Source organism: Bufo bufo, chromosome 4 (genome assembly GCF_905171765.1).
Source record: "Bufo bufo chromosome 4, aBufBuf1.1, whole genome shotgun sequence".
Classification (NCBI taxonomy): domain Eukaryota; kingdom Metazoa; phylum Chordata; class Amphibia; order Anura; family Bufonidae; genus Bufo; species Bufo bufo.
The window spans coordinates 75,632,589-75,704,677 of NC_053392.1; the positions used below are offsets into that span (position 1 = coordinate 75,632,589).

The 72,089-nt window shown below is 44.1% G+C and overlaps 1 long non-coding RNA gene across 1 annotated transcript; it reads right to left on the reverse strand.

Moving 5' to 3' along the window:
* Positions 1 to 27,407: 27,407 nt before the first annotated feature.
* Positions 27,408 to 42,228, reverse strand: LOC120999934. The gene is made up of 3 exons (XR_005778688.1): positions 42,217 to 42,228; positions 41,207 to 41,212; positions 27,408 to 27,551 (listed from the first exon to the last, which is right to left on the reverse strand). It is a non-coding gene; the product is annotated as an uncharacterized LOC120999934 (long non-coding RNA).
* Positions 42,229 to 72,089: the final 29,861 nt, after the last annotated feature.

Consider the following 72,089-nt stretch of genomic DNA (forward strand, 5'->3'; position numbering starts at 1 on the left):
TTGCCATATCTTAATTTTTGCTCTTAACTTTACTAACAAAGGAATTAGGTTAAGTTGTAAATATTCTTGAGGTTTAGCAGAAACTGTTATCCCCAGGTACTTTATTGAATCAGAGATCGTTACCTGATTATTAAATTCGCCTCGCAACTCATCTATAGGAAGAAGGACGGTCTTATCCCAGTTGATCTCAAGTCCAGATAACTCGGAGAAGTGGCCAACCAAGTCCATTATACGAGGAAGAGTCGTATCTGTTTGATGGATGAAAACCAGGATATCATCTGCGTAAAGAGATACGCGGTCATGCTGCCCCATTATGCCAAAACCAACCACCTCCGAGTCCTGTCTTATCAAAGCCGCTAAAGGTTCAATATAAATATTAAATAAAAAGGGGGAAAGGGGACAGCCTTGACGGGTACCTCTTCCCAAAGTGAAACTCTCTGTCGTCGAATCATTGATCCTGATCCTGGCAACTGGGGAATTGTAAAGTAGCTGGACCATCGCCATAAATCTTGGGCCAAAGCCCATTCTTTTCATTACCTCCCAGAGAAAAATCCACTCCACCCTGTCGAAGGCTTTAGTAGCGTCCAACGACAGGATGGAGCGGGCACCACGCCCTGGGGACTGAATATTCATAAATAGCCTATGCAGATTGTGATGAGTACCCCTATTTGGCATAAAGCCATTTTGATCTGGGTGAATAATCGTGGGCATAACCCGCGAAAGCCTCCTAGCCAGAACTTTTGATAGTAACTTAACATCGGTATTTAATAATGATATTGGTCTGTAGGAGCTCAATTCTGCCGGGTCTTTGTCCTTTTTTAGAATTAAAACAATAAGAGCCTCCATCATAGAGTGTGGTAGTCTCCCTCCCTGTGTTGCCTGGGAGAAAACCTCTAGCAACTGAGGGAGGACGACATCACTATACTTGCGATAGACCTCATATGGAAGGCCATCCACTCCTGGCGAGGAGTTCCCCGAGACAGACCCAAGGGCCTCCTGCAGCTCCATAAGAGACATCTCCTCCTCGAGATATTCCCTCTGAACTTCATTTAAAGTAAAAAATGAAATTTTCTCCAGGAAACGCATCGCCAGTTCAGCTGACAGACCAGGGGAGGATCTATATGTCTGGGCAAAGTATTGTAAAAAAGTATTCTCAATTCCCTCTAAATCTGTTATGGTTTTGCCCTCTACATTACGGATCGAAGTAATGGATAGTTTTTTCTTATCTTGTTGTGAAATAATTCTAGCTAAAAGTTTCCCCGGGCGTCCAGACTCGATGAAGTAATTAAGCCCCTTAAAAAATACCCTGTGGTTTGCTTTCTCTGTTACATATTTCTCCAGAGAGCAGCTAGCCTTCTGCATCTCTTCCCTGTTGTGTTCAGTTGGATGGCTAGTATATCTCTCAGTTGTAAGTACAGCAATCTGAACCAATTCCTCCTCTTTCTTCCTAAATATTCTCTTTGCTGCGACAATCTCACTTATAAAAACCCCCCTCAAATATGCTTTCGAGGCATCCCATACTGTATTGATACTGGCGGAGGGAAGATTGACCTCCCAAAAGGAGGACATCAATAGTTTAATCGACTGCAGGTTGTCCATAATAGTGAGCCAGTATGGATTCAACTTAAATCCTAGCCCCCTAATATCCTTATTCTCCCCGCTGGAAACCTCAATCAGTACGGGTGAGTGGTCCGAAACTGTTCTTATTCCGTATCGCATCTTGCAGATATTACTCAAGTTGCTCTCATTGGTGAGTGCTAAATCGATCCTAGACATTGCTCTACCCCCCCTGCTGACACAAGAATATACTCTCTTTCCACCGCCAAGATATTCCCATATATCCACCACTCCAACCTCTAAACAAAATTGAGACAGCGGGGAATTACAGAAATTCCTCCCCCTTCCTGCATCTATTGAAAATCTATCTTTATTAGGGTCAAGGACCGCATTGAAATCCCCCATCAGGATTAAGCGGCATTCTGGTCTTTTTTCAAAAAATAACATTAGTTGAAGCAGTGGGTACATTGAGAATGGCGGAGGTATATAAAAAAAGGCAAGAATATAGCTGTCGCCATGCAGCTTACCATGCAAGAAGATAAATCTACCCTGAGCATCTATGTAGGATTTTATAAGGGTGAAATCTATGGAGTTATGAATAAGAACCGAAATACCCCTAGAGGAGCCAGTAAAGGTGGAGTGATACGATTGGGACTGCCATCCCGTTGTCAGACGGAACAAGGTTTCTTTAGTTAAATGGGTTTCTACTATACAAATAATTGCTGGAAGATATCTTTTTAATGCATCCATGATCGCTTGCCTTTTAACTCTTTCCCCAAGTCCTCTGACATTCCAAGCTACTATTCTAGTGGACATCGCTCACCGAAAAAAAAAAAAAAAAAAAAAAAAAAAAAAAGAAAGAAAAACATTCCTGCAAGGTGGGTACCCCTCCCCCCCCTATCCATTGATCCGCCCGAACTACTCAGCGAACCTCTAACCACCGGCCGTTCTCCCCCAGCCTGGCCCCCCCCCCTTCCATCCCTCCGATCATAGTAGTACACAATTTCAAATGCCTATTTGATCCATCCAGTCTGATGCCTGTTGTGGTGTCTCAAAAAAAAGAGAAGTCCCATTGTGAATTACTCTTAATTTCACAGGATACTGTAGGGAATATTTAATCTCCTTAGCCGCCAAGCGTTTCTTTATCTCTATAAAGCTTTTCCTTTTTTCCTGGGTCTGCCGCGCAAAGTCAGGAAAGAAGAGCAGATTAGTGCCCTGGTATTCAATAGGTGTACATTCTCTTGCTCTTTTCAGGATCATATCTCTGTCCGCGGATAGTAGTAATTTGATTAACACTGCACGCGGCGGTCTCCCCGGAATCAATTTCCCTCCTGGAATTCGGTGGGCTCTTTCTATTTGAAACATAGAAGAGAAATTATCGCTGCCGAAACTATGCATAATCACATCTTTAAGTTGTTCCTCCAGCTGTCGGCCTTCCACTCCTTCTGGGAAACCAATTATGCGGACATTGTTGCGCCTTGACCTATTTTCTAAGTCCTCTAGTTTGTTTTGAAGTGCTTGATTTTCTGAGGCTAGAAGCAGAGTTTTAGACTTTAACGTATCCATGTCCGTTTGCAAAAAGTCGACAGTTTTTTCCACACTAAGGACTCGGTCCCGGATCTTTACTAGGTCTTCTCTTATTAATGAAATATCGCTCTGCACTGACCCCAATTGGGTGGACATTTCTTGCACTAAAGTGCCATTATTTTCCACAGCGCATAGGATTTTGTCCAAGACAGATGGGTCGTATTCAGTTCGCATTTGTGCAGAGAGACAGTCCTCGCCTGCCTCCTGGTCTGCCCCCTCCAGTCCATCCTCAGAAAGTTCATCATTTTGGGAAGTTTTAGCGAATTTTTTCAGTTTGGCAGGGGGTTTAGTTTTGGCTAGGTTCTTTTCATTTGAAAAGGGCGATTTCAGAAACTTGTCGATTTTGTTCTCTGGGGTCTTAGTCCCAGACTTAATTGAAGAGGAATCAACTGAGCGTCGCTTTGGGGGCATTCTCCCCAATTCCCCCCCCCCCCTAACCTTCTGCTTAAGTTTCTGCTTTAGTCTTCCTTTCCCTTCTCCCCCTACCAGGTTTTCATTTTTATTTTATTTTTTATATATATTTTCTTTCACCTATTAACCCTTTTTTCTGTCTCTTCTTTCCCTTTTTTTCCCCCCTTTTTTTTTTTTTTTTTTTTCTTCCCTTTGTGCCCTCTTTTCCCACTTTTCCTTTCTCACCCTGTCTCCTCCTTATCCCCTTTTCCTCAGACGGCACAAGATTTCAACATAAACAAAACTATGCCCTCTTCACAGCAATATACACTGCTATCCCTCTTGCAGCAATATAGCAGAAAAATCAACAGTACGGCAGGTATAGAATAACTGAATGGAATTGCTATTCTCACGTGTCCGGAGGCCTAATCCCGAAGCACGCCGTGACTGTGGCGGTGCAGTGGCGAAGTAAAGGGGAGACAGCCGAGGTATCCAACAGTTGAGATATCCAACAGAGCGGCAGTCCGGTAGCAGGCAGGAGCAGGAGCGGCAAGGTGGAATCAGGCGGTCCAGTGGCAAGAAGAGCAGGAGGCAGCAGATGGAGCCAGCAGCCAGGCAAGACCAATCGATCGGAGCCGGGGAGACAGAGCCGAACGACAGCACGCAGACAGAGCAGGCAGAGTGGCAGCGAGCGAGGACGGCAAATGGAGGAACCAGAAGCGGGGCAGCGATGGAGCCCAGTCGAGGGACAGGAGCAGTGCCGGAGCGGTAGCCAGCAACGGCAGCAGCCAGACAACTCCCCACAATCAGCAGAGACGATCCAGCGACAAGACCAGGTGGAGTATAGTGGCGCGTCGCGGCTCACAACTCAGGGCATCAGCTGTTCCATCTCGGCTGTTTCGGCATCAGCATCAGCTGTTCGACATCGGCCTGGAAGGGGAAGGCCAGCAGTGGGGGAGATCGAGACGCGACGTACACTCACGTCATCCCGCCGCTCTACTTTGTTAAGATCCAGCCATGCTAAATATGATTTTTTGCCATTTTTCAAGTGGTCTTAAAATTTTGATCAGGACTGTATGACATGTGTTGTTTGTAGGTTCGTGTGTTGGACAGATTTGTAGTCCACACATGGGTATGTAATTGTATACAATTCATTTTAAAATGTATATGACTTTCTTGAATAAATTATATATTTTTTAAAAGGTGTGGCCTTTTGCATGAGTTGTTTCTTGCTCTTCTTCTATTGATATACACGTTTGTATTGTTGCTGTGGTGCGAAGGACCTTTGCGCCGCAATCTGCGCCAGAAATATGCCTAATATAGGTGTATTTCTGTTTTATATGATGACACTGCTTCTACAAAAACTGTTGAAACAAGTGGATAATTTATTAATCACAATACTCCTATGACATCAGTCACAGATGTCACCTCCCACACCTTGATATCTATATTCCGAAACCTAATCTGTTTACTACCTTAGATTAGTTCGTAAAAGCAAAATATCAATTGTCAGAGACCCATAAAGCTAACAGATGTCCAGGCAATAAAAGTTAGCAAATAATAAGTCAGAAAACTAGGGCTCCCTGACTTTCTGAACCTGGATTGTGGCTTTCTGAACCTGTCCCGTTACTATTAGATTATGTTCTTGGCCTATATCCAATAGTTATAATAGTATGTATGAAGTAGGAAATCACAGCTCGTGCTTGGTGAGTATTTAAAGGTTAAGTTCTTGAGCTTGTGAGGTCGAATCTGCTTTAATCTATGCACAGTCCCAGTAGGACCATAAATAGAGCTGACCTAAAACAGTCTATGCTGTGTGAATGAAAACAAAACTTCTGTGAAAAGGCACAGGGAATGGAATTAATAAGCTTTAGGGTAACATTAATCATTAGCGGTGATGAATAGGGAATGGGGCTGAGCTGCAGTACCAGGCACTGTCATACGTATGGATGACCCTCTGTGCCACGACCAATGAAGGGCCTGAAAAAAAAACGTTCAGCAGGTTAGTAACATTGTTAGTCTAGTTTCACACTGACAACAAGAAAACCGGCAGGCTGTTTTGGCACAGAACATCCTGCTGGAGGTCTCTGGTTCCAGTTTTGCTGGACAGTACAGAAATCCCTGCCGGCCCCATTAAGTATAATGGGTTCTGCTGGAGATCTGGCTTCAACCCAGCAAATATGCAGAGAATTGGCCAGATAAATGCTGCTGCGCGCAACGGTTGTTGTCCAGCCAATTCCAGGCATTATCTGGTGAGCAGCTGGCAGAAGGTCTGAATGAAGCCTAAAGCTATGGCAGAGGTTTAATCCGTGTGAACAAAGGATTGTGCCCGATTCAAATCGGCATAACTCCAGTCGGCCATTCACAGGGACCTTACATGTAGCATATAAACATAAGGGGATATTTATCAAGCCAGATAGGTCTGTTTTTTTGGCGTAAAGAGCATTGGAGGGGGGTGGGGGGGTTGTGACATTTGGCCAAATTTTGGCGTGCAGATGTATTTCTCCGGCCAATTCTTGCCGGGTTGCGGACAGATCTCCACCAGTACCCATTATAGTTAATGCCTATCATATAAAAATACTTTCCAGAATAACAATCAAGTGTCAGTGCAGTCAACAAACTGTACAGCGCACAAATAAACATAAATAATGATGAATGACCCCAAAATTGGGTTATTTTATGCTCATCAGCATATCACACAGAACCAGCACTGAGTAGAACTAATAAAACAACAGTGGTAGTGGACACAATTTGTGCCAGAGACAACTTGTGGTGCAAGGAACATCAGGTACTTATGTAACTGGTGGTGGCCCCAGGTCTCACTTAGGTTTCAAGGACATGATACAGTTGAATTCTGCGGTGGAGCTTCCTATACCATTCACCCTCATAGGCTACAGGCCACTATATGGGGCAGTATACAAGGGACACAGGCATCTCAGGCTGGAGGCTGGAAGAGGCTGTTTTGTTCTTTCCTCGGTCACTTGGGGAGCATTATAGAGGAAGCACGTATGAAGGACATTACTCTGGGCACTATGAAGAGCATTATGGGGTATTTTTAATACTGAGTGCACTATGGGGGCATTAGTACTAGGGACAAAATAGACTTATTATTGCTGGAGGCACTCTAGGAGCATTATTATTTCTGGGCACATCATATGGCATTATTGCTACTGGGGGCACTATTACCAAAGGGACCACTGAAGTGGGCCATTAGTACTACTGGGGGCAATATGTCTTTCTGCACTATAGTATTTTGGGACATTAGGGGCACAGCAGGCACAGCAGGCACAGTATTGGGGGGGAGGGGGGGTTATTGAAAGTCAGGGCACTAGGATGGGGAACTTGTGTTGAGAAGGAGGGGAAGATAATGTAAAAGTGGGGTATCCAAGATGTCTGTGTGACAAACTCTGCAGAGATGTGTGTCTCACCTCCTAAGCCTCCATCTCTATATCAATTAGAGGCAACTGGAGCAGAAGGACAGAATGTGGCAGCTGGTGCTGGCCACCAAAGAAAATCATGGGACGGTATTTTGTGCTGCTTTATGGTATTGGTGACCCCCTCCTACTTGTGTTAGCCCCATCTACTTGTGTTGGCCCACCTTCTGTCAATTTGGACATACCTACAACATAGGGCCACTGGTAGTTTTTTTTTTCCCCAGGGCCTCTTTAAGTCCAACAATGACTAGAATCATCGCAGAGAGAAGGGTTTGGGGAGTGTTTACTGCAGAAATCACCGGAGATTTCACCATTAGAAACACCCGCTGGACATTTTGCATTGCCACACAAGACGGATTAAAAAAACTTGTTTTACTTGCTCATGCAAATAGTATGACCTTCCAAAGAGATGTGTTTTATCTGCTTTACACATCTCCTTCTTGGGCTGTCATCAGTTTAGGGGGGTCAAAACTGCTGAGGGGGCGTTGTCATTACACCAAGAGGCTCTGCTCTCTCTGCAACTGCCGAGCCTTCTTCCTGATAGGGCCAGGAATGATGACGTTTTCACTGCCTGGCCCTGTCAATGAAAATGCAGGGGTGCAGCAGATGCAGAGAGCAGAGCCTCTAGTTGTAACGGCAACGCCACCATTGCTCCTAGAGGCTCATTTACATATATTAACATTTCATTTTTCTCAGTAATGCGGACACATATGAACATGGGACCAACACAGACGCCTTCAGCTGCCAAGCGCACATGTAACAGGTCAGCCAGTGTCATAGGTACAAATCTGCCTGTTGAACCTTTGACAGGGAATTACAAAAGTTAAAATAAAAAACTTAAATATATAAAAAAGCAAAACTATTAAACATTAACCCCCCTTTTCTAATTCTACATATATATATAAATAATAAATAAAAAAAACATACTTGTGATGGAAAACAAAATAAAACGTCCAAATCAAAGTTTTTTGGTCACCTTGCCTCTGAATAAAAAGTTATAAAAATTGATCAAATAGTCATACGGATATTATGGATATTATACAGTATAAAAGGTATGTGTCAGAATATTGAGACACAAAGCACATTTTTTCCATAATTTTTTTTATTTTTATTCTTAAAACATAAAAATGATCCAAATTTGGTTTGCTTTGTTGTATTTTTAATTCTTTCACCTCACAGAGGTTTTTTTCGTGTTTTCTAATATATGATATGGTAAATTGTCCCACCAAAAACAAGCCTGTATATGGCTATATGAACGGAAAAGTAAAAAAGTTCTGGCCCTTGGAAGGCAGAGAAGAAAAAGACAAACAAAATAACAAAAATCAAATCAATACCAAAATAACAAAAATCGTTTTCAGCACCAAGGGGTTAAAGGGTTTATTCGTCATGTCAGCTTCTATGAACCTGCTTATCTGTTTCCGTAACTTGGGCTACTACTGACTACCACTTACAAAGGTTAGTCCGATCTCTAACTCTTTAACCCCTTAAGGACTTAGGGCGTACCGGTACGCCCTGTTTCCTGAGTCCTTAAGGACTCAGGGCGAATCGGTACGTCCTAACTTTAAATTGTGATTGCGGCGGGGGTTAATCTCAACCTGGTGTCAAAAAAAACAGTCCAGCAAAATCTGCCTTCCAAAAACCGTATGGCATTCCTTTCCTTCTGCGCCCTGCCGTGTGCCCGTACAGCGGTTTACGACCACATATGTGGTGTATCTGTAAACTACAGAATCAGGGCCATAAATATTGAGTTTTGTTTGGCTGTTAACCCTTGCTTTGTTACTGGGAAAAATGGATTAAAATGGAAAATTTGCCCAAAAATTTAAATTCTGAAATTTCATCTCCATTTGCCAATAACTCTTGTGGAACACCTAAAGGGTTAATGACGTTTGTAAAATCAGTTTTGAATACCTTGAGGGGTGTAGTTTCTTAGATGGGGTCACTTTTATGGAGTTTCTACTCTAGGTGTGCATCAGGGGGGCTTCAAATGGGACATGGTGTCAAAAAAAAACAGTCCAGCAAAACCTGCCTTCCAAAAACAGTATGGCATTCCTTTCCTTCTGTGCACTGATAGGACTGCCTCCTGGACTTCAAAGCCCAGAAAGACCAGGAATTTTAATGTATAAATTACATGTTTTGCTGAATCTTTTCCCATAAAACTATATATCAATCTGCTCAGCTCCTCCTGCTCTACATGATTAAGCATTTTTATGGTGACAAGTTCCTTTTGAGAAATTAATCAGTACAGAACTTTGATCCTGTTTAGATAAACAGGATGGTGTCCAAAGGTGGATTTTCTCTTTAAGATTACTGGTACTAGCTAGTGTATTGGAGCACAGAATTCTATTTTAAAGTGCTTCTGCTTGCTGCTGGTTAGCAAGTGGTGTTGGTGGGAATTGGGCCACCTTAATCTGGTGGAATCCCTGAGACCTGATAGGACAAGGAATATAACATCTAAACCACACCTGAATCTTGACTGTGTGATTGTTCATCCTGGGGAGACCGCAACTAGATGTGGATCAGCTCCCAATCTGAAGTGTATGTGGATTAGCCAAGCCATTATAGAGACAAAACTATGAGTGGCTGCAGACCACTGCCAGGTGTGTCTCGATTGGGTTTTCAAGCCAGACACCCTGACGTATGAAGTGAGCCAAAGAGTAACCAGCCAGCATGGCCACCTGAGAAGGTTAAAGCTGTGAAAATAAAAGTGGCCCATATTTAATTATTAAATTAGACCAAAATGTTGTGCAATTTGGCTCATCTAAGTTTAGAGAAATTATTTGCACCTTGCCTGACAAGAGGTCTAGCTTATGGAAATAAGGTGCGGCTTTGTGGGAAAGGGGCATGGACTATAATAGGTGACATTAAGCGACTAAATTGTGCCACAATTCTGGTGTAAAATTCTGTCTCAAACTAATCCATAGTAGGTACAGACATAGACAAATTTGATATGCCTGCAGCAGAAAGGGCATTTTAAGAGACTGCTATGTTTAGTGCCTCTGCAAGGAAGTGTAACTGTAGTACCCCAGAGCTGGGAGTATGTGCAATTGTAAATAGTTTTGTATTGTTATGCTATGTATTTCATGTTTATTTGGCTGTACATTCCAGCAGAGAAGTATGGTTGGCAAAGGTTGGCAGGAACATGGCTAACCACTCTGTTCCTCCCGTCTTGGTAGGAGTGGGCTGGTCCTGCTTTCTGCCAGGAGGGAGAGTTCCTTTGTAGCTACCGGGAGTAGAAGAAGCACCTGCTAGAACTTCTGTTCCTAAAAACGAGATTCTCCAGAGACACCAAAATAATTCAGCTTCAAGAAAGCACCTGAGAGACAATACAGTGGTATGATCAGCAAAATACTGGTTTAGGCCTCCTGCACACGACCGTTGTGTGCACCCGTGGCCGTTGTGCCGTTTTCCGTTTTTTTTCGCGGACCCATTGACTTTCAATGGGTCCGTTGAAAAATCGGAAAATGCACCGTTTTGCAGCCGCATCCGTGATCCGTGTTTCCTGGCCGTGAAAAAAATATGACCTGTCCTATTTTTTTCACGGCCAACGGTTCACGGACCCATTCAAGTCAATGGGTCCGTGAAAGAACACGGATGCACACAAGATTGGCATCCCTGTCCGTGATCCGTGGCTGTAGGTTAGTTTTTATACAGACGGATCCGAAGATCCGTCTGCATAAAAGCTTTTTCATAGCTGAGTTTTCACTTCGTGAAAACTCAGAACCGACAGTATATTCTAACACAGAGGCGTTCCCATGGTGATGGGGACGCTTCAGGTTAGAATATACTAAAAGAACTGTGTACATGACTGCCCCCTGCTGCCTGGCAGGTGCTGCCAGGCAGCAGGGGGCAGCCCCCCCCCCCGTAGTTAACACATTGGTGGCCAGTGCGGCCGGCCCCCCCTCCCTCCCCTGTAGTTAACTCATTGGTGGCCAGTGGGCCCCCCTCCCTCCCCTGTAGTTAACTCATTGGCGGCCAGTGCGGCCGGCCCCCCTCCCTCCCCTGTAGTTAACTCGTTGGTGGCCAGTGGGCCCCCCCTCCCTCCCCTGTAGTTAACTCGTTGGTGGCCAGTGGGCCTTCTCCCCTCCCTCCCCCTCCTAATTAAAATCTCCCCCCTATCATTGGTGGCAGCGGAGTGTACCGATCGGAGTCCCAGTTTAATCGCTGGGGCTCCGATCGGTAACCATGGCAACCAGGACGCTACTGCAGTCCCGGTTGCCATGGTTACTTAGCAATTTGTAGAACCATTATACTTACCTGTGAGCTGCGATGTCTGCGTCCGGCCGGGAGCTCCTCCTACTGGTAAGTGACGTCCGGCCGGGAGCTCCTTCTACTGGTAAGTGACATGACCTGTCATTTACCAGTAGGAGGAGCTCCCGTCCGGACGCAGACATCGCAGCTCACAGGTAAGTATAATGGTTCTACAAATTGCTCAGTAACCAAATCCGATGGTATATTCTAACATAGAGGCGTTCCCATGGTGATGGGGATGCTTCAAGTTAAAATATACCATCGGATTGGAGAAAACTCCGATCCTATGGTATATTAACTCCTGACTTTACATTGAATGTCAATGGGGACGGATCCGTTTGAAATTGCACCATATTGTGTCAACGTCAAACGGACCCGTCCCCATTGACTTGCATTGTAATTCAGGACGGATCCGTTTGGCTCCGCACGGCCAGGCGGACACCAAAACGACTTTTTTTTCATGTCCGTGGATCCTCCAAAAATCACGGAAGAAAAAACGGGCACGGATCACGGTACAACGGAACCACGTTTTGCGGGACGTTAAAAAATACTGTCGTGTGCATGAGGCCTTACAGACACTGCTGCAAGGTGAGGGACTACGGCTCAGACACCCATCACATATACCACTTCTAGGCCACATCTGTGCATGGTAAACAAACTCAGAATTTGGCACATGAACCCAGGTTGTCTGGGTGTAAAAGGTTACCAATTAAACAGTCTTACACCAGCCATGAGGTTTGGGTGGGATGGTTCATTCTTGGGTGTCCATTAGATTGGACATATTAAATTTGGTTATAGAGGAGTAAGGCTACTTTCACACTAGCGTTCGGAGCGGATCCGTCTGATGTTTCATCAGACGGATCCGCTCCGATAATGCAGACGTTTGCATCCGTAGCCTAATAGTGGCTATCCCAGATCTCACCCTGGGGTGGTGCTCTTGTCTAAAGTGGTTCACCCAACCACTAATAGGTATAGGAATAGTAAAAGTAAAAAATAGGCAGGAACTCTATATCTGGTTTTTATAGGGTATTTATTTATTTATTGTTGGTTATTACAAAGGTTATTATTAAAAATGTATTATTAAATAATGGTTAAAAGGTTATTATGATGGTTGTTTTCGTATTTGTTTAAAATGTGAATTAGGGCGATGTGGTGTGAACTAAGTTTGTTTAAAAGTATTAGTTCATAGGAGAAAGGACATGGTGGTTGTGTGTGGTGCTGGAAAAAAGATTAGGATGGTGGTGGAGGGGATAGTGGTGGTATTAGGTAAAATACATAAAGGTAAAATGCATAAGTGTATTAGATGAAAATATATGTATAATCGATGAAAAATTATATAAATATATAATCGATGAAAAAAATATAATCAATGAAAAAAAAGTATATATAATCGATGAAAAAAATAATCGATAAAAAAATGAGAAAATATGGAGAAATATAATCATCGATATACTTTTTTTTCATTGATTATATTTTCTTCATCGATTATACATTTATATAATTTTTCATCGATTATACATATATTTTCATCTAATACACTTATGCATTTTACCTTTATGTATTTTACCTAATACCACCACTATCCCCTCCACCACCATCCTAATCTTTTTTCCAGCACCACACACAACCACCATGTCCTTTCTCCTATGAACTAATACTTTTAAACAAACTTAGTTCACACCACATCGCCCTAATTCACATTTTAAACAAATACGAAAACAACCATCATATTAACATTTTAACCATTATTTAATAATACATTTTTAATAATACCCTTTGTAATAACCAACAATAAATATATAATAAATTTGGTGTTTCTCTCTTATTTTGTTCAGACAAATTGTAATTGTTGGTCAATTAACCAGACAGTGACTGGTAGAAACGACAACACATTACTCTCCTCATACTCTATACTCCTTGTGGACAGCGTCTAGTAGGCATATGGAATCTTATAGGACATGTAATGGTAACTGGTGGCACCAAAAGCACAGGTTTCTTTTCTTTTTTTGAAAGAGAGCTAATATGCATAACTTTTTCACAAAGGAGCATTGCATGGCCTACAAGACTCCTGATGCCTACGAGAAGCTCTCCACAATGTGTAATAGTGTCCCTTGGATCCCCGGCAAAGGCCTCTCACCTAATTTAGCCAGTTCTCTCTGTTCTGCACTAATGAGGTTCAATCATCTTAAATCAGCTGTCTGCAGATGAGTGACTGCATTGGCTCAAGTTATGTCTCAAGGCCTGTTTAAAAGGTGGAATATCAACTTATAGGATAGCTACCTTACAACTGGAGGCACCAGAGACAAAGATTTATTTTCTTTTTTTAGCTAATTTGCATCTCCCTATAGTGTGTTGTGTTTACAGAATTTTATCACTTCATTGAGTAGGCATGTACCATCTTGGAAGCAGGGTTGATTTTATAGAATATGGGGCCCTTGGCAACAATCAGTGTAGGGCCCTCCACCTGCCATTTTAGAAAGTTTATCTCATCATTTCTAAACTTATAAAATAATACCACCATATTTTTAACTAAAAAAGTACCTAAAAGATACAACCATACAGAGGTTGTCTGGGTTCAGAGCAGAACCCAGTACAGGGCAAGGGCAGTGCCCTATACTGTCCACACCATACTATCATTAATGCCTAAATAGAAGTACCACTAAGTATCCCATTAATAATCCCCTATGGATCAAGGAGGAGAAGGCTGTGAGGTTGGGCGTTAACCCCTCAAGGACACGGTTTTTGTTCTTATGGTGTTCACTATGCGATATAAATGACATTATAACTTTATTCTGCGGGTCAGGACAATTATGGCAATACGAAATTTATATATGTACTGTAGCTTTTTATGTTTTTCTACTTTTGCTGTACATATGCCTTTTAGATAATTTTTATGGCTTTTTCGGGTGGTAGAAGGAACAAGAAAAACTGCAATTTTGGAAATTCTTTTATATCTCAATTTTTTTATTACTAATGTCAATCACATAAGAATGAATAGAAAAAATGTCTATCCACAGAGGAGATGTGTGATGTGATGTAACTGCCAAAAGTAATGGAAGCTGAAAATACACTGATATGTAACTTTGTTAAAGAAACAGAGGGCGCACACTATTTTTGGGAGTGCCGCTTAACCACCATATTTTTCGGACTATAGGATGGACCGGACAATACAGGGAGTGCAGAATTATTAGGCAAGTTGTATTTTTGAGGATTAATTTTATTATTGAACAACAACCATGTTCTCAATGAACCCAAAAAACTCATTAATATCAAAGCTGGATATTTTTGGAAGTAGTTTTTAGTTTGTTTTTAGTTTTAGCTATTTTAGGGGGATATCTGTGTGTGCAGGTGACTATTACTGTGCATAATTATTAGGCAACTTAACAAAAAACTAATATATACTCATTTCAATTATTTATTTATACCAGTGAAACCAATATAACATCTCAACATTCACAAATATACATTTCTGACATTCAAAAACAAAACAAAAACAAATCAGTGACCAATATAGCCACCTTTCTTTGCAAGGACACTCAAAAGCCTGCCATCCATGGATTCTGTCAGTGTTTTGATCTGTTCACCATCAACATTGCGTGCAGCAGCAACCACAGCCTCCCAGACACTGTTCAGAGAGGTGTACTGTTTTCCCTCCTTGTAAATCTCACATTTGATGATGGACCACAGGTTCTCAATGGGGTTCAGATCAGGTGAACAAGGAGGCCATGTCATTAGATTTTCTTTTTTTATACCCTTTCTTGCCAGCCACGCTGTGGAGTACTTGGACGCGTGTGATGGAGCATTGTCCTGCATGAAAATCATGTTTTTCTTGAAGGATGCAGACTTCTTCCTGTACCACTGCTTGAAGAAGGTGTCTTCCAGAAACTGGCAGTAGGACTGGGAGTTGAGCTTGACTCCATCCTCAACCCGAAAAGGCCCCACAAGCTCATCTTTGATGATACAAGCCCAAACCAGTACTTCACCTCCACCTTGCTGGCGTCTGAGTCGGACTGGAGCTCTCTGCCCTTTACCAATCCAGCCACGGGCCCATCCATCTGGCCCATCAAGACTCACTCTCATTTCATCAGTCCATAAAACCTTAGAAAAATCAGTCTTGACGTTTCAGCTTGTGTGTCTTGTTCAGTGGTGGTCGTCTTTCAGCCTTTTTTACCTTGGCCATGTCTCTGAGTATTGCACACCTTGTGCTTTTGGGCACTCCAGTGATGTTGCAGCTCTGAAATATGGCCAAACTGGTGGCAAGTGGCATCTTGGCAGCTGCACGCTTGACTTTTCTCAGTTCATGGGCAGTAATTTTGCGCCTTGGTTTTTCCACACGCTTCTTGCGACCCTGTTGACTATTTTGAATGAAACGCTTGATTGTTTGATGATCACGCTTCAGAAGCTTTGCAATTTTAAGAGTGCTGCATCCCTCTGCAAGATATCTCACTATTTTTGACTTTTCTGAGCCTGTCAAGTCCTTCTTTTGACCCATTTTGCCAAAGGAAAGGAAGTTGCCTAATAATTATGCACACCTAATATAGGGTGTTGATGTCATTAGACCACACCCCTTCTCATTACAGAGATGCACATCACCTAATATGCTTAATTGGTAGTAGGCTTTCGAGCCTATACAGCTTGGAGTAAGACAACATGCATAAAGAGGATGATGTGGTCAAAATACTCATTTGCCTAATAATTCTGCACGCAGTGTAAGACGCAACTAGGATTTGGAGGAGGAAAAAAATAAATAATATATTTTTCATCAGACCTCAGAGCAGACCCCCAAATCAGACCCCCATTCATCATCATACCTTAGATCAGACCGACATTCTTCATCAGACCTCAGAGCAGACCCAAAAGCTCCATCAACCTCAGTCAGACCCTTCAACCTCCATCAGCCTTGGATCAGACCCCCCAGACTCCATTAACCTCAGATCCGCCTCCCATCAGACCCCCATCAGCCTCCATTAGCCTCAGATCAGCCCCCTTTATACCCCCCAACCCCCAATCTGACCCTATCAGCCTCAGATCAGACCCCCCCAGCCCCACAGAGCCTCCGTTCGGAACCCCCATCCCCCATCAGACCCAGAATCAGATCCTATCAGCCTCTGATAGGATCCCCCAGCCCCTCTCAACCTCAGATCGCACCCCAGCCCCCATCAGACCTCAGATCAGACATTTCAAAAAAATAAAAAATAAACCTACCTCACTTGCTCTGGACTGCACAGCATATCCAGGACTCACTGCTCCATCACTTCTTCCGGATCTCTCTGTGTACTGTGACCTGATGGCGCACACAGTCTACATGCACTACATTCTGTCGCTGTGACCGGTAAGGACACCACAGCTGGACTCGTGAGAAGACCAGGGGAGGTGATAACAGTCACTGCAGTGCTGCCCTCACCTCCCCGTGCCTCAGCATATAGACTGTAAGAAGCACTGCCATTTTTCCTCCATTTTGGTGGGGGGGGTGGGGGTGGGGGGAAAGTGTGTCTTATAGTCCCAAAAATACAGCATTTTATTACACTTGCTTGTAATATATACAGTGTGTTCAGAAAGTCTTCAGACCCTTTCACTTTTTTCACATTTTGTTATGCTGTAGCCTTGTGCTAAAATAAAAAAATATGTTTTTCCCCATATCTGCACTCAGTACCACATAATGAGAAATCTTAGCTACTTTATTGAAAGGGAAAAGCTAAAATCTTGCGTTGACATAAGTATTCAGACCCTTTACCCAGGAATTAGTTGAATCCCCTTTGGCACTGATTACAGCCTACAGTCTTCTTGGGTATGATGCCACAAGGTTTGCACACCTGGATTTGGGGATTTTCTGCCATTCTTCTCTGCAGATCCGCTCAAGGTTGGATGGGAACTGTCGGTGGATAGCTATTTTCAGGTCTCTCCAGAAATGTTCGATTGGGTTCAATTCAGGGCTCTGGCTGGGCCACTCAAGGACATTAACAGAGTTGTTCCTAAGCTATTCCTGTGTTGTCTTGGCTGTATGCTTAGGGTACATCTTTGGCCCAGTCTGAGGTCCAGAAGACTCTGGATCAGGCTTTCATTACGAATATCTCTGTACTTTGCTCCATTCTTCTTTCCTGACACCACCATGCTTCAAATATGACAGTTAGAATTGAGGCCGAAAAGTTCAATCTTGGTTTTATCTGACTGGAGAATCTTGTCTCTCAGTCTGAGAGTCCTTTAGTTGCTTTCTTTGCAAACTATCATGTGTCTTTTACGGAGTAGAGGCTTCTTTCTGGCCACTCTGCCATAAAAAAACTGATTGATGGGATTCTGCAATGTTGGTTGACCTTGTGGAAGTTTCTCCGATCTGCACACATGATCTTTGGAGCTCAGCCAGATTGACCACTAGGTTCTTGGCCACCTCTTTTACCAAGGCCCTTCTTCCCCAATTACTTAGTTTGGTAGTGCGGACAGCTCCAGGAAGAGCTCTTGTTCCAAATTTTTTCCATTTAAGAATTATGGTGTCCACTGTGGTCATGGCAACTTTGAGTGCAGCAGTTTTTATCTATCCTTCTCCAGATCTGTGCCTGCAGATAATCCTGTCTCTGAGCTCTACAGGCAGTTCTTTCATCCTCATGGCTTGGTTTTTGTTCTGAAATGCAGCTGTGAGACCTTATATAGAAAGGGCTGTGTCTTTCCAAATCATGTCCACTTAATTTACCACAGTTGGACTCCAATGAAGGTGTAGAAACATTTCAGAGATGATCCAGAGAAACAGGAGGCCTTAACCACCTCAGCCCCCATAGCTTAAACACCCTTAATGACCAGACCACTTTTTACAATTCTGCACTACACTACTTTCACCGTTTATTGCTCGGTCATGCAACTTACCACCCAAATGAATTTTACCTCCTTTCCTTCTCACTAATAGAGCTTTCATTTGGTGGTATTTCATTGTTGCTGACATTTTTACTTTTTTTGTTATTAATCGAAATGTAACTAAATTTTTGCAAAAAAATGACATTTTTCACATTCAGTTGTAAATTTTTTTTTTTAAAAAACGACATCCATATATAAATTTTTCTCTAAATTTATTGTTCTACATGTCTTTGATAAAAAAATAATGTTTGGGTAAAAAAAATTGGTTTGGGTAAAAGTTATAGCGTTTACAAACTATGGTACAAAAATGTGAATTTCTGTTTTTTGAAGCAGCTCTGACTTTCTGAGCACCTGTCATGTTTCCTGAGGTTCTACAATGCCCAGACAGTAGAAAAACCCCACAAATAACCCCATTTCGGAAAGTAGACACCCTAAGGTATTCACTGATGGGCATAGTGAGTTCAAAGAACTTTTTATTTTTTGTCACAAGTTAGCGGAAAATGATGGGTTTTTTCTTCCATACAAAGTCTCATATTCCACTAACTTGTGACAAAAAATAAAAACTTCCATGAACTCACTGTGCCCATCATGAAATACCTTGGGGTGTCTTCTTTCCAAAATGGAGTCACTTGAGGGGTAGTTATACTGCCCTGGCATTTTAGGGGCCCTAATGTGTGGGAAGTAGTTTGAAATCAAAATGTGCAAAAAATGCCCTGTGAAATTCTAAAGGTGCTCTTTGGAATTTGGGCCCCTTTGCCCACCTAGGCTGCAAAAAAATGTCACACATCTGGTATCGCCGTACTCAGGAGAAGTTGGGCAATGTGTTTTGGGGTGTCATTTTACATATAACCATGCTGGGTGAGATAAATATCTCGGTCAAATGCCAACTTTGTATAAAAAAATGGAAACAGTTGTCTTTTGCCGAGATATTTCTCTCACCCAGCATGGGTATATGTAAAAAGACACCCCAAAACACATTGCCCTACTTCTTCTGAGTACGGCAATATCAGATGTGTGATACTTTTTTGCAGCCTAGGTGGGCAAATGGGCCCACATTCCAAAGAGCACCTTTAGGATTTCACAGGGCATTTTTTACACATTTTGATTTCAAACTACTTCTCACACATTAGGGCCCCTAAAATGCCAGGGCAGTATAACTACCCCACATGTGACCCCATTTTGGAAAGAAGACACCCCAAGGTATTTCGTGATGGGCATAGTGAGTTCATGGAAGTTTTTATTTTTTGTCACAAGTTAGTGGAATATGAGACTTTGTAAGAAAAAAAAAAATCATAATATTCCGCTAACTTGTGACAAAAAATAAAAAAATTTAGGAACTCGCCATGCCCCTCACGGAATACCTTGGGGTGTCTTCTTTCCAAAATGGGGTCACTTGTGGAGTAGTTATACTGCCCTGGCATTTTAGGGGCCCTAATGAGTGAGAAGTAGTTTGAAATCAAAATGTATAAAAAATGCCCTGTGAAATCCTAAAGGTAATCTTTGGAATGTGGGCCCCTTTGCTCACCTAGGCTGCAAAAAAGTGTCACACATGTGGTATCGCCGTACTCAGAAGAAGTTGGGCAATGTGTTTTAGGGTGTCATTTTACATATACCCATTCTGGGTGAGAGAAATATCTCGGCAAAAGACAACTTTTCCAATTTTTTTATACAAAGTTGGCATTTGACCAAGATATTTATCTCACCCAGCATGGGTATATGTAAAATGACACCCTAAAACACATTGCCCAACCTCTCCTGAGTACGGCGATACCAGATGTGTGACACTTTTTTGCAGCTTAGATGCGCAAAGGGGCCCAAATTCCTTTTAGGAGGGCATTTTTAGACTCCCAGACTTCTTCTCACGCTTTAGGGCCCCTAAAATGTATAAATACTCCACATGTGACCCCATTTTGGAAAGAAGACACCCCAAGGTATTCAATCAGGGGCATGGCGAGTTCATAGAATTTTTTATTTTTTTTTGGCACAAGTTAGCGGAAATTGATTTATTTATTTTTTTCCTCACAAAGTCTCCCTTTCAGCTAACTTGTGACAAAAATTTTTTTTTTACATGAACTCGCCATGCCCTTCACAAAATACCTTGAGGTGTCTTCTTTCCAAAATGGGGTCACATGTGGGGTATTTATACTGCCCTGGCATTTTAGGGGCCCTAAAGCGTGAGAAGAAGTCTGGAATATAAATGTCAATTTTTTTTTACGCATTTGGATTCTGTGAGGGGTATGGTGAGTTCATGTGAGATTTTATTTTTTGTCACAAGTTAGTGGAATATGAGACTTTGCAAGAAAAAACAAAAATTAAATAAATAAAAAAATATCAATTTCCGCTAACTTGTGCCCAAAAAAATTCTGAATGGAGCCTTACAGGGGGGTGATCAATGACAGGGGGGTGATCAGGGAGTCTATATGGGGTGATCACCCCCCTGTCATTGATCACCCCCCTGTAAGGCTCCATTCAGACGTCCGTATGTGTTTTGCGGATCCGATCCATGTATCCGTGGATCCGTAAAACACATAGGGACGTCTGAATGGAGCCTTACAGGTGGGTGATCAATGACAGGGGGGTGATCAATGACAGGGGGGTGATCAGGGAGTCTATATGGGGTGATCACCCCCCTGTAAGGCTCCATTCAGAGGTCCGTATGTGTTTTGCGGATCCACAGATCCATGGATCAGATCCGCAAAACACATACAGACGTCTGAATGGAGTTTTACAGGGGGGTGATCAATGACAGGGGGGTGATCAGGGAGTCTATATGGGGTTATCACCCCCCTGTCATTGATCACCCCCCTGTAAGGCTCCATTCAGATGTCCGTATTAGTGATGAGCGGCAGGGGTCATATTCGAATTCGCGATATTTCACGAATATTTTATAGAATATTTTGTTATATTGCTATAACTTAGTTTTTTCGAATATTCTGAATATTTTAAAACAAGAATATATGGCAATATAGCGAATATTCAAAAAAAAAACTAATATAGAGCAAAATTCGCAAACACTAATACTCCTAAAGTCAAGTATATTGCAGCCTTCTTATTAGCCCACAAGCTAGAAGCAGAGAGGGATCATGTGTACTGATAAAAAAAAAAGGGAAAAAAAAAACGAAAAATAAATTAGAATATTCGAAATTACGAATATATATAACTATATTCGAAATATTCGCGGATTTTCGAAGTACCTATATTCGCGATAGAAATTCGAATATTCGTGATCAACACTAGTCCGTATGTGTTTTGCGGATCCGATCCATGGATCCGCAAAACACATACGGACCTCTGAATGGAGCCAGCCTTACAAGGGGGTGATCAATGACAGGGCGTGATCAGGGAGTCTATATGGGGTGATCACCCCCCTGTAAGGCTCCATTCAGACGTCCGTATGTGTTTTGCGGATCCGATCCATGGATCCGTAAAACACATGCGGACGTCTGAATGGAGCCTTACAGGGGGGTGATCAATGACAGGGGGGTGATCAATGACAGGGGGGTGATCAGGGAGTCTATATGGGGTGATCACCCCCCTGTCATTGATCACCCCCCTGTAAGGCTCCATTCAGACGTCCGTATGTGTTTTGTGGATCCGATCCATGCATCCGTGGATCCGTAAAACACATACGGACATCTGAATGGAGCCTTACAGGGGGGTGATCAATGACAGGGGGGTGATCAGGGAGTCTATATGAGGTGATTAGGGGTTAATAAGTGACAGGGTGTGGTGTAGTGTAGTGTGGTGCTTGGTGCTACTTATTACAGAGCTGCCTGTGTCCTCTGGTGGTCGATCCAAGCAAAAGGGACCACCAGAGGACCAGGTAGCAGGTATATTAGACGCTGTTATCAAAACAGCGTCTAATATACCTGTTAGGGGTTAAAAAAATCGCATCTACAGCCTGCCAGCGAACGATCGCCGCTGGCAGGCTGTAGATCCACTCGCTTACCTGCAGTTCCTGTGAACGCGCGCGCCTGTGTGCGCGCGTTCACAGGAAATCTCGCGTCTCGCGAGATGACGCACGGATGCGTCCAGGAGGAATGAATCGACCGCCGCCAGGAGGCATCCGTGCGTTAGGCGGTCGGAAAGGAGTTAAAGTGTCATAGTAAAGGGTTTGAATACTTATGTTCATGCAAAATGTTTAGTTTTCTAATACATTTGCAATCAATTTCTAAAATTCTTTCTTTTTATTATTGAGTTCCGATTGATGGGGGAAAACTAGATTTTGTTAAAATTTTAGCACAAGGCTGCAACATAACAAAATGTGAAAAAAGTGAAAGGATCTGAAGACTTTCCAAACGCACGGTAAATACACTGCTCAAAAAAATTAAGGGAACACAAAAATAACAAATCCTAGATCTGAATTAATTAAATATTCTTCTGAAATACTTTGTTCTTTACATAGTTGAATGTGCTGACAACAAAATCACACAAAAAAAAAGTATGGAAATCAAATTTTTTAACCCATGGAGGTCTGGATTTGGAGTCACCCTCAAAATTAAAGTGGAAAAACACACTACAGGCTGATCCAACTTTCATGTAATGTCCTTAAAACAAGTCAAAATGAGGCTCAGTAGTGTGTGTGGCCTCCACGTGCCTGTATGACCTCCCTACAACGCCTGTGCATGCTCCTGATGAGGTGGCAGACGGTCTCCTGAGGGATATCCTCCCAGACCTGGACTAAAGCATCTGCCAACTCCTGGACAGTCTGTGGTGCAACGTGACGTTGGTGGATAGAGCGAGACATGATGTCCCAGATGTGCTCAATTGGATTCAGCTCTGGGGAACGGGCGGGCCAGTCCATAGCATCAATGCCTTCGTCTTGCAGGAACTTCTGACACACTCCAGCCACATGAGGTCTAGCATTGTCTTGCATTAGGAGGAACCCAGGGCCAACCGCACCAGCATATGGTCTCACAAGGGGTCTGAGGATCTCATCTCGGTACCTAATGGCAGTCAGGCTACCTCTGGCGAGCACATGGAGGGCTGTGCGGCCCTCCAAAGAAATGCCACCACACACCATTACTGACCCAATGCCAAACCGGTCATGCTGGAGGATGTTGCAGGCAGCAGAACGTTCTCCACGGCGTCTCCAGACTCTGTCACGTCTGTCACATGTGCTCAGTGTGAACCTGCTTTCATCTGTGAAGAGCACAGGGGGCCAGTGGCGAATTTGCCAATCTTGGTGTTTTCTGGCAAATGCCAAACGTCCTGCACGGTGTTGGGCTGTAAGCACAACCCCCACCTGTGGACGTCGGGCCCTCATATCACCCTCATGGAGTCTGTTTCTGACCGTTTGAGCAGACACATGCACATTTGTGGCCTGCTGGAGGTCATTTTGCAGGGCTCTGGCAGTGCACCTCCTGTTCCTCCTTGCACAAAGGCGGTCCTGCTGCTGGTTGTTGCCCTCCTACGGCCTCCTCCACATCTCCTGATGTACTGGCCTGTCTCCTGGTAGCGCCTCCATGCTCTGGACACTACGCTGACAGACACAGCAAACCTTCTTGCCACAGCTCGCATTGATGTGCCATCCTGGATAAGCTGCACTACCTGAGCCACTTGTGTGGGTTGTAGACTCCGTCTCATGCTACCACTAGAGTGAAAGCAACCGGCAGCATTCAAAAGTGACCAAAACATCAGCCAGGAAGCATAGGAACTGAGAAGTGGTCTGTGGTCACCACCTGCAGAACCACTCCTTTATTGGGGGTGTCTTGCTACCTGCCTATAATTTCCACCTGTTGTCTATCCCATTTGCACAACAGCATGTGAAATTGATTGTCACTCAGTGTTGCTTCCTAAGTGGACAGTTTGATTTCACAGAAGTGTGATTGACTTGGAGTTACATTGTGTTGTTTAAGTGTTCCCTTTATTTTTTTGAGCAGTGTACATTGGCATCCGTTTAAATAGCGTATGTCAGCAGAATCTACCCTATGAAACCAGGTATACTGCCTGCTACGGCTGACACTACTTTTTAGAATAATGCCTATCTTATGAAACTCAGTTGCCGCATTTCCAAAAAGACTTTTATTCTTTATGCAAATTAGAGCTTTAGTGCACCAAGGAGTATGACCGGTACTGAAAAGTGGAGGAGCTCCTTGGTGCACTGAAACCTTGTATAAAAAAAAAGAAGTATTTTTTCTTTGGAACGTCACAACAGATTTTTGCAGGACAGGTATAGGTCAATCTTGCTGACAGGTGCTCTTTAAAGGGAACCTGTCATGTAGATATTTGATTATAATCTAACTAATTGTATACAATCATTAACTACTAAAAAGTGCCTTAGATGTATTCACTTACTGGTGTGACAGATGGTTACCTCATAATATACACACAAAGATGCAGCTGATTGGAGTCCAGCGTGAGGTCATTGAGTACAGAAGCGGCTCTAGACTTTGTGAGGCCTTAGGCGGAACTCAAACATGAGGCCCCCACGAAGATCGTTGGGATGCCCGTGATCTCCCGTACGGCACCCCGGCTCAGTCCTCAAGAAATAAGCTGTGTCAACCACCGCACGGAGCGGTGGTGTGGTCAGCACTCCCCCTACATGTATCTCTATGGAAGACTCGGAGATACACAAGTGCTGTATCTGCGGCTCTCCCATAGATACATGGAGGGGGAGTGTTGACCACCGCCCTGGGCACAAGGAGATTCGGAGTACCATACAGGAGATCGTGGGGGATCCCAACGGCCAGACCCCCCCCCCGATCAGACACTTATCTCCTATCCTTTGGATAGGGGATTTATTTTCCTATCCCGGAGTACCCCTTTAATATGCAGTGACATCACAGTAAAGGGTTAATATGCACAGTGACAACACAGTACTGGGCTTATATTCACAGTGCATATTAACACTTTGTATTAACCCTGGCCCAGTTCTCTAAATTGACCCTCCCCCCACACACCGCATTTTGCTGTACTCGCTATACAGCAGCACATACTTGTCACATCCAGGTCCTCCAGGTGACGTCTCCTCTGATGTAGATCTTCTCTGTCATCATCTTCTCCATTCAGTACAACTTCTCTCAGCCGCATCGTCTCTGCAGAGTGTGACACACAGACATCTTAGTGTCCTCACTTTTCTATCATTATCCCCCAACCTTGAGTCCCCACAGTGTTATCCTGCTGCTTGCTGTGCTCCCCAATACCCCCAAATACTATCCTGAAGAAATAATAGTGCCCCCATAGTAATAGTGCTCCTCAAAGTCCCCCCAATAGTAATTCCCTTCTAGAATGCCCTCATTAGTAACACTGCCCCCTACAGTGCCCCCATTAAGTAATTTGCCCCCCACACTGCCCCCATTAAGTAAGTTGCCCGCCGCACTGCCCCATCATGTAATTTGCCCCCCACACTGCCCCCATTAAGTAATTTGCCCCATCATGTAATTTGCCCCCCACACTGCCCCATTAAGTAATTTGCCCCCCACACTGCCCCATTAAGTAATTTGCCCCCCACACTGCCCCATTAAGTAATTTGTCTGCCACACTGCCCCATTAAGTAATTTGTCCGCCACACTGCCCCATTAAGTAATTTGTCTGCCACACTGCCCCATTAAGTAATTTGTCCGCCACACTGCCCCATTAAGTAATTTGTCCGCCACACTGCCCCATCATGTAATTTGCCCCCCCACACTGCCTCATTAAGTAATTTGTCCGCCACAATGCCCCTATTAAGGAATTTGTCTGCCACACTGCCCCCATCATGTAATTTGCCCCCCACACTGCCCCCATTAAGTAATTTGTCTGCCACACTGCCCCCATCATGTAATTTGCCCCCCACACTGCCCCATTAAGTAATTTGCCCCCACACTGCCCCATTAAGTAATTTGTCCCCCACACTGCCCCATTAAGTAATTTGTCTGCCACACTGCCCCCATCATGTAATTTGCCCCCCACACTGCCCCCATTAAGTAATTTGTCTGCCACACTGCCCCCATCATGTAATTTGCCCCCCACACTGCCCCATCATGTAATTTGCCCCCCACACTGCCCTCATCATGTAATTTGCCCCCCACACTGCCCTCATCATGTAATTTGCCCCCCACACTGCCCCCATCATGTAATCTGCCCCCCACACTGCCCTCATCATGTAATTTGCCCCCAACACTGCCTCACAAATTTGCCCACACACTAGTGCCTCATATTATGTAATTTTCCGCCCACCTTGTACTTGGCAAGGACATCCAGGAACATCCAGGGACATGGCAGAGATACATCTGGACCTGCTGGACGTTTTAAGTCATCCGGTGGTCTGCAAGTTGTTAAAGTGAAACTTCAGAGCTCAACCGCGTCCTGCTGCGCGTAATCCTGCGAGACCTGTGACCTCCCGCAGCGGGTCTCGCGGGATTATGCGCTGCAGGACGGAGGGTTGCGCAGCGCTCTGAAGTGGCCGATCAGTGGACAAGTACCGGGGGGGTGGAGAATAGCATTCGGGGCACTGGAGCTCAAGCCCCGAATGTTTTGACTTAAGGATGCTCCCACCCGACACAGCCGCAATTTGTACTTGTGGCGGTGTCGGGTGGGAGCCAGAGCGAGGCTCCCACCAGCGCGAGGCCTTAGGCGGCGGCCTAAGTGGCCTAATGGAAGAGCCGCCTCTGCCAGCGTATATTTAATTCAGAGCTATAGCCACTCCCCTGCCCACCTGCTGCTGATTCCTATGGAAACAAACTGTCATTCAGCAGCAGGTAGGTGGGGAGAGTCAGGAGCTCATGAATATTCAGGACTCATCATTATCCGCTGGAGCTTTTCAATACAAGATGTTGGCAGATTGACTGGGTCAATTAAAGAAGATGACCCAGCATTTTGCTAAGAGAATCAGTCACTTATTTATGTTGCCCTTAGTTAGGACACCATAAAACTGGTGACAGGTTCCCTTTAAGGACCTATGCTGCCTGCTGTGTAGATATGGTGAACACCCTTTAAAGGGGATATCTGGGACTATTATTGGCGTATAACACGCACTTTTTTCCCCTGAAAATAGGGGGCAAATGATGTATGCGTGTTATACGCCGATATAATGTTACAGGGGTGTGGAATTCCTATCGCCCGACGCCCGGGACATGCAGTTCCGGGCGCCGGGCAGGTAGTTTGTGCAGGCAGCTTAGCCCTGCGGGCAAGTAGCAGGGCTAGGGTTGCGCCGGGTTTTCCTCTAATACACAGCCCGGTGCAGCAAGTCCGGGCTGCTTACCGCAGTGTTATCAGCGCTCCTGTGCAAGCCGGAAGTCGGGCGCCGCGGGCCGGAAGTCAGCTCCCAGCGGAGGCACAAGTTAGTCAGCGGCTGTAGTAGGAGCTCCTGACATGGTGGCAGCCTGTGCCGTGATAGATAGCCCAGCAGGTAGAGTGTGTGGTGACTGCTCTGGGTCAGCTATGCTCTGCTGTCAGGCTGCCGCTCTGCTTCTTCTCCCTGGCATTGAAGTGTCAATAGGAGTGCTGCCAGGTTCCAACTTCCAGCCACTCACCCTCCATGAATAGGGGGTGGACGGGGACTTCCCCATACTAACGTCTCCCTCTTGCCCCCATACAGTATAACGTCACCTTGGGGCTGCCCTAGTGCCCCATACAGTATAACGTCACCAAGCGGCTGCCCCCGCACAGTATAATGTCACCCTGTGGCCCCTGCCCCCATACATGCTTCAAAGTTCTTTATTTGAGATTTTAATTTTTTTCCTGAAATTTCCCTCTTAAACTGAAGGTGCGTGTTATACGCCTGTGCGTGTTATACGCCGATAAATACGGTATATCAATGTCTTAGACCTCTTTCACACGGGTGTTGCGTGTGAGGGGCGGATAGGAAGCGGGTGTGTCGCGGGAAAATGCCGAATTTTTCCGAGCAAGTGCAAAGAGTTTTAATGCGTTTTGCACGCGTGTGAGAAAAATCGGCATGTTTGGTACCCAAACCCGAACTTCTTCACAGAAGTTCGGGTTTGGGTTAGGTGTTGTGTAGATTTTATTATTTTCCCTTATAACATGATTATAAGGGAAAATAATAGCATTCTTAATACAGAATGCTTAGTAAAATAGGGATGAAGGGGTTAAAAAAATAAAAATAAATTAACTCACCTTAATCCACTTGTTCGCGCAGCCGGCTTCTCTTCTGTCTTCTTCTTTGATGCCCAGGAGGTCCTTTTCCTCCTGTGCACAGCAAAGAAGAAGACAGAAGAGAAGCTGGGCTGCGCGAACAAGTGGATTAAGGTGAGTTAATTTTTTTTATTTTTTTTAACCCCTTCATCCCTATTTTACTAAGCATTCTGTATTAAGAATGCTATTATTTTCCCTTATAACCATGTTATAAGGGAAAATAATAATGATCGGGTCCCCATCCCGATCGTCTCCTAGCAACCATGCGTGAAAATCGCATCGCATCCGCACTTGCGATTTTCACGCAGCCTAATTCACTTCTATGGGGCCTGCGTTGCGTGAAAAACGCACAATATAGAACATGCTGCGATTTTCACGCAATACACAATTGATGCGTGAAAATCACTGCTGATGTGCACAGCGGAAATCTCGCCCGTGTGAAAGAGGCCTTAGCCTTATGATAGAAACGCCAATATCAAATCAGTAGGGATCCATCCTCCGGAAGCCCTGCCGAACAGCTGAAAGGAGCTGGTTACTGCAGCACTGCTCCCATTGACTTTAAAATGGGAGAAGTGCTGTCCTCTGCTAACCTGATATTAAAAAGGTTTTCCAAGAGTTTCATACTGATGACCTATCCTCAGCTGTTAGAGAAGGCACCGGCGCACCTGTGAGTGCTTTGGCCTTCCTTCAGCTCACCAAGCACAGTGCCGTGATTTGTATAGTGGCTGTGCTTGGTATTGCGCTCAGCCCCCTTCACTTCAATGGGGCTGAGCTGTGCCTAGGCAACGTGACAGATGAACAAGTTGTTACTAGTCTAGGAAAAGCGGAGAAAAGGCCGCAGCGCTCACAGAAGCGTCGGTACCTTATCAAACAGCTGATCGGCAGGTAAGATACAGAGGATGCGTCATCAATATTTAAGTCTAGGAAAACTTCTTTAATGATCATCGATATAAAAGTCCTGGAGAATCCCTTTAAAGGGAACCTGTCACCAGTTTTATGGTGTCCTAACTAAGGGCAACTGTAACGGGGTTCCGAAGGTGCACTCGGTCCCCCATTACCCACAGACCTGTTGCTTAGCTTTGGGAATGAGGATCTGTGTTTGACCTCATTCCCAGGGCGGCGTTACTAGCTGGGTGGCTCCCTGCTCCTAAGTCTGCCTTGAGCGCCGAGCTGATCACTCGGTGCTCGACTGGTTGGTCTGTCGGTCATGTGACGCTGGCCACATCACATGACCCTCACTCCCCACTATAAATACAGGCAGCTTGCTGGCCACAGGTTACCTGTTAATTTAGGTTCCACCTGTGATTTGGTCTTTCCTGGCGTACTTACCTCCTGCTGAATTACTGACGATCCTCTGCCTGCTCCTTGTGTACTGCTGCTCTCCTGGTATTTATGACCCCGGCTTCTCCTGACAATTCTCTGCTTGCTCCCTTTGTACTTTGTAGCTTTCCTGGTATTGACTCGGTCTGTTCACGTCCTGTTGTTTGTCTGTCTGTCATCCCTGCACTTATTCCAAGTTAGGGATTGCCGTCCAGTTGTCCCCTGTCATTAGGACTCGCGAGGCAAGTAGGCAGGGCCAGGGGTAAGGGTGGAGCGCAGTGGTGACTTCCCTTCCCCCTGTGTGTGTGTGTACGCGACCGTTACAGATTAACAGGCCCAATAACCACTGCATTATGAATCCTCTGGTGACCCTGACTGACCATGTCTCTAATCTGACGCAGAGGGTGCAGGAGTTAGGGGAAAAACTCAGTTCTTTTGAGTTAGGGCAAGGTTCTTCCACTCCTCAGGCCTCCAGTCCGCATTTTGAGCCCCAGATTAAGCTCCCAGAACCCTTTTCTGGAGACCGGAAGAAGTTTCTCTCTTTTAAGGAGAATTGTAAGCTTTACTTCCATTTGCGCCCTGTGTCCTCTGGCCCCGAGAGTCAACGCATGGGCATCATCATTTCCCGATTACAGGGTGATCCCCAGGACTGGGCGTTCTCTTTACCTGCTGGCGCCAGTTGTTTATATTCTGTGGAGGGGTTCTTTCAGGCCCTGGGTACCCTCTATGATGAACCAGACAGGGCTCTAGTAGCCGAGACGGCTCTAAAGGCACTGGTTCAGGGCAATCTACCAGCAAGGGATTATTGCACCCAATTTAGAAGGTGGTGTGTCCCCTCAGGATGGAACGAACCAGCCCTGAAGAGTCAGTTCAGGTCAGGTCTGTCTGATAAATTAAAGGATCTTCTGGTCAGTTATCAACTTCCAGAGACCTTAGAGGAGATGATGACCCTTGTTGTCCGACTCGACCGACGGGTTAGAGAGAGACGACCGGAACAACAGTTCTCTTCCCAGATGGTGGTCCAGCCAGAGGCCTATCCCAGAGACAATGCGGAGGTCTCCACCGAGGAACCCATGCAGGTTGGCATGACCCAAGGGAATCTGCGCCGCAGACGTGGAGAATGCTTTTACTGTGGAGATCCTGACCATTGGATCAACCAATGTCCTAAGAAGGTCCTCTCTGTCAAGTCTCCTAAGGCAAGGCAACCTAAAGACCAGGTACACCCTGAATTTTCTAAATGTAAGCTTTCGGTACCCATTACGATTTCTCTGGGTGTAGATAAATGGCCGGGTAAGGCCTTTATTGATTCTGGCTCAGCGGCTAGCTTTATTGACTCTGAGTATGCTGTAAGATTGGGTATTCCTATGTTTTCCTTACCAACTCCTATCCATGTCATGGCTATTGATGCTACTCCTCTTATTGGTGGTACGGTGAGCTTATGTACCTCAGAGATTTCTCTAACCGTGGGTGTGTGCCACTCAGAGAGATGTTCGCTTTTAGTCCTGGAGAACCTACCGGCTGAGGTGGTACTAGGGTTGCCTTGGCTCCGACTACATAATCCCACTATAGATTGGTCCAATGGGGAGTTGGTGAGATGGGGGCCTAAGTGTGACTCGTGCTTGTCCGTGGTACAGGCTGGGGTCTCAGTAAAGTCTGATACTTTACCCACTGTTGTTATGGAATATTCTGATGTATTCTCATCACCAACCCCGGAGGTTCTACCCCCCCATAGACCTTATGATTGTACCATAGAGCTAGTAGAGGGGGCCAAGTTTCCTAAAGGACGAATTTATAATCTTTCTATGCCTGAACGCAAGGCCATGGAAGATTATATTAAGGAGAGCCTTGGTAAAGGGCATATTAGACCTTCTGTCTCTCCTATGGGGGCGGGGTTTTTCTTCGTTAAGAAAAAAGATGGTGGTCTTAGGCCATGTATCGATTACCGGAGATTAAATAAAATCACTGTCCAGAATAGGTACTCCCTCCTATTGATTCCGGATTTATTTAACCAGGTTCTGGGGGCAACCTGGTTTTCCAAAATTGACCTGAAAGGGGCATACAATCTAATCCGAATCAAGGAGGAAGACGAATGGAAGACGGCGTTCAATACTCCGGTAGGACACTTTGAATATCAGGTGATGCCTTTTGGACTCAGCAATGCCCCAGCTGTGTTCCAAAACTTCATGAATGACATTCTTAGGGAGTTCTTATGTAAATTTGTTATTGTCTATCTTGACGACATTTTGATATTCTCTCCTGACTTCGAATCCCATGTGTCTCATGTTAAACAAGTATTAGAGGTGTTGAGGGAGAATCAGCTATCCGCTAAACAAGAGAAATGTGTCTTTGGTGTACAGGAGATTCTGTTTCTAGGGCATGTTCTGACTCCTCACGCCTTCAAGATGGATCCTGGTAAGGTACTAGCAATTAAGGAATGGGTAAAACCTTCATCCTTAAAGGCCTTACAACGGTTCTTAGGTTTCGCTAATTACTATCGTAAATTTATTATGAATTTTTCCGTAATTGCTAAACCGTTGACCAACCTTACTAAGAAAGGGGCGGATTTGGAGAATTGGTCTACTGAGTCCATTTCTTCATTTGAAAAATTAAAAAAGGCATTCAGTAGCGCTCCCATTCTGATCCAGCCTGATCAGGAGAAACCTTTTATTGTGGAGGTGGATGCGTCCGAGGACGGCACAGGAGCAGTCCTTTCACAAGGTCCTGCTAGCCTCACTAATCTGAGACCATGTGCCTTCTTCTCCAGGAAATTCTCTCCCATGGAGAGAAACTACGACATAGGGAATAGGGAGCTGCTGGCCATTAAATGGGCATTTGAGGAGTGGAGGCATTTTCTGGAGGGGGCAAGGCATTGTGTAACTGTTGTCACTGACCATAAAAACCTTATGTTTCTCGAGTCTGCTAAGAGGTTGAATCCCCGTCAAGCCAGATGGGCTCTGTTTTTACTCGTTTTGATTTTTCCATTATGTTCAGGCTGGGAAGTAAAAATGTGAAGGCGGACGCATTATCTCGGAGCTTCCAGGCTTTTCAACCTACTGAGGTACCACCTGAATCCATCCTGCCAGCAAAAATCTTCTTAGCAGCTCTTACCCAGGATATCTCGGCTCGCATTAGGTCTGAACAACATCTGGCACCGGTATCCACCCCAACAGATAAGTTGTTTGTTCCCGTACAATTTCGTCTCCAGCTGTTGGGTGCGTGTCACGATTCTGCCTTTTGTGGACATCCGGGTGTTGAGGGCACTAAGGATCTGGTTTCTAGATCTTATTGGTGGCCCACTCTAACTAGGGATGTCAAGTCCTACGTGTCAGCCTGTGAGGTTTGTGCCAGGTCCAAGACACCTAGGACTCGCCCTGCTGGTAACCTATGACCCCTACCCATTCCCAGTAGACCCTGGTCCCATATCTCAATGGACTTTATAACTGACCTACCGCCGGCGGAGGGTAAGACTGTAGTTTGGGTAGTGGTCGATTTAGCAAGATGGTCCATTTCATTCACCTGTCTAAACTCCCGAATGCCAAAACCTTGGCGTCTATTTTTGTGAAAGAAATTGTTTGATTGCATGGTATCCTGGAAAATATTGTTTCTGACAGGGGTGTGCAGTTTGTGTCCAAATTCTGGAGGGCCTTCTGTCAAAAATGTAAAATTTCATTGTCTTTTTCCTCTGCCTACCACCCTGAGAGTAATGGGCAGACTGAACGCCTTAATCAGTCTGTGGAACAATTCTTGAGGTTGTATGTTGCTAATGACCAGCAATTAAGGGTGAATTTTCTCCCATTGGCTGAATTTGCTTTGAATAACCGTGTCAATTCTTCTGCTGGGGTTTCATCTTTCTTTTGTAACCATGGTTTCCATCCCCGTTTTCATTCTGGGTCATCCGTCTCCTCCTCTAACCCTGAGGCGGATAGGCTCTCCTCTGAACTGTGCACAGTTTAGGCCCGGGTTCAATCGAACTTAGAAAAGGCTCAAAGTTCTCAGAAACTCAAGGCCGATAGGAGACGTTCAAGGGGGGTGAATTTTCAGGTTGGGGATAAGGTATGGTTGTCCTCCAAGAATCTCTCTCTTAAGGTAGATTCTAAAAAGTTTGCTCCTCGTTTTATTGGACCATATAAGATCACGGAAGTGATTAACCCGGTATCTTTTAGGTTGGAGCTGCCCGAGTCATTCCACATTCATAATGTGTTCCATAAGTCTCTACTTAAAAAATATTTTGAACCGGTAGTACCATCAAAAGCCTCGCCTCCGCCAGTTCTTGTTAATTATGCTGTCGAGTATGTGGTGTCTAAAATAGTGGATGTCAGGAAGGTGCGTAATTCCTTGCAGTACCTGATTCACTGGAAGGGGTATGGACCTGAAGAGAGATCTTGGGTACCTGCCAGGGAGGTTCATGCTCCTAGACTTGTTCGAAAATTTCATTTAGAACACCCTGAAAAGCCATCGCCTGAAGTCTTGGGTCCGGTAGCCCCTCGTAAAAGGGGGGGGGTACTGTAACGGGGTTCCGAAGGTGCACTCGGTCCCCCATTACCCGCAGACCTGTTGCTTAGCTTTGGGAATGAGGATCTGTGTTTGACCTCATTCCCAGGGCGGCTTTACTAGCTGGGTGGCTCCCTGCTCCTAAGTCTGCCTTGAGCGCCGAGCTGATCACTCGGTGCTCGACTGGTTGGTCTGTCGGTCATGTGACGCTGGCCACGTCACATGACCCTCACTCCCCACTATAAATACAGGCAGCCTGCTGGCCACAGGTTGCCTGTTAATTTAGGTTCCACCTGTTATTTGGTCTTTCCTGGCGTACTTACCTCCTGCTGAATTACTGACGATCCTCTGCCTGCTCCTTGTGTACTTTGCTGCTCTCCTGGTATTTATGACCCCGGCTTCTCCTGACAATTCTCTGCTTGCTCCCTTTGTACTTTGTAGCTTTCCTGGTATTGACTCGGTCCGTTCACGTCCTGTTGTTTGTCTGTCTGTCATCCCTGCACTTATTCCAAGTTAGGGATTGCCGTCCAGTTGTCCCCTGTCATTAGGACTCGCGAGGCAAGTAGGCAGGGCCAGGGGTAAGGGTGGAGCGCAGTGGTCACTTCCCTTCCCTCTGTGTGTGTGTATACGCGACCGTTACAGCAACATAAATAAGTGACTGATTCTCTTAGCAAAATGCTGGGTCACTTTCTTTAATTGACCCAGTCAATCTGCCAACATCTTGTATTGAAAAGCTCTAGCTGATAATGATGAGTCCTGAATATTCATGAGCTCCTGACTCTCCCTGCCCACCTGCTGCTGATTGACAGTTTTTTTCAATATGAATCAGCAGCAGGTGGGCAGGGGAGTGGCTATAGCTCTAAATTAAATATACGCTGGACTCACTGACATCATGCTGGACTCAATTCAGCTCATTAGCATGCGGCATCTTTGTGTGTATATTATGAGGTAACCATCTGTCACACCAGTAAGTGAATACATCTAAGGTACTTTTTAGTAGTTAATGATTGTATATAATTAGTTAGATTATAATCAAATATCCACATGACAGGTTCCCTTTAAGTTATTAACATGCATGGGAAAAGCCTGACTGCCTCCTGATGTTTTCTGTTTGGTGAAATAAGGACAAGGTATTGTGTATATTATCCTTTGCTCCCTCAGAATTGAGCAGACCCAAAAGGTGTCTGGAAGCGGCAATTAATCATTTCAGGTGGAAGTTTACGTAGGATTATGTGTATGAAAAAGTAAAGAAAACATTTTTAAAACTAAAATAAAAAAATGGCACTGCATTTCTTTTAATTAGGAGACAAGGTAGGAAATCTGTCACGGCAAATATGCAGAGTATACTTTTATTTATCTTTCATCTGTAATCAAAGCAAAACCACATATACTTTAAAACGAGTGCGCCAACAAAAAAAAAAAACACAAAAATTAAGTAATACACTCTTCCCTGTACTATCACTCAAACTTTGTTTTGAATTCTCCAAAAATATTTAAAACCGCTGTCTTACTACTGGGAGTGCCTGGGAGGTGCTTGAGAGCATTGGTAGGTGGATGGTGCTGTAGGTCCCTGTCCCTTTACCCTTCCTATAATCTAGCCCTCTCTCTCTCTTTCACTATATGGCCATGTTCAACTCCTATATCTATATATATAAAGAAGGACGTATATATGTGTGTGTATGTATAAATGTTCCGCGATCACTCAAAAACGCAACCATTTCAACGAAACTTGGTATACACATCCCCTTGCTACCTGGAAAGAAATGTTGTGGGGGTCTCAGCTTTCTAGGACATACCGTTCCTGAGATATTCCCAAAAAATTACCTGCATTAGCCAATACAAGCCTGAAAGTCTTTCTCTTCATATCCCAGCTGCCATACACACGGTCACATGTCCCTTATCAGCCAATAGAAGCTCGCAGGCCCTTAGTCTCCACATACACACAGTTTTACTCCAGGTTTCCATAACAACCCAGCCATTTTTCTTCACTGCTGTAGGTCAGCTTTAGGCTAGGGCAACACGACAACAATAAGTTGCACGACACATAGGACACAACTACAGCGTGAAATTGATGTCGCACCAATGTCGCGCGACAATTTTTATAATGATAGTCTATGGTGTCGCACTGCGAAATGTGACATGCTATGACTGCAACAGTCGCAGAAAAATCCAGTCGCAGTCGCAGTATGTCACATGTCGCAGTGCAGCACCATAGATTATCATTATAAAAAGTGTTGAGAAAAAATGTTGAGCGACACATGTCGTCGTCTAGCCCTAGCATTAAAGGGGCAGGGTGATGTGGAGGTCACTGTTAAAGGGGCCGGCGCTGTGGAGGTCACTGTTAAAGAGGCGTTCACTGTGGATGTTACTGTTAAGGGGGCAGGCCGCTGTGGAGGTCACTGTTAAAGGGGCGGACACTGTGGAAATCACTGTTAATCGAGGCAGGGTACTGTGAAGTCACTGTTAAGGCAGCGGGGTACTGTGGAGGTCACTGTTAAGGGGGCGGGCCCCCGAGGAGGTCACTGTCAATGAAGTGGGGAGCTGTGAAACTCACTGTTAAAGGGGCGGGGTGCGGTGAAGGTCAAAGTTAAGGGGAAGGGCTGCTGTGGAGGTCCCATTCCCATTTTAAAGTGGCGGGGCACTGGGGGGGTCAGTGTTAAGGGGTAGGGGGCTGTGGAATTCACTGTTAAAGGGGCGGGGTGCTGTAGAGGTCACTGTTATGGGGCATACTGTTGATATTTTTTAACAACACACAAACATTAAATGAAATAGATGAAATAAACCCGTGTATATATTGTACTTTACTGGAAATTTTTGGGTTGGTTACTGAATCAAAAAAACAAAACCTATGAATGTGGCTTATGTGCAACACAACGGTTTCCCCAGATGGTTAGTACCTACCAAAAGTAGTCCACGATGGACAGCCATCAAACTGTCCATAGGTTATGGTTTCTTTTTATTTCATGGACAATTGGGTGTGGGTGCATGTGCCTCACTTACCTGGGGAAACTATGGGAAGAAGACAAGACTGTGAGGCAGTGTAATGCTCTAGGCAATGTTCTGCTGGAAATACTTGAATCCTGCCATTTGTATGGATGACATTGTACCACCTGCCTAAACATTGTACAGACAAGTACCCCCTCCTTCATGACAGAGGTATTCCCTTTTGGCAGTGGTCTCTTTTAGCAGGATAATGCCTCGGACTTGCAGCAAATGGTTTGAGGAACATGATGAAGAGTTCAAGTTGATGACTTGTGTGTCCAAATTCCCCAGATGTCAGTCCAATCCTAAATCTGTTTTGGAGACCACACCCCGCTTATGAAGATCTGCTGCTGATGTCTTGTGACCACATACCTTTGGACTCCTACAGAGTTCTTGTGGAGTCCACTCATCACAGCTGTTCTGGCAGCATGAAACAGACCTACACAATATTAGAAAAGTGGTGTTAAAAGGGTCTTCCAAGATTTAAATACGAATGACCTATCCGCAGTATCTGATCGGTGGGGGTACGACAACAGGGACCCCTGACAATCAGCTGTTTGAGAAGGCAGCAGTGTGAGCGCTGCAACCTTCTCCATGCTCACCAAGCACAGCTCTGTACATTGTATAGCGGCTGTGCTTGGTATCACGCTCACCCCCATTCACTTTTATGAGGCTGAGCTGCGCCTAGGCCATGCGCCCGATGAACATGTCATCACTCGGCCTAGGAAAAGCTGAGAGAGGGCCACAAGTCTAATGGGAGGACCACTGTCTTCTCGAACAGCTTATCGGTTCCAGAGGATAGGTCTTCAGCATTTAAGTCTCAGAAAACCCCTTTAATCTTATGGCTAATAGGTGTAAATGATTCCGATGCATTTCTTGAGTTCTCGAGACTGACAGATGATCAGGAACGAAGCGGACGCTACCGATCACTGTCAGATCATCAGCGGAGAAGAGGACTGCACTAACATGCAGCAATGACCTCCACTGTATGGGGACAAGCAAACCATTCGGCGATCGATTGTCCCCATTGAAAATCAATGTTCCAGGTTCAATTGTTCCACAATCTGCTGCACAGAAATGATGCTTTTCCTGGCCGGCGGTCTGACACCATCACCCGATGAACAAGCATTAGCTTGTTCATCTGGTGATTGCCGACACGTTTTACTCTGTCACATTATCGGGAACGAGCATTTATACAGATAATTGGTCTGTGTTAAATGGACCCTAATTAACTAGAATTTTGTAAACATTTTTTTGCCATTTAGTTAGTACATTTGCTGTGTAGTGTGTTCTGTTTGTTCCAGTTCGTGCTTGTCATTATCAGGTATTGTAGGGCTATCACAAGGAACCCTGCTCTCTCCGGCTATTGTCAATCTGGCCTTCCAGTAATAATGTTTTTTTCTACCTCATCTAAACTAACAAGTCCAACATGACCTGCCCGTTAGAAGATATGCGCAGTGCTGACAGAGATAATTAAACCAATTCAAGATACATTATCGCATGTTTTAAGGTTGAGTAGAACATGTCCTGTAGCTGCATATCAAAGTCTGCCAGTTAACAGTTTTACATAGCGAAATGAGCTGCGAATATACAGTTGCAAGAAAAAGTATGTGAACCCTTTGAAATGATATGGATTTCTGCACAAATTGGTCATAAAATGTGATCTGATCTTCATCAAAGTCACAGCAATAGACAATCACAGTCTGCTTAAACTAATAACACACAAAGAATTAAATGTTACCATGTTTTTATTGAACACACCATGTAAACATTCACAGTGCAGGTGGAAAAAGTATGTGAACCCCTAGACTAATGACATCTCCAAGAGCTAATTGGAGTGAGGTGTCAGCCAACTGGAGTCCAATCAATGAGATGAGATTGAAGGTGTTGGTTACAGCTGCCCTGCCCTATAAAAAACACACACCAGTTCTGGGTTTGCTTTTCACAAGAAGCATTGCCTGATGTGAATGATGACTCGCACAAAAGAGCTCTCAGAAGACCTACAATTAAGAATTGTTGAGTTGCATAAAGCTGGAAAGGGTTATAAAAGTATCTCCAAAAGCCTTGCTGTTCATCAGTCCACGGTAAGACAAATTGTCTATAAATGGAGAAAGTTCAGTACTGCTGCTACTCTCCCTAGGAGTGGCCGGCCTGTAAAGATGACTGCAAGAGCACAGCGCAGACTACTCAATGAGGTGAAGAAGAATCCTAGAGTGTCAGCTAAAGACTTACAAAAGTCTCTGGCATATGCTAACATCCCTGTTAGCGAATCTACGATACGTAAAACACTAAACAAGAATGGATTTCATGGGAGGATACCACAGAGGAAGCCACTGCTATCCAAAAAAAACACTGCTGCACGTTTACCGTTTGCACAAGAGCACCAGGATGTTCCACAGCAGTACTGGCAAAATATTCTGTGGACAGATGAAACCAAAGTTGAGTTGTTTGGAAGAAACACACAACACTATGTGTGGAGAAAAAGAGGCGTAGCACACCAACATAAAAACCTCATCCCAACTGTGAAGTATGGTGGTGGGGGCATCATGGTTTGGGGCTGCTTTGCTGCGTCAGGGCCTGGACGGATTGCTATCATCGAAAGGAAAATGAATTCCCAAGTTTATAAAGACATTTTGCAGGATAACTTAAGGCCATCTGTCCACCAGCTGAAGCTCAAAAGAAGATGGGTGTTGCAACAGGACAACGACCCAAAGCATAGAAGTAAATCAACAACAGAATGGCTTAAACAGAAGAAAATACGCCTTCTGGAGTGGCCCAGTCAGAGTCCTGACCTCAACCCGATTGAGATGCTGTGGCATGACCTCAATAAAGCGATTCACAACAGACATCCCAAGAATATTGCTGAACTGAAACAGTTCTGTAAAGAGGAATGGTCAAGAATTACTCCCGACCGTTGTGCACGTCTGATCTGCAACTACAGGAAACGTTTGGTTGAAGTTATTGCTGCCAAAGGAGGTTCAACCAGTTATTAAATCCAAGGGTTCACATACTTTTTCCACCTGCACTGTGAATGTTAACATGGTTTGTTCAATAAAAACATGGTAACATTTAATTCTTTGTGTGTTATTAGTTTAAGCAGACTGTGATTGTCTATTGTTGTGACTTAGATGAAGATCAGATCACATTTTATGACCAATTTGTGCAGAAATCCATATAATTCCAAAGGGTTCACATACTTTTTCTTGCAACTGTATATTTCAAAAAAATTACCATTTATTTTTTTTGCGGATCAGATGCGGACCCATTCATTTCAGCGGAGCCGCAAAATAAGCGGACAGCACACTGTTTGATGTCCGCATCCATATGTCCGTTCCGCAGCCCAGCAAAAAAGATAGAAAATGTCCTATTCTTGTCCGTTTTGAAGACAAGGACGAGACGTTTTTACAGTCGTTTGAAAAAATGGTGTCATGTGCATGATCGTTTCCGTGTTTTGTGGACCGCAAATCGGATACGGTTGTGTGCATCAGGCCTAATGTGGTTTTTCATATCTTATTAATACCATAATAATTTAATCAGTTCAAGGCTGAGCCCTTTAACCTATTCATGGCTGTACATTTATTTTTATTTTTTAAGCGCATGGGGCCTTCAAAGTAATACATTTGTTTTTCCGTTCAGTTATTTGAATACTCCCCCCCCCCCCTTTTCAGTATTTACTTTATTTTTATGTCATAGTTATTTCAATATTTAGTGTTTTTATTTTTTTATAAGGTGGGCACAAAGAAGACAGCACTATTGTGAAGGAGTAGCAAACAGAATAGCAGTATTATAGGAGGGCCGTATCTTTGTCAGGAGGCACTTAGGTGGTAACAATATTGTCAGGGGAGCCCTGTGGGGTCATTCTAAGGCTTCATTCACATGTCCGTGGAACACGGTCCATGAGATACCGGACTGGCATCGTTATTTTGCAAACCGCACATCGCCGGCACGCTCATAGAAAATTGCGGACAAGAATGGGGCATGTTCTATTTTTTTGAGGGAATGGAAGTGCGGATCCGCAAATGGGTCCGTACCTATTCCGCAAAATTTCAGAATGTGTAGAGTTAGAGGTGTGGTTTAGTTTAAAAAAATATATAAAATATATATATATATATATATATATATATATATATATTTTCCCTCCTTGGCCTTTTCAAAAGTTGGGAGGTACGCATGACCACGGTGAACAATGTTCTGCATACAGGTTTCTCATGTCTAATAAAAGAGGTTTTATAACCTGATTGTGCACTTATCATTCCAAGTAACAAATATCAGATACGTACCTTGCACTTGGCCTCAGGTCAACTTTTCAACCCATTACCTAGCTGAATAGAAGATGAATGGAATCAATTGGGGTCTAATAAAGGTGAGCTATTAAAATAGGGGTTCACATTTATATTGTCCTCTATAATAGGGCAGTTCAATGCCATTCTCATGTTCTCTTTCTCAAATTTGGATATGACTCTGTCTCAGGAGGAGCTAACACTTTTTAGCCTAGTGTCGCCTCCTAGTGGCAGCAGCAGCTATACCCGCGGTCCTATGTTCCCCAATGATACGAGAGAGAAAAATATTTAACAGCTTTGCTTTCTCCTCGTCGCTCTCTGCGACTCCCCCCTCATTACTCTCTAAAGGGCCGACACCTTCAGATTTATACTTTTTACCATTTATATAATTGAAAAACATTTTGGGGTTAGTTTTACTCTCTTTGGCAATGATTCTCCCTGTCTCTAGTTTGGCTGCTTTTATTTGTCTTTGACATATTAATTTTTTTTCCTTATATTTTTTCAATGCTTCCTCGCCACCCTCCTGTTTTAGTGATTAAAATGCTTTATTTCTGTCATTTATTGCTTTCTTTACAATTCTATTGTTTTTTTCTTCTTCCTTATGCTTTTATTCCCATACGGTATGTACCTCTCACAATTAGAGTTTAGGATGCCTTTAAAGATATCCCATTTTGTGGCTGTATTTTTATTTTTGATGACTTTGTCCCAGTTAGTTAGGCCTATGGCCTCTCTTAGTTGGCTAAATTTTGCTTTTTGAAGCTTTGTATTTTTGTTCCTCCCTGTAGAAACGCTCTTTTGAATGACAATTGGAAGGTTATTACTTTATGGTCACTATTTCCCAGGTGTCCCCCAACCTGCACGTCTGTTCTGTTGGGTCTATCGGTGGCTTATAATAAACTCCTATTAGTATTTTACTATTGTTTTTGCCTCCATGTATTTCTACCCACAGCGACTCCACATGTTCATGTCCCTCACTTATATCTCCCCGGACTGTGGGCTTTACACAGGACTGTACATAAAGGCAGACCCCTCCCCCGCTCCGGTTTTGACGATCCTTTCTAAACAGACTGTACCCTTGTACATTAACTGCCCAGTCATAGCTATCATCCAGCCATGTCTCAGTTATTCCCACTATGTCATAGTCCTCCTCACACATCACTAATTCCAGTTACCCAGTATTATTAGTGAGGCTTCTGGCATTAATATACAGGGTGGGCCATTTATATGGATGCACCTTAATAAAATGGGAATGGTTGGTGATATTAACTTAGTATATGTGAGGGGGGAAACTTTTCAAGATGGGTGGTGACCATGGCAGCCATTTTGAAGTTGGCCATTTTGAATCCAACTTTTGTTTTTTCAATAGGAAGAGGGTCATGTGACACATCAAACTTATTGGGAATTTCACAAGAAAAACAATGGTGTGCTTGATTTTAACGTAACTTTATTCTTTCATGAGTTATTTACACGTTTCTGACCACTTATAAAATGTGTTCAATGTGCTGCCCATTGTGTTGGATTGTCAATGCAACCCTCTTCTCCCACTCTTCACACACTGATAGCAACACCGCAGGAGAAATGCTAGCACAGGCTTCCAGTATCCATAGTTTCAGGTGCTGCACATCTCGTATCTTCACAGCATAGACAATTGCCTTCAGATGACCCCAAAGATAAAAGTCTAAGGAGGTCAGATGGGGGGAGGTCAGATTCAACTGGCCAACGACGACCAATCCACTTTCCAGGAAACTGTTCATTTAGGAATGCTCGGACCTGACACCCATAATGTGGTGGTGCACCATCTTGCTGGAAAAACTCAGGGAACGTGCCAGCTTCAGTGCATAAAGAGGGAAACACATCATCATGTAGCAATTTCGCATATCCAGTGGCCTTGAGGTTTCCATTGATGAAGAATGGCCCCACTATCTTTGTACCCCATATACCACACCATACCATCAATTTTTTTGTTCCAACAGTCTTGGAGGGATCTATCCAATGTGGGTTAGTGTCAGACCAATAGCGGTGGTTTTGTTTGTTAACTTCACCATTCACATAAAAGTTTTCCTCATCACTGAACAAAATCTTCTGCGTAAACTGAGGGTCCTGTTCCCATTTTTGTTTTGCCCATTCTGCAAATTCAGTGCGCCGATCTGGGTCATCCTCGTTGAGATGCTGCAGTAGCTGGAGTTTGTAAGGGTGCCATTTGTGAGTAGCTAATATCCGCCGAAGGGATGTTCGACTAATGCCACTCTCCAGTGACATGCGGCGAGTGCTACGCTGTGGGCTCTTGCTGAATGAAGCTAGGACAGCCACTGATGTTTCTTCATTAGAGACAGATTTCATGCGTCCACATTTTGGCAAATCCAACACTGAACCAGTTTCAAGAAACTTAGCAAGCAGTTTGCTAACTGTAGCATGGGAGATGGGTGGTCTCGTAGGGTGTCTTGCATTGAAATCTTCTGCAATGACCCGGTTACTGCGTTCACCAGACATCAACACAATTTCTATCCGCTCCTCGCGTGTTAACCTCGGCGACATGTCAATGGCTGTAAACAAAGAGAAACTTGTAAATAACTCATGAAAGAATAAAGTTACATTAAAACCAAGCACAGCATTGTTTTTCTTGTGAAATTCCCAATAAGGTTGATGTGTCACATGACCCTCTTCCTATTGAAAAACAAAAGTTGGATTCAAAATGGCCGACTTAAAAATGGCCGCCATGGTCACCACCCATCTTGAAAAGTTTCCCCCCTCACATATACTAATGTGCCACAAACAGGAAGTTAATATCACCAACCATTCCTATTTTATTAAGGTGTATCCATATAAATGGCCCACCCTGTACATACAATTGAGAGGCTTATATATGTTTTTTACCCTACACCTTTCTTTCTGAACTGTTCTAGTCCCTCCTTCCATTTCTCCCCCAGTTCCATTACTTCGCCCCAGGTCTCTATCTGCACTATCTTCCCCTCCTATAATGTAATTTCCTACGATAGAGCTTGTAGCCGACAGAGAAGTCGGCCCAGTTCTCCAGGAACCAAAACCCCTCCTTCCTACACCAGTTCTTGAGCCACTTGTTAACCCCCCTAATCTCCCGATGCCTCTCCGGTGTCGCTTGAGGTACAGGAGTATTTTGGAAAACACTACCTTTGAGGTCCTTGCCCTAAGCTTGTTACCTAAATCCCTAAAATCATTTTTAAGGACGCTTTTCAGCCTCCTTTTCTAGCCCTGGCGTGGGCAGGGAAAAGTTGCAGATTGCGTCTCAAATAACCTCTGCGCCGCAATCTGCGACAGATATATGCCAAAAAGTGTCGTAGATCTGTTAGTAGATGAGCCCCTATGTTCACAGAAACTGACAGATTTATTATGGCTGAATTCAGACGACTGTTCCTATTTACATCCGCAAAATATGGATGTATCTGAACCTCCATATGGCATCCGGGTGTGTCCATTTTATTTTTAGATTTGAATGGATGAAAAATGGACAAAAATGGAGCATGCTTCTTGGTAAATAACCAAACTATTGCATTTACCATATTTTTTGAACTACAAGATGCACTTTTAGCAAGAAATTTTTTGGGGGAAAAAGTCCTTGCATCTTATATTCTGTAACCAGTATGGCCCAGCAGCTACTAGTGACTTTCTCTCAGGCTGTATCTCAAAAAGCAAAGAGTCTAATCTTTAAAACAAGACCAGGATTGTGGTATTAGCTGTGATACATCCACAGATACAATCTCTAGAAAGTAGGTTGGGAGTGAGATCTGCAGCGGGAAAGCAGATTGGGAACGTGTGAGGCATATGTGAGTATAGCTAACTTTTTATGTACAGGATAACCACTTTGAACTGAGGTCTGTGAGATTAAAGTGCAAAAAAATGTATTAAAAGGAACATAAGTTTTGCACATTTTGGTCTGTCTTAAAGTCAGGATAAATTATGTCAAACTATGCATTTGTGTTCTGAAAAAAATTAAAAAGAACACGACATAAAGAAGGTGAAATGGATTTAAAAGTTTAATCTTTGGACTTGGATTGCCTTGTAAACCCCTGAGGGATATGTCTGAATGCTGTGCTCAGGTAGTTATATGTATTTTCTGACAGAAAGCTCAGCCTTAGGCCAATTTCACGCAAGGTATTCAGAGCGAGAAATACGTTGTGTGTGTCAGAGGTACATCCTGTCGTGAATGCTCCTATGACATGGACCCACAGACCTGTTCTTAGAGTAGGCATTTTACAGTAGGGTGGGACGTGCAGAACTGGAAAGTGTGGGATACACACGGCCAGTATCCGTGGTTTGTGGACCGCAAAACAGAAAATGTTATGCACAGGTTTCAGAGAGTATTTTTTCACCACGTGTGAAAGCACCGTAAGAGCCCCTTCACACAAAAATTTGCACTGGCATTTTTTGCTCACCAAAAACATAACACCTTAGAAACACCTGGGTTGCATTTTTAGCCATATATACAGACAGGCACGCAAAAAAGCCATCAAATTAACAAAACCCCATCAATAGGGAAAAAAAAGATCCTGCGTTTCATAATGGATGAGAGTTTTACTGCAAAATGACCCACCAAAAAGTGCAGATGCAAAAAACTCCATTAGGCCTCATGCACACGACCGTATTTTTTTGCGGTCCGCAAAACGGGGTTTCGTTTTTCCGTGATCCGTGACCGTTTTTTTGTCCGTGGGTCTTCCTTGATTTTTTTCGGACATAAAAAAAAAGGCTTTTTGGTGTCCGCCTGGCCGTGCGGAGCCAAACGGATCCGTCCTGAATTACAATGCAAGTCAATGGGGACGGATCCGTTTGACGTTGACACAATATGGTGCAATTTCAAACGGATCCGTCCCCCATTGACTTTAAATGTAAAGTCAGGAGTTAATATACCATCGGATCTGAGTTTTCTCCAATCCGATGGTATATTTTAATCTTCGGATCCGTCTGTATAAAAACTAACCTACGGCCACGGATCACGGACACGGATGCCAATCTTGTGTGCATCCGTGTTCTTTCACGGACCCATTGACTTGAATGGGTCCGTGAACCGTTGTCCGTCAAAAAAATAGGACAGGTATTTTTTGGACGGACAGGATACACGGATCACGGTCTCGGCTGCAAAACGATGCATTTTCCGATTTTTCCACGGACCCATTGAAAGTCAATGGGTCTGCGAAAAAAAACGGAAAACGGCACATCGGCCACGGGTTCACACAACGGTCGTGTGCAGGAGGCCTTAACATGTAAAAGTGCACAAACATGTCATTAAAACCTCTCGAGTAAACATTTGACTGCAGAGTTGTAGGTATGAAAAAATAAAAATATAAAAATAGACAGTAAAAATCGCTGACTTTGTGTGAAAGTGCCCTTCGGCCACTTGCATTTTTGGTGCAGATTTTGTTAGAATTGATTTCGAGTCTAATATAGCTGCTGTTGAAAAGCAAAGCTTTCCACGTTTCCTCCGAGAGCAGATAGAACTGTGAAATGAAGTAGTTAAAATCTGACCTACTTTATAGATTCAAGTTTCACCCATTAATCACCAGCAAGACTATGTCCTGTAGATAAAGCCTGAACACAACAGAATGAGCAGCAGATAGGTCCTGCACATCTAACTAGAGTTTCAGAAAGTTCACCGATGCCTTACATTTTAATTTCTATAGTAAAAATTATTTATAGTGAATATTATTTTGCACTTATGAGAGAATTATCTTTAAAAAAAGGGCAAAAGCTAAAATTAAAAGAAATTGTTCAGAAAAAAGGCATGTTCACATTTCCTGGAGTTTTCTCTCAAAGTTGTAAAAAACTTCTAGTTGCATTTTAGTTATATCAGGGCTACCACACAGAATGGCAAATCTGCTAAATCTGGATTAAAGGGGTTGTCCGGGAGTAGAATACTGATGACCTATCCTCAGTATAGGTCATCAGTATCTGATCAGTGAGGTTCCAACTTCCGGCACCCCACTGAACAGCTGTTTGAAGAGGCAGCAGAGCTCCAATGAGCGTTGAGGCCTCTTCCTAGGCCAATGAAGTTACCTTTATCAGTCATGTGGCCTAGACGCAACTCAATCCCATGTAATTGAAAGGACTTGAGCTGCAATACAAAGCTCAGCCGCTGTACAATGGAGGCTTACCAGAACAACCAGGCCCTTCAAACATCTGATCTGTGGGGATGCCAGGAGTCGGACCTCCACCAATCAGATATTGATGACCTATACTGGTATACTACTCATATTGTACTCCAGGAAAACCCCTTCAATGAGTTGAAGATCTTTAGTTTTCAACTGTGTCCATCCTTGTATTCTATATTACAGTCCATGTGCTAGCAGCTAAGGATGGTACCAGGAGATCCAGCAGACATGACACAAAGCATCGTTACAGGATGAAGAAATCCTAGCACATCATTGTTGTTTTCCTATAAGGGTGAGGTCACATATTGTAATCAATATGACCACAACATTTGAAAAGTTACTTTCATGATGCCTAGAACAAAGGGGAACCTTCTCCTTCAAATTATTTTCAAAAAGTGCCACCTGTAAACAGGTGGTACTATGTTACAATAACACAGAATGATCTATGGCCCATTTGTTCTAGGTATGATGGAGGTCCTGGGTGGCCAACCGCACGATCAAATGTCAATCACACCAAGTTAAAAACAAACAAAAAGTCCTACCTAGATATGGATATCACTATTCCAGTTCTGGGCAGTGGTGACCATTTCACTTTCTCTCTTGTTCTGGAGTTGTAGAATATATGGTCAAAACTCTCAGACTATAATTACATAGAGGAATAGTCTAGAGCAGGCATCCTCAAACTGCGGCCCTCCAGCTGTTGTAAAACTACAACTCCCACAATGCCCTGCTGTAGAGTGATAGCTGTAGGCTGTTTGGGCATGCTGGGAGTTGTAGTTTTGCAACAGCTGGAGGGCCACAGTTTGAGGATGCCTGGTCTCAAAAAATGCGGTCTAGATAAAGTGGTCTTCTCAAATAGGTGGTCGTTTAGAGAAGTTACATTCTATATACACTGATCTGCAAAAACATTAAAACTATTGAAAGGTGAAGTACATAACTGTGATCATCTCGTGACAATGGCACCTGTCAAGTGGTGGGATCTATGAGGCAGCAAGTGAACAGTCAGTTCTTGAAACGGATGTCTTAGAAGCAAGAAAAATTAGTAAGTGTAAGGCCTGGAGTGACTCTCGCCAAATTGTGATGGCTAGGCGACTAGGTCAGAGAATCTCTAGGGGTACCTGCACCCGATGCAGATGACCCGCTGATTTTCGTGCAGAAAAACCTCTACGTAATACAATACAAGCGAAGAGTATGAGATTAGACACATCTCATGTACACGTTGCTTTTTTCAGTGCAGAAATTTATCTGCTATGTGGATTCTGAAATCCAAAGCATGTCAATTGCAATTTTTTTTGTGTGTGTGCAGATTTCACCCTTTGCAATGCAAGGTTAATATTTGCAGAAAATCAGCACCAAAAATTGCAAGTAACACATTTGATTTTTGGTTCGGAAACATGTGGGTACCCTAAAACACCATCCTTGGGATGGTCCCCATATGCAGTGGTTAGAAGCTACCACAGGTTGTCCAAGGAAGGAGAACTGGTGAACCATTAAATGGTTGAAGTACACCTTATGCCTTCTTCACATTTCCGTTTTTAAATGATGTGCTATCCGAATTTTCCACAGACAGCACAAGTAGCTATTAATTTTAAAGTGTTTGTTCACACATCAGTAGTTTTTCAAAAAATCACAGAGATATGCACTACTTTGGTCCGTGATGCAGAAGTCTACGGGTCTGTGAAAAACCACTGACAACACAGATGACATGGTGTTTAATCTGTTTTTCACTACCGGTAGGAGATGCTCTGGAAATCAAATTTTCAGGTGAGCAGTGTCCATGGAAAATGGATGACAGACAGAGGGAAAAAATGGACACCTGGACCAAACATGGATCCTTCATGGACGTCTTCACGGATGAGACACAGATGGCTTTATCCACTGACGTCAAACGGACATGGAACTGTGGCTTAATGCTGGCTATGGTATAAAGGTTTCAGAAGACACAGGGCATCGATGGCTTGATGAGTATGGGACTGCATAGTTCGGTGTCCTCACAGTCATTGTGGGTTACCCTACGTCATATAGTCATGTCTCTTCTGCTTTTGTACAGTACAGTTTATCTTTTGGAACAGTGTATCACGGTCCTACAATGAGCTCCTAGCAGAGAAGGGGTCAAAGCTGCAGTCTGACTACCAATCTCATCGGCTCCCACTGCTGGTAGTCAGTAACATCGCTGTTCTTAGGGACGTCTGCTATGACTGTATAGGACATCCATCATTTCTGCTCGGATCCCTACTGATGTTCCTCATGATATTGACACATTCCAGTTTTGATTAAACACATTTCTTACGTTGGATATGTTCTACTCTAGTTCTTTTGCAATATGTATTTTATGACTCCGCAGTATTTTATTTCCTCGGTTTGCAAATTTATGGCAATTACACGTTCAGAAATGAGCATTCCTATAATTTCTTCCAGACAATCAATCAATTTCTACTGCAGTTATGTCTTGTTCATGATGGAAAACACTTTCAATGTAATAAAGTAAAATAAAAAAATAAAAAAGACCATCTATATAAAATAACACAAAATACTATTTCTGCCACCACACAAGCAAACTTGTATAATTGCTTAGAGCTGTATTAAGGGAGATTTAATTTCATCATGAAAAGTTCTGCAACCTTCTGACAGACCTTGGTCCAGATTTACTAATGTATCTGCACACCTCGAATCTGTCTAAAAAGTGATGCAAATTGGAGCAACTAGGGATTCTCCAATTTTTTCAGACTAGTCCCAAAAGAGGGCGGATTAGAGGGAAGGGGACAGGGACTGAGATAAAACATTTTGCCCCCGAATTGGGCCTAAATTCTTGAAAAAAATGGTTTTGGTACAGAGCAAGACAAGCATGCTTTTTGATTAGCCATACCTCACATTTATCATCCAGCCTGAGCCCCTTTAATAGATTGGGTGCAGGTCTGGACAGCCTTTGTAAGGCGACATCATCTATAGGATTAGTAAATCTGGACCCTTGTGTCTTAATTCCTCTGCTTGTTGTCAGGGAACAAAAATATCAGAAGCTGAAAATTAACATAGTCCTTTTGACTACAACTGCAGTTTATTACACTGTAGTTGTAACTCTTTAGAACTTTTTAGTAACCCCATGACAATCAGCACTGTACACATACAGTGGAAGTCGTCACCGCTCGCAAACAGCCGAGGCTGAGAGCTAATGTCTGCAATCGGCGAGAACACCAATCGCAGACATTTCACCCTTCAGATGCAGTGGTCAAATGTGAGCCACGCGCTCCTGATCCGGTAACAGCTTCCCCAAGCTGAGAGCGGGAATGCCGTTACAATGTAGTGATAGGTCGGAGTCTGCTTGAGGCTCTGATGCTTATTACTGGTATCTTCCAATACAGGCCTGCAGTTGGCAGCAATGCATTGGAATATATAGAATTCTGTCTTCTGTAATGGATAAAAATGAATTACAGAATACAAATGGCAATCTAATGATTTTAACATAAAAATAAAGACTACTTTTGTTCCAGCTTCATCATGCTCGAAGCAATGCATAGGCTGAAAGCTGCAGAAGACCTGCTACAATTACGAAAGTAATAACACTGCAAAAAAACTGCCCATTTTTAGAGGTTTTTGTAGTGGCAGATTTCAGCCAGAGATCTGCTACAGAAAATTTGCAGTCGACTTGCCACATGTGGCCATACTATCATAAATCTTAGACATCTTGGCTATCACAGGTGGTCAGTCTGTCCTTCTTCAGTCCTACAGAACTACAAGACCTGTCTCTTTGCCTCAATATAGCAAGGTTTCTAGGGTTTGCGGTTTCACAATGGCGGAGGACCTGAGGACACAGGATTTGTCACCCTGTCATAGCTCCGTCCTAAGGAATGTTTTGAGGATGACGGAAGATTTCCCTCTGTCATGTCTCCAATGTCTCTCCTAGTTAGATGAGCAGTTTGCATGACTAAGTTACATGTTGTTTGTTCCCTCGCTGCTAAGAAAAAATAAAATCATTGCCACGCAGCTCATATATTTATGACCACGACCAAAGTTCAAAGCCAACACACTTGTTTGGGCCAAAGTTCATATTTAGTAATAAGGGCTGATTTTTCTAGTTTCTTTATAATCCATGAGAGATGAGATAAAGCTTCTTCTTTACAGCCTCTCAGATAAATGGCACTAAAACAGTTTGTCCACTCACTCAGTCTCTTCCCCCACCTTATTACGGTAACCATAACCAGTATGTGCTACTGATAAAAGGTGTCTGAGTCAGCATTATTATATGACTTTTAACTATCTGTAGGTATCACATGCTCCAGCCATGGATAAGGATCAATGAAGCATTAGATTGACCACGGATGACTGTAGACAACTTCTACATTGGTACTATTCATCATAAAGGCTACTTTCTGAACAGGTTTTACAGCTCGATAAATAATTTATTTTTAAGGTACGGCTTTTAATGGAGGGCTCGTTCCCATACGAGTGTATAAGAAGGAGGCAGCCCATAGAAGTTAAGCCGCTGAGACGTCGAAGGCGAGCATGTAAACAATGAAGGGAAGGCTGCTCTCGCATGGAGTGTGGCCTTCTCTTCAACCAGCTGATTGGCGGGGGTGCCGGGTGTTGGACCCCCCGCCGATTTGATATTGATGACCTTTCCTGAGGATAGGTCATCAATATTAAAATCCCAGAAAACCCCCTTAAGCATCAGATCGCTACATACCCAGCTGGTGGCCCTGAAGAAGGCTTCGGTGACCTCCTGGGCATCGGCTCGCTGGTAAATTTCCCTGTAGGTTCTATGCCCATTCCTCCCCTGCATAAATATTCAAGTCACCACATACGTCTATACCGCCACTGTTTAACCCCTTAAAGGGGTATTCCCATCACAGACAATGGGGACATATCACTAGGATATGCCCCCATTGTCAGATAGGTGCGGGTCCCACCTCTGGGACCCGCACCTTCAACGAGAACAGATCGGGGAGAGTTGTGGCCGGAGAACCCTGGCCACCACCAAGCGCTGCTCCCATACAAGTGAATGGGAGCACACTGCATATGTGCGGCCCCCGCTCCCATTGTTTTCTATGGGGCCAAAGTAAATAGCCAATGCTATTGGAAATAGCAGGCTCTGCCCCATAGAAATGAATGGAGGGTGGCTGCGCATGCGCAGTGCACGCTCCACTACTTTCCCCGCCCCTTTCTCCGTGTAGGTGCGGGTCCCAGAGGTGGGAGCCACACCTATCAGACAATGGGGGCATATCCTAGCTATATGCCCCTATTGTCTTTGATGGGAATACCCCTTTAAAGGACGAACCCCCGTTTTTCAAACCAATGTGTCACTTTAGCTGGTAATAGCTTTGGAAAGCTTACATATTCAAGCAATTCTGACACTGTTTTTTTGCGACATATTATACTTCAGGTTGGTGGCAAATTTGGTTTGCTATGATTTGTGTTTTTGTTTAAAAAATGCGAAATTTAACAAAAATTTGGAAAAAAATATGAATATGAAAATGTATGCTTTTAAGGCTAGTTACAGACAAGTGCATTCTATGTGAGAAGCTCCTAAATTGTTCTGACATTATGCCAACAGTGTAGTTCAGTAGATACAGGTCTAGCAGGGTCACACAGCATTATAAATCATTATAATGCCATTTGATCCTGTCAGGGGAGCAGAGGTCAGAAAATGGTAATCACGCTGCCACACAGTGTTTCTCGCATTGAACTCGCTCGTCCATAACTAGCCTAAGACAGATACCACACAAAAAAGTTATTTTGAACATTTTCCATGTGCCTACTTTATGTTGGAATTGTTTTTGAAAAGTACTTTTATTTTTTGGGGGGCCTTATAAGTTTAGCAGCGATTTTACAAATTTTCAAGATAATTTCCAAATCCTATTTTTGTAAGAACTAATTCAGTTCTGAAGTGGCTTTGAGAGGCCCATACATGAGAATCCCCCCATAAAATTACCTACCGGTAATTAAAAAAACTGCACCCCGCAAAGTATTAAAAATGGCTTTTAGAACGTTTGTTAACCCTTTAGGTGTTTCATGGGAATTAATATAAAATGGAGGGGAAATGTAAAAATGGCATTTTCCTTTGCAGATTTTCAATTTTAAGGCTAGACACGCACGAGTAGCTCGCAGAGTGTCAGTGAAAGTTCCCATTCAGACCTCCCCCTCCTCTCACAGGATCCCACGGTGTTAGGGTTCATGCACACAAACCTATTTTTTCTGATCTGCATTTTTAGCGGATTGGATACAGACCCATTCACTTCAATGGGGCAGTAAAATAATAGACCCACAAAAAATTTAACATGTCCTATTCTTGTCCGTATTACGGACAAGGATAGGACAGTTCTATTCTGGCCTGAACATTCTATTCTGGCATGGGCATTTTGCGGAACGCACATGGCCAGTATCCGTGTTTTGCCGATTTGCAATTTACTGACTGCAAAAACGGCTATGACAGGGAGCCAATATACTGATTTATAATGCTGTGTGACCCTGAGAGTCCTGAAATCTATTTTATCACACTGACACTGACAACTCCGTGTGCTGTCCACATCCGTTTATGCGTTCCGTGGCCCCGCAAAAAAAATAAAAAATAGAACATGTCCTATCCTTGTCCGTTTGGTAGACAAGAATAGGCATTTCTATTATGAGCAGCCCATTCCATTCCGCAAATGTGTGGCATCCATGTTTTGCGGATCTGCAATTTGTGGACCACAAAACACAGAACGGTTGTGTGCATGAAGCCTAATCCAGTAGATTTTAGGACTCCAATGGTGGATTTACACATGCCAATAGTCGGCCAGATTATCGAGGACAAACATTCCTACGATCTCTCCTTCCCGGAATCTGCCCATCTAAAAGGTGCAGCCGATCACCCGATAAACGAGAGAAACACTCGTTCATTGGGTGAAACAGTCATTCGTGCAGGCACTTAAATCATCCTTTCTGGGCAGCAGATCATGCTATCTAAACAGCACTCTGCTGCCCAGAAACAATGCAGCTGTATGAGGACGAGCGATCGTAATAGCAATGTCAATGCAGTGCTTCACTCCTCACTGGACGAGCAGCCAGTTGTCGCAAAGGAACGTCAAAATTGGCTACTCCTCGGCATGTGTAAATCCACCATAAGGGTTACACAGCATTATAAATTATTATAATGCTGTGCGGTCCTGTCATAGGAGGGGAGGTTGGAACGGGACCTCGCCACTAACACACAGTGTAAGTTCCTCGCATTGAACTCACTCATGTGTGTCCAGCCTAATCCATTTTTTGGAACACAGCAGGTGAAAATGGAACTAAATATTTATTAACCTGATTTTTAGAAATATCCCATATGTGGCCCTAGCATGCTACTTGACGGAATTGAAGAAGTACCTTTTTAGGAAGCTTGTTTTGCCACCATTTCTGGTTTGAGGCCTTGAGGTGCTAAAACATAAGAAACTCAACCCCAAAAGGCCACATTTTGGTAACCACACCTCTACAAGAATTAATACAGGGTAAGAAGTGAGCATTCTAACCCCACAGGTGTTTAACAGAATTTATTACAATTGGGGCATGAAAATCAAAAATTGCATGTTAACAATAATATGAAGTTTTAGCTCAAATTTTTTTATTTTTACAAGGGTCAACAGGAGAAAAAGCACATCAAGAATTGTTACACCATGTCTCCCAAGTATGGCAATACCCCATATGTGGTCGGAACTAGGGCTGAAACGATTACTCGATTGAATTGAGTAATTCGACAAAAAAATCCTCGATGCAAATTTTTTGCATCGAGGATTCGTTTGTGTCATGTGACCACGGAGCGGGAGTGAAGCGCTTGCTATTACTTACCGCTCCATGGTCACCCGCCGGCCCTTACCGCACTGCACTGGTTTCTGACACATCGTCAGGTCATAGTGCACATAAGCGCGCACTATGACCCGACGCTGTGTGACGTCAGGTTCCAGTGCAGCGCGCGGAGAAGAAGAGGAAGGAGCTGTGAAGCGGCGCCCCCTACAGGAAAGGTAAGTATTTTATTTCACTGGCGCTGGGGACATGGCACTGAAGGGTGACAGCCGGCAATGGATGGCATGGAGGGGCAGATAGGAGTGGGAGACATGGAGGGGCTGACTGATGGCAGTGGGGGACATGGAGGGGCTGATCTGATGGCACTGGGGGAGTGGGGGACATGGCAATGGATGGCATGGAGGGGCTGATGGCACTGGGGGAGTGGAGCTGAAGGCACTGGGGTGGGGGAGAGCTGAAGGCACTGGGGGAATGGAGCTGATGGCACTGGGGTGGGGGGAGCTGATGGCACTGGGGGAACTGATGCTGATCGCACAGGAGTGAATAAAGGGTGTTGGGGACTGATGGCAGGGGGTCTGATGAGATTTCATAAAGGAAAACAGTCAATTAATTCATTTTTTCTTATTAGATTACTCGATTAATCGTAAAAAATAAATCGATAGAATACTCGATTACTGAAATAATCATTTACTGCAACCCTAGTTGGAACTTGCTGTTAGGGCACACAGCTGGGCTCAGAAGAGAAGGAACGCTATGTTGAAATTGCAGCACCCCTGAGGTGCAATTTCTCCTGACTACAGAAATACTCCATATGTGGTCATAAACCGCTGTGGGGGAACGAGAGCACTCAGAAGGGAAGAAGCGACATCTGCAGTTCTAACATGGAACTTGCTGAAAGAGTTTTTAAGAGCCATAACTTTTTTATCTTTTGTTTACTGAGCAGTATGGGGGTGGTTTTTGTGGTAGTTTTGATTGGTATCATTTTTTAATACATTGGGTTTTTTATTTCATTTTTTTGGGCGGTGAGGTGGGCTGATTCTGTCATAGTTTTTTTTTTATGCGGTTTCCCATGCGGTATTTATGATGTGATAACTTTATTCTGCGGGTTTATAGGATCATGGTGATATCAGATTTAAGAAAAATATTTTTTCCATGTTTTACTACTTTTGCATCATAAAATCACTTTTTTTTTATTTGAAAGTCTGTTTAATTTTTTTGGTCATATACTAACATCCACAACATTTTTATTCTTCCATTAACATAGCTGTCTGAGGGCTTTTTTTTTTTTGTGGACAAGCTGTAGTTTTTATTGGTATCATTTTGGGGTGCATATGTCTTTTTGATCTCTTTTTATATTATTTTTGTGGGAGATGAGGTGACGAAAACAGCAACTCGGTCATTTTTTTTACAGGCAAGATAAGTAACAATCTTTTTACAGGGCATTTTTTTATTACTTTAATTTTTGTTTATTTTTTTTACTTTTTTCCCCCACTTGTGGCCTTAAAAACACAACAATACGATCATGTGTATAATACACGGCAATAGTCATCTATTGCAGTGTATTGTACTGTCAGTTTTACACTGATATTTTGTCACATCAAGCACTGCCTCTGGCAGGGCCTGGCGCGATTACATACATGCGGAGGCCTTTGTAAGGCCTCAAGCCGCCATGGCAACCATTGAGACCCTGCGATTGCATCACAGGGGCCCATGGGGGAGAGAGGCAGATTTCCCCCTCTGTAAACCCCTTAGATACCACAGTGGCTACAGACTGTGACATCTAAGGGATTAAATGTCCGGGATTGGCACTAGCATCGATAACGACCATTGCAGTGGGATGTCAGCTGTATGTTACAGATTACAGGGGGCCTGCTTCTGAGCCCTCACCATCTCCATGCTATAAATGCAGGGCCTAGTGTGGTATTGTTCAGCTTGCCATGGCGTACATTTATGGGCAGGAGCGACAAGGGGTTATACTGTACTGAGTTTGAAGTAGTTATTGTTGTACTTAGGATATGGATCCACAGGAGGTGTCCAAGACAACATATCAGAAATGTTGTCAGAGTTTTTCAGTAGTGCAGCCTTAGGCTTAGTTCACACTTCAGTGTTTTGGTCAGTGATTTCCATCAGTGATTGTGAGCCAAAACCAGGAATGGAGTCTACACAGAGATAAGGTATAATGAAAGATATTCACCTGTTCTTTGTTTTTGACCAGTACCTGTTTTTGGCTCAAAGTCTCATATTGAAATCTCTGATCAAATCACTGAAGTGTGAACTGGACCTTAGGCCTCATGCACACAGACTTTTTTTTGCGGTCCGCAAAAACGGTTTCCGTTGTTCCGTGATCCGTGTCCGTTTTTTCATCCGTGGGTCTTCCTTGATTTTTGGAGGATCCACGGACATGAAAAGTGAAAAAAAAAAACGAAGTCAAGTTTGCATTGAAAATGATAGGAAGCCAAACGGTGCATTTTACGATTTTTCCACCGACCCACTGAAAGTCAATGGGTCCGCGAAAAAAACGGAAAACGGAACAACGGCCGCGGATGCACACAACGGTCGTGTGCATGAGGCCTAAGGCTGCTTTCAGACAAGCAATCTGGGAATTGTCCATGTTCTGGAGCCCTTAGGCTGTGGACTCTGTTCCCATCTGAATCCCAAAGCACATCCCAAACCACAATGTAGTCATGGATCTGTCAAATGATGGATTCTCTAAATGTCTGGCAACCCTGATGGAAAATGGGTGCTGCACGCACAGCTATTTTTATTGTCAAAAGGGACATAATCTGTGTCAAATCTGATGGAATCTTCTTCCTCCTGTATCAAGTTTTAAAAAAAAATAATAATAAATTCAGCAATTTCTTAGTTCTAAATATTATATATTCCTAAGGCTAGTTTCGCACTAGCGCTAAACCGTTCCGGCAGGGGAACAGCCTGGCGGAGTTCATAGTATCAGGCATAGCTGGATAATACCTTTCCCCGCCGGCGTTAATTTTTCCCTGTGCATCGACTGATAATTTGTGTCCCAAAAAAATTCTTTGTGAAATCAATGGCAGGACTAAAAATGACATCAAAATCTGTGTGCATAAAAAAAATGCATAAAAAATAGCACATAAAATACGGATTCCACACCTAGGTTTTCAATGTGCTAAAGTAACAGTGTGAACATACCCATACAGTGCCAAAAAAGTAGACGATATAAAAAATAAATAAAAAATACATGTCAATTTATGCTACAGATTTCCACCGCCGATTTCACCCTTTGGATTGTGCAGCAAATGGTCGGTGAAATCTGCAGCAAATCCACATGTAACATCTACAGGTTTTGCGGCAGAATTGGGTACAGAAATTCGTACTGTAAATATATTGGCAGTATATCACAGGCCGCAATGGCAGACCGCTATGAAAAGTTTTTTAGTGTACGGACCCTCAAGTGGAAAAAAAAAACAAAGTGCCCTGCGAGCTTAGTGAGCGAAGAGGAGAAAATGCACCAGAAAGGTTCCCCATCGTGTTATGTTACATCCACCACCAGTCGGGGTGAATTCCCTTATAGAAAAGGCTGTCTGTATAGAAATGCTAATCATTAACATAAGCAACTGGAATGGGAACGAGAAGAAAAACACAGTAGTAGGGCATGTGCGCTCAGCGCTGGCAGAACACATTTATTGTATAGACAATAACCCTTTAAATATTTGCTGCGATACTCTCTGTCCTCCCGTGATCCCACAAGTTTGTTTTTCTACATACCAGTAAAGTGGCATTACACCATTACTAGTAATGAGCGAGCATGCTCGGCCGAATACCGGTTCGGCTCAAGCATCGCTATACTCGGCACATGGCAGTACTCGGCCGAGTACCGCATGTGCTCGAGCGCCATGCTCGAGTCTCCTCCACGCACTTTTCGAGGTTGCTAAGCAGCTAATAAACGTGCAGGTAAGTACTACCATCACTGTAATGCCAGTAGCCATGTTGGCTGCTGGCATTATAGTGATTGGCTGGCCGGAACGCGTCATCGGGTGCTATATAGCAACCGATGACACGTGCCAGGATCAGTCATAGTCAGGAAGAGCAGAGCGTAGAAAGGGAAAGGCAGTGTAGGGAGCGAAATTCACAGTTATTATTCTAAGAAAGCTTTTCAAAGTCCCAAAAGTCCTTTTAAGGACTACTGTGTGTGTTTGACAGCAGCAAGATATTTTTCTTTAATACCTATTACTGACATATACTGGACATAATCCGCAGACTGTGTCTTTTTGAGTAAATTCAAATAATCAGCGCCACATTTATTGTCTATAGTGTGCGTTTAATACACATCTGTGACATATACAGTACGCCATCCGAAAACTGTTTCTTTAGCGTAAATTGAAATAATCAGGGGCCAGTCCTCATCTACTGTCTCTGTAGTGTGTGCGTATAATACACATCCGTGACATATACAGTACTCCATCCGAAAACCGTTTCATTAGCGTAAATTCCAATAATCTGGGCCTAATCTAGTGTTCATAGTGTGTTGTTTTCTGTGACATATACAGTACGCCATACGAAAACTGCTTCTTTATGGCAAATTCCAATAATCTGGGCCTAATATAGTGTCCATATTCTGTGGGTTTCTGTGACATATACTGTCCTGCATGCGAAAACTGTGTCTTTAGCGGACTGTAAAACAATCTGCGCCACATCTAGTGACTAAACCATTAATATGAAGAAGGCGAGCACTAAGGGACGGGGAAGTGGGCGTGATGCTGATGGTGCATGCAGAGGCCGTGGCCCTGGGCGCAATGAAACTTCGCCTGCTGCCAGTGCACCAGAAAAAAAAAAAACATCCACCGTACCCAGCTTCATGTCCAACTTAGCTGGGCGGCACAGGACAACACTGTCCAAGTCAGACCAGTGCGAACAGTTGGTCGGTTGGATTGCTGAAGATAATGCTTCCAGTCAGTTAAGCACCACCCTCTCTTCCACCAAGTCCAGTCTCTGTAGCCAAGAGTCTGGTCAACCAAATCCTCAGTCTGATCATCCTTCCTGCCACCATGGAGAGGCTTGCCAAACGAGTGATCCCACACTCGGATATTCCGAGGAGCTTTTTCCAACGCCACTATTACATTTGGCCCTCGCGCCCAGCACGCTTGAAGAGGGACCCGAGATATTGTGCCCTGATTCCCAACCTCTTGAGCCTTCACAGTCTCAAGAAGATGACGGTGCTGAATGGAAATCATTCGTTCACGAGGTGGATGATGATGAGACACAGTTGTCAATCACTGAGGTTATGGTTAGGTCAAGTCAGGAGGATGAGCAGAGTGAGGAAGTGGAAGAGGAGGTGGTTGACGATGAGGTCACTGACCCAACATGGGAAGGTGAAAAGCAGAGCGAGGACAGCAGTACAGAGGGGAAGGGATCCGCAGCACCACAACAGCCTGGAAGAGGCAGTGGGGTTGCAAAAGGGAGAAGTCGGCCCACACCAAACAAGCCCGCAACCGTTACACCGAGCACCCCTATGCGTAAATCTACCTTGCCAAGGGGTAAGTGTTCCGCAGTATGGCGCTTTTTTGATGAAAGAGCAGACGAAAAAAGAGTGGTAGTTTGCAACCTGTGCCGTACCAAAATGAGCCGGGGCGTGAACACTAGCAACCTCACCACCACCAGCATGATCCGCCACATGGCATCCAAGCAACCTAATAAGTGGGCCGAACGCCTGGGTCCACTATCTGGGTCTGCGGGTCACACCACTGCCTCCTCTTCCCCTGTGTTACGCACTGCTGGCCAATCCTCTGTCGAAGGTGCAGGCCCGGATGCCCCTCGCCCTGCACCTGGACCTTCGCATGAACCATCAGCAACAACATCCACATCCCTGTCCCAGCGCAGCGTCCAAATGTCCATAACACAGTCATTTGAACACAAGCACAAATACCCTCCCACCCACAGGCCATAGCACTAAATGCGCAACTTTCCAAATTACTGACCCTTGAAATGCTGCCATTTAGGCTTGTGGACACTGAGGCCTTCCGCAGCCTGATGTCGGCGGCCGTCCCTCGGTACGCAGTCCCCAGCCGCCACTATTTTTCACGGTGTGCCGTGCCCGCATTACACCAGCATTTGTCCTAGAACATCACCCGTGCCCTGACCAACGCAGTTACTGGAAAGGTCCACTTAACCACAGACACATGGACAAGTGCTGGTGGCCAGGGACACTACATTTCCCTGACCGCACACTGGGTGAATGTTGTGGAGGCCGGGAGTGAGTCGTACCCTGGGATGGCACAGGTGCTACCCACGCCCAGGATTGCAGGCCCTACATCCATCAGGGTCTCTGCCAGCAGCCATGTTACTGACTCCAACCCCCACTTCTCCTACTCCGCCGCCTCCTCCTCCACTTCCACCTCCAGCAGCAGTCAGCCATCAGTCACTAGCTGGAAGCAGTGTAGCACTGCTGTGGGTAAGCGTCAACAGGCCGTGCTAAAGCTGATCTGCTTAGGAGACAAACAGCACACCGCCACAGAGCTGTGGCAGGGTATAAGGGACCAGACCGAGCTGTGGCTCTCGCCACTCAACCTACAACCAGGCATGGTTGTGTCTGACAATGGCCGTAACTTGGTGGCGGCTTTGGAGATCGGCAACCTGACACACATCCCATGCCTAGCCCACGTCTCAAACTTAGTGGTTCAGCGGTTTATCAAAACCAGCCCCAATTTGCCAGAGCTACTAGTGAAGGTGCGCTGCGTGTGTGCCCATTTCCGCAAGTAGTCCACAGCTTCAGCCGCAGCGGCTTCCAGCTCACCGACTGTTGTGCAACGCGCTGGAACTCTACGCTCCACATGTTGGTCAGGCTTTGTGAGCAGCAGAGTGCAGTAGTAGAATACCAGCTGCAACATGGTCGTCGCCTTTCGAGTCAACTGCCACTATTCACAAGTGAGGAGTGGGCATTGATGTCAGACCTCTGTGAGGTTTTAAAAAACTTTGATGAATCCACACACATGGTTAGTGGCGATAACGCTATTATCAGCGTAACCATCCCACTGATGTGTCTACTCAAACGATCGCTGCTCACAATTAAGGACGACACTCTGAATGTAGAAGACGAGGACATTACACAGGGTGATAGCCAGACCACCCACAGTTCGTCTTCTCAGCGCGAATTGGACCATGAAGAGGAGGAGGAGGAGCAGGAGACAGTTGCCTCTGCTACAGAGTGTAGTACCCACGGAACTTTAATTCCATCTGTTCAGCGTGGATGGGCAGAAGAGGAGGAGGAGGATGAGGATATGGAGAGTCATCCTGATGTCGACATCGACGCCTTGCCCGTTGGTACTCTGGCACACATGGCTGACTTCATGTTAGGCTGCCTTTCCAGCGACCCTCGCGTTATATGCATTTTAAATAACACGGATTACTGGGTGTTCACCTTTGGTAAGAAAGACGGATCCAGCCTTAGTATTTTTCGGTCGTCTAAGATCTTCAAGTATGATTCAGCAATCGACAAGGCCTAAATCTCTCCTATTCTACGGGCCGTAGTTATAGCTACCAGGAACGAGGCTTTGAGGGACAAAAGCTTATCAGATATATGTTCTACTGGTTCAAACTGTATATTACAAAGGGCATTTAGGACTACATTTAAATCCCACGCTGGAACCGTCTGTCTGAATGTAGGTCTCATCCTAGACACTGCCTTTACAAATCTTTTTATCCATCTACGTTCCGACAACGGAGTGTCCAGAAAACAGGCTAATGCCGAAATCTGAACTTTCAGGGTACTAGGTTTTAGCCCCATATCTAATCCCATCTGAAGAAAATCCAGAATGTTACCTATTGAGGGGAAAGCATTATCTGGATGATTAAGAGACAGCCATGATTTAAACTTCTTCCATATTTTGTTGTATATGGCCGAAGTTACTGGTTTGTTTAAAGTCAATATTACCTTGGCTGAGAGATCCTGCCTTTTTAATGTCTGCCTCTCAGGATCTAGGCTGTCAGATTTAGCTTCTCGAGGTCTGGGTGATTTAAAGGACCTTGTAGAAGGAGATCCTATCTCTTTGGAAGGGATATTTGATCTGCAATAGACATGTCCTTCAGAATTGGGAACCAACACCTCTTGGGCCAAGCTGGGGCTATCAAAATTAGAGTTGTTGAATTTGCTTTTAATTTCCTCAATACCACAGGGATTAGTGGTAAAGGTGGGAATGCATATCCCAGATCCATATTCCAATCTTGAGAAAGCGCATCCACTTCCACCGGATTGTCTCTTGGATTTAGAGAGTAGAAATAATCCACTTGAGAATTCTCCCTTGATGCAAAAAGGTCTATTTGTGGACTGCCCCACTTGAGACATATCAGTTGGAATACTTCCTTGTTGAGCATCCCAGCTTGAATTTGTGCCGACTCAGGAAATCTGGTGTTGTGTTGTATACTCCTTTTAGGTGAATAGCTGAAATGGATAGAACGTTCTTTTCTGCCCATGTAAATATCTGGTCTGCTAGACCCTGAAGAAGAGGGCTTCCTGTTTCTCTCCGACGTTTGAGATAGCAGACTGTGGTCATGTTGTCCGAGAGTATCTTGAGGTGTTGGTCCTGAAATAAATGCCCTGCCGCCTTCTGAGTTTCCAGAATTGCTTTCAGTTCTCTGAAATTTGATGACCTTTGACTGTCCTGGATGGACCATCTTTCCTGAAAGAAGCAGTCTTTCCAATGGGCGCCCCAACCTTTCTGACTTGCGTTCGTGGTGATTATTGCTGCTGGAGACATATTCCAGGGAACCCCCCCCCCCCCCCTCCCTCTGTAGGTTTTCCCGGATCCAACCACCACGATAGGGAGCTCCTTACTTTCTCTGGAAGGATCATTTTGGAATTGAGGGAGCAGTGGTCTCTGTACCATCTTGATAGCACTGTCTCCTGTAAAGTCCTTGAATGGAATTGTGCCCATGGGACCATTGGGATGCAAGATGTCATTAGTTCCAGTATTTGCATTGAGTTCCTTAAGGTACAACTTCCCTTTCTTTTGAAGGAGTCGATCCTTTCTCTCATCTTTACTTGATAAGAACGCTGTTCTTCTGAGTCTAGAAGAGTTCGCAGAAATATTTTTCTGGTATCTGGGTGCAGGTCCAATTTCTCGTAATTTACTATCCATCCCAATTATTTTAATAGAATTAAGGTCTGTTGAAGATGATCCTCCAGAAGCTGTTCCGACTTTGCTATGAGTAGACAATCGTCCAGGTATGGCACTATCATTATATGACTTTCTCTCAAATAGGCCATTATCTCTGCCATCAATTTCGTAAATATACGTGCGGCTGATGATATTCCAAACGGAAGACATTGGAACTGGTAGTGGTAGATTCTTCCTCTGATTCTGATTGCAAATCTCAGGTATTGTTGGTGTTGTTGATGAATGGGGATGTGACAGTATGCATACTTTAGGTCTATGGTGCACAAGAATGCTCCCGGAGTTATAAGTGGAGTTGTTGATCTTATTGACTCCATCTTGAATTTGTGGTATGTAATCCATTTGTTCTGGAACTTTAAATTTATTATCGTCCTGAATGACCCGTATGGCTTTTTTATGAGAAAAGTTTTGAATAATGTCCCTTGAATTCCTGTGCATAAGGGACCGGGATTATTGGTCCTAGACTGGCAAGTTTCTGTATGTCTGCTAGAAGCTGCTCCTGTAAAGTCGTGGTCTGAAATTCCATAATTTGAAAACTGTGAGGAGGAGGACAACGGAATTCTAGCCAGAACCCCTCGCGGATAGAATTTAGAATCCACTTGTGCATAATTCGCAGCCACCTCTGCCAGAAGTAACGAAGCCTTCCCCCCACCGGCCTAGCGTCATTGTTTTCCTGGATTATTATTGGAATTTGGATTGAGGAGAAATCTTCTTCCTCTTCCTCCTCCAGTCTTCCCTTTACCTGTAGGTGTTGTATTTTGAAACTGTCTAGAGGGTTTCCGAAATGGCTGCAGCTTCTTTGGTTTCTCTTCCGGAAAGCCTTTCTTCTTATCCGCTGCTCTTTCTAGAATAGTATCCAGAACTGGTCCAAACAGATAAGATCCGGAGGAGGGGATTTCACATAATTTATTCTTGGAAGCTATGTCCCCTGACGATGACTTAAGCCAAAGAGCCCACCTTGCCATATTTGTTAATGTCTCATTCCGAGCCGAAAAACGAAGCATCTGCCATGAAAGCTGTAGCCATCTTCAACAGTGGTAGAGACTCCAATATTTCCTCTCTAGAGGTTTGTAATTTAAGATGGTTTTCAAGCTAGTCTAGCCAAAGATTCATTGCTCTGGCTACTGTTGTGGTAGCAATATTTGTGTTGATAGACACAGCCAAGGATTCCCATGCTTTCCTCAATAATCCATCTATCTTACAACCCATTGGATGCTTCATCCGAGACGAGTCTTCAAAGGGAATCGTGATTTTCTTTGCCTTTTTTACTACTTGAAGGTCGACTTTAGGTATCTCTTCCCATAATTTTGTCTCCTCCTGATTGAATAGAAGTCTGCATTTAAATTCACGCAGTAAATACAGTTTCTTTTCCGCATCTTCCCACTCCTCCTTTATTAATTCCTTCAAATTTGAGTTTACTGGAAAGAGTTTCTTCTTTTTCGCTCTCAGGCCCACGAACATCTCATCCCGAATAGTTCAGGCCTGTCCTCATCTTCTACCGCCATAGTTTGTCTTACTGCGGTTAGAAGGGGATCAAGATCCTCGCAGGAAAAGAGGTACCTCCTCGATTCTTCCGAAAAGGAGGAAGGGAAACGCTGATCATCTTCCTCCAATTCTCCTTCTAAATAATAAAAGCCATCATCTTAAGAGTCGGAACCCATTTGAACCCTGGGTCTCTTAGAGGGTGGCGAGGAGGGGACTGGGGATGGAACCAGGTTAGACACAGACGCCTCAACTTCCTCTCTTATCATAACTCTCAAGTCCAACAAAAAAGAAGGCTGCTCCTCTTTAAGAATTTTTGTAACGCAGTCAGGGCATAATTTCTTCTTGTAAGACTTCAGAAGCCTTTTAGAACAGGTCGCACATTTTCTAGTTTTCTTTTTTGTTTCAACATGGGACTTGTGTCCTATCTCTTTCTCAACCTAAAGGGGGAGAGAGAGAAAAAACAAGAGATTCCTATAGTCCATACATTATGCCAGACAAACAGGACAGGGAAAGTAACTTACATAACCCTGGGCAAGGGAATCTGTATTAGCCTCCCGCTTTCCAGATACCTGGACCTCCATGATGCACAGACTAAACCCCTCAGCTGTCGTCATATAAATTGACTTACTTCATTATGTCCGCCCCCCTGCCGCCGCACCGCTCCTTCTCCTCTTCCTGGGGGACTCATTCCATATGGAAGAGTCGACCCCCCCATGAGAGGCCTCACTAAAGCAAGGCCTCCAGCATGCAGCGACGGGCGCCGCCACCTTCTTCCGTCACATGCGCCTGCACTTCTGGCCACGTGACCTTTTCAGCAACCGACATCGCGCGCACAGATGAGACACAGGAGCCGCAGCCAAGCCCAGAACTCCCTCAAGAGAAAAGGCATTGGCTTACCCGATATCGCGTCTTCCTCCAAAGAGATGATGCAGGGGTTTTGGATCGGACCCTTCACCAAGCTCCCTACAGGTATCTGGGTAGAGCTAGGGGATCCCTTCCCAGAGGGGTGCTAGCTTAGGCTACCAGAGACTGTGAGGAGAGGCATAAATCCCCTGACCCAGCCTCAGCCTTCTTTTCCTAAATAGGGTACTTCTCCTCTTCATCCCTAAGCAGGGACTCCTTCTCTGCTTCCCTATCCCTGTAGGGACAGGAAGAACACTGGAGAGTGGGGACGGGGAGGGGCCTTTTAATCTCTCTTGCTTCCTGTTCCTACAGAGATCAATAGGGAATCCTCCAGTGGTGCTGTCATGGAGGGACGTCCGGGAAAAATTGGTTGTTTTAGCAGAGTTTATTTTTTAATTTTTGTATTTTTTATGGAATTCACCTTAGATCATGTGATATTTTTATAGAGTAGGTTGTTACGGATGCGGCGATACCTAATATGTCTACTTTTTTTAATGTATTTCAGTTTTACACAAATACATTTTTTTTTTTAAATCATGTTTTAGCAACTCCATATTCTGAAATCCATATTTTTATTGTTTTTTAAGCGATTGTCTTATGTAGGGGCTCATTTTTTGCAAGAGATGAGATGACGGTTTGATTGGTACTATTTTGGGTTGCATATGACTTATTGATCGTTTAGTATTACACTTTTTGTGATGAAAGGTGAAAAAAAAAAAAAAGGCATTTTTGCCACAGTTTTTTTTTCTTTTTTTTTTATGGTGTTCACCTTAGGGGGTAAGTCATATAATATTTTTATAGAGCAGGTCATTACAGACGTGGAGATATGCAATACGTCTACTTTTTTAAAAATTTATTTCAGTTTAACACTATAAAAGCATTTTGAAGGAAAAAAAAAAATCATGTTTTAGTGTCTCCATTTTCTGAAAACCATATTTTTTTTAACTTTTGGGCAATTGTCTTATGTAGGAGCTAATTTTTTTCCAGGAAGAGATGACGGTTTGATTTGATTTTGGGGTGTGTATGACTTTTTGATTGCTTGGAATCACACTTTTTGTGATGAAGGTGACAAAAGAAAAGAAGGCATTTTTGGCACAGTTTTTTACGGCATTCACCTGAGGGGGTAGATCATGTGATATTTTTATAGAGCAGGTTGTTACAGTCGCAGTGATTCCTAATATGTCTTTTACATTATAACTGCATTTTTGAAGACAAAAAAAAAATTCATGTTTTAGTGTCTCCATTTTCTGAAATTATTTTATCTTTTGGGCGATTGTCTTAGGTAGGGTCTCAATTTTTGCCGGATGAGATGACGGTTTGATTGGTATGATTTTGGGGTGCGTATGACTTTTTGATCGTTTGGAATTGCACTTTAATTTTTACAGAGTTCACCTGAGGTGGTAGATTACAGTATGTGACATTTTTATAGCGCATGTCATTACGGGTGTGGCGATACCTAATATGTCAGTTTTTTTTTTTTTTTTTAAAACACTATTTTATGATCAGGGGGCTTTTTTTTTTTTACTTGAAACTTAGATTTTTTTTTTATTATAGAAAAACACTTTTTTTTTACTTTTATTGTTGTCCCACTGGGGGATTTCACCTTTTCAGGGTTTGATCCCTGTTTCAATTCAGTTCAATACATTATGTATTGTACTGAATTGTACTGTCAGAGTCTTACACAATAAGACGCTGACAGTCGCCTAGGAGGCCAAACATGCAGGCTGGATCTCCTGGGCTTCCGTAGCAGGCAGGCTCCGATGCCTGTGTAAGGCATCGGAGCTGCCATGGCAACCATCGGCCCCCTGTCACCGCAGCATGGAGGGCCCATGGAGTCAGAGGGAGCCCCCTCCCTCTGCAAACTCCGCTGTCAGCGCTGACCGCGGGATGTGAAAGGTATGTGGTGATGCCGGCGGATGGAGCAGGGGTACGGCTATCAGTAACATCTGGGTCCGTGTTGCTGATCGGGCGGGTGCAGCTACTGTACACATGCATATATGTAGGCACGCACGCGAGGATGCGGAAATAAGCGTGAAGGGGTTAAAGGGGTTGTCTCACTTAAGTAAAATACATTTATCATGTAGAGAAAGCTAATACAAGGCACTTACTAATGTATTGTGATTGTCCATATTGCTTCCTTTGCTGGATGGATTCCTTTTTCCATCACATTACACACGGCTTGCAATCTGCAATCCATCAGTGGTCGTGCTTGCACACTATAGGAAAAACACCAGCCTATATGCACTCCCATGGTCCTGGCCACTAGAGAGGCTGGCACTTTTTCCTATTGTGTGCACGCACGGCCACCACTGCTGGATTGCAGGGTGGTTGTAACCATGGAAACAAGCCGTGTATAATGTGATGGAAAAATGAATCCAGCCAGCCAAGGAGGCATAATGGACAATCACAATACATTAGTAAGTGCCTTGTATTAACTTTCTCTACATGATAAATGCTTTTTCCTGAAGTGAGACAACCCCTTTAATCTTCACCTTAAAGACCACATAGAAAAACAACTGTGATGATCCAAACAGACATATTACTCTCGGAGCAACAAACTCCCACCTTCCTAGGTAATTAAAAACCCCTTATAACAATACACCCCTGTAAAGTTACACATTGCTACTCCTGGAAATCTTGTGTCGCAAAACATATTCTACATCTTTCAAACCAGCACCTGGGTGCGAATAATTTTGCATGGAATTAAAAATTCAGCACAGCCAGTGAGATATTCACTGAAATCTATCTGTACAGCGCCACCTGCTGTTTGTTCTTTTCTTAATTTTTTTGCCCATCTCACTGAGCTGATAAAACGTGCTCAGGTCAAATCTTCAACGGTGGCAGTTACAGGGAGAGAGCTGCAGCGGAAAGGACACGACCCATGAGCTGCCAGGCTGAGGATAATCTAGCAGAGCAATGAAAGTGGAGATCTCTGGATCCATGTGATTAGAGCTTTGTTGGAAAGCTATTGTCGTGTACTATATGATACATGATTTTTTATTTTTTACATCAATATTGGCAAAACCCCATTAGTCAGTGGCGCCCCCCCCCCCCCCCCATCCCTACAAACAAATATAGCAATGGTGCCAAAACATAGGCTGCCGACTACAGGCCGATATCAGTGCTGAATGTGGACATACTGTGAAATGACCGGTAAAAACCTTAGCCGCCCCTGACCACATACCTGGGGTTATTCATTGACCACATAGTTGAGAGCAGAAGTCCTGGACGTAGGTTTCTCTCTAGATATCCATAAAGCTTCAGACATAAATGTATATACTACGTCACCGAAATATCCGCCAGCGCTTCCTCTTCCACAAGGATGCGAGTACCGTACAATAGATCCGCAATCATATAGGAACACCATGATCAGGTCAGGGGAGTAGCAGTCGGCCCGGGCCGATAGCGGTCATGTGACTCAATGATCTGTTATCTCTTTCTCTCCATACCTCACATAATAAGGCCTCATTCACATGACTGTCCAGCATCCATTCTGCATTTTTTGCGTATAAGATGGGGGCCCAATCATTTCAAAGGGACCCAGAAAAAAAGCAGACAGTGCACCGCGTGCCGTCCGCATCCGTATGTCCGTCCCGTGGCCCCGCAAAAAAGATAGAGCATGTCCTATTCTCATCTATTTTGCGCACAAGAACAGGCATTGTTACATGGGTCTATAAAAAAATTAAAAAAATGCAACGTGGACGTCGTCCGTGTTTTTTTGCAGACCACAAAGTACATACAGTTGTGTGAATGCACCCTAAACTATCCGATCAGAAAAATGATGATTTCTTCAGTTTACCCACTGGGTACTGTCCTTAAAGGGACCCATCTCCTCTCCTGATATGTCTGTTTTAGTAACTACAGTGTCTTGCAAAAGTATACACCCCCCCTTGACTTTTTTTGTGTTTTGTTAAATTACAGCCTTAAAGGGAACCTGTCACCGGGATTTTGCGTATAGAGCTGAGGACATGGGCTGCTAGATGGCCACTAGCACATCCCCAATACCCAGTCCCCATAGCTCTGTGTGCTTCTATTGTGTAAAAAAAAACGATTTGATACATGCAAATTAACCTGAGATGAGTCCTGTCCCTGAGCGGAGTCCAGCGTGAAGGAGCCCAGCACCGCCCCGCATCCTCACAATCACCTCCTAGCTCCCCAACGTCAGAAAGCTAGAGCGCCGTAATCTCGCAATGCGCGAGCTAGCGCATGCGCAGTATCAGCATAGTGTTCCTTCCCTGTGCTGGCATCAGCCTCAGGGAACGAACTGCGCATGTGCTAGCTCGCGCATCGCGAGATTACGGCGCTCTAGCTTTCTGACGTTGGGGAGCAAGGAGGAGATTCGGAGGATGCGGGGCGGTGCTGGGCTCCTTCACAGTGGGCGTGGCTGGGCTCAGAGTCAGAACTCATCTCAGGTTAATTTGCATATGTATCAAATCGTTTTTTTTTTTTTACACAATAAGAGCACACAGAGCTATGGGGACTGGGTATTGGGGATGTGCTAGCGGCCATCTAGCAACCCATGTCCTCAGCTCTATACACAAAATCCCGGTGACAGGTTCCCTTTAAATTCAATATTTTGTTAATCTGAATTTTATTTGATGGGTCAGGACACAATAGTCTAAGTTGGTGAAGTGAAGTGAGAAAAATATATAAATAAAACTATTGTTTAGTAACAGAAAACAGAAAATTGGCATGTGCGTATGTATTCACCCCTTTGTTAGGAAGCCCATGAAAAGCTCTGGTGGAACAAATTGCCTTCAGAGGTCACATAATTAGGGAAATGATGTCCACCTGTGTGCAATCTAAGTGTCACATGATCTGTCATTACATATACACACCTTCTTTGAAAGGCCCCAGAGGCTGCAACACCTAAGCAAGAGGCATCACTAACCAAACACTGCCATGAAGACCAAGGAACTCTCCAAACAAGTAAGGGGCAATGTTGTTGAGAAGTACAAGTCAGGGTTAGGTTATAAAAAATATGCAAATCTTTGATGATCCCCAGGAGCACCATCAAATCTATCATAACCAAATGGAAAGAACATGGCACAACAGCAAACCTGCCAAGAGACCTCCGCCCACTAAAACTCAGTGGAGGCCGTGCGGAGATCAGGAGCGACACAGGTGCCAGGGATCAGGTTAAATATAATCTTTAACATAGCCAAGACGGATCCGTCTTGAACACCACTGAAAGACAATGGAGGACGGATCAGTTTTCTTTTGTGCCAGATTGTGTGACTTACATTGTGTGTCAGAACGGATCCGTTTGGCTCAGTTTCGCTTGCAGCGTTTTGGTGTCGGCCTCCAGAGCCGAATGGAGACGGATCGGAGGCAAACTGACGCATTCTGAGCGGATCCTTTTCCATTCAGAATGCATTAAGGGCAAAACGGATCCATTTTGGACCGCTTGGGAGAGCCCTGAACAAATCTCGCAAACGGAAAGCCAAAACGCCAATGTGAAAGTAGCCTAAG